The 72,089-nt window shown below is 44.8% G+C and overlaps 1 protein-coding gene across 4 annotated transcripts; it reads right to left on the bottom strand.

The window, feature by feature from the left end:
- Window positions 1-29,559: 29,559 nt before the first annotated feature.
- On the bottom strand, window positions 29,560-58,755 carry LOC144772304 (uncharacterized). 4 transcript variants are annotated; one of them, XM_078656533.1, is made up of 3 exons: window positions 58,627-58,755; window positions 58,456-58,553; window positions 29,560-34,862 (listed from the first exon to the last, which is right to left on the bottom strand). In XM_078656533.1, the coding sequence occupies exon 3, from the start codon at window positions 33,838-33,840 to the stop codon at window positions 32,863-32,865; it is 978 nt and encodes a 325-aa protein (XP_078512659.1). In that variant the 5' UTR covers window positions 33,841-34,862; window positions 58,456-58,553; window positions 58,627-58,755; the 3' UTR covers window positions 29,560-32,862. The 4 variants fall into 4 exon arrangements, with proteins under 4 accessions (XP_078512659.1, XP_078512656.1, XP_078512657.1 ...); XM_078656530.1 differs by having other exon boundaries at window positions 58,456-58,532; window positions 58,637-58,741; XM_078656531.1 differs by having other exon boundaries at window positions 58,637-58,740.
- Window positions 58,756-72,089: the final 13,334 nt, after the last annotated feature.

The raw sequence follows: 72,089 nt of genomic DNA, 5'->3' as shown, positions 1-72,089 counted from the left end.
CGCAATTGCGAACTTACTTTTCGGCTCGCAACGGCCGCGACTATGTTGTTTCTACGTCTGGTTTATCATCACAGGTTCACAGCACCCTCTGTTTCACCACTGCCACCCTCTGGGACACCCATGCCACCCTCTGGTACATCCTCACTGCCACCCATTAGGTTTGTTTATCACTGTAGTTTATGGGGGTTGAAAAAAGCAAGCACACCTCCCCTACTTCAACTGCCATGAATTAATTTGGGGTTGATTAATGTGTCAGTTATTTTGAAAGTTCCAGTCTGGCTGGCACCTGCTTCCTTCCTTATCTGTAATTTGCTTTCTGTTGCAGTGCAATTTTTTTTCACAGGACCTTTATGGTCTACTTGTAGCTATTCTATGAGCCTGCTGTTTGGGTCATAGCAGGGTCATAGAATAGTTGCAAACTCTGGAGGGGCCCCTCAGGAAGCACTAGAGTGAATGTTACTAATGTTAAGTTTGAACTTTTGCACCTGCTCATTGCTTTCAGTTTAGCAAAAATCGTTTTTTCTGCAATTTCGCGCGTTTTTTGGGGCGCGAATCCGTGCGAGATTGATTTCGGAAGCCGCAAATGCTTGCGAATACACTAAAAAAAAATTTGCGACGTGTATGTTCGCGTGATTTTGGGCGTGTTCGCGAGGCGCTTGTAGCTATACGTTTGCCAAGTTACCCTAGCGGTCGTACACGGGCGCGGCCATCTTGTTTGCGTGACGTAATTCCGTTTCCGGCCGCTATGTGTAATCTCGCAAACTGTGCTGCTCGCTAGTACAATTTCGCGCGTGCTCGCGAGGAAAATCTCGCGCGAACTTACCCACGCGGTCGTGAACGGGCGCGGCCATCTTGTTTCTCATTCATTGCTATGGTTCTGGGCATGCTTTCTGTATCCTCTCTGAATCTCTGCCATCCTTTGCTTGTTTGAAGTTTATTTGATCTATTTGACTTATTATCTATCCCTCTATTTTTCTAGCTCTATATTTTTGTGTTTTCTGCTGCTTTTAGTTACTTTTAAACTACTTTTTTAAACTCTTTTCTTTTCTTCTTCACTATTCTATTTCTTCTTTATCATTTAACTTTATTTCTGCCCAGACCATGGTAAAGGGAGCCGGGAAGCACCCTGAGAAGGGGAAGGGTCCTGCACCCCGTGCCCGGCTCCCGTGCGGGCGTTTGAGGGGGGAGCAAGTGGTGCCACGGGAGATCTTTAGCGCGGAGGAGGTGGCCGCACTCATCTTCCACGTCCAGCGCCGCCTCCTCAAGACGATCCTGGGAGGCGGCAAGATCGCAACCGGCTATGGCATCTGGGAGCGCCGGAAGCGGTGGGAGAAGGTGTGCCGGGCCATGTTTAAGCTCTCTGGGGTCCGGCGCACATATAACCAGGCCACCCACCGCTGGACAGATGTCATGGACCGGGAACGGGACTTGCTGGACGCGCTCGGCGTAGAGGTCCCCGGGCTTGGTGAGTAGTAGTAGCTATTCATCACTACTCTGTTTTATCCGGCTCTGTTATTTGCAAATCTTTGTTCTTTACCAAGAGCAATAATGCTGCCGATTACATTGTAGGTAAATTATATTTCAAAATCTTCTATGCATTTCAGGTGAACTGCTCACCTTCTCAGTAGCCTTGCTTGCTACTATGCTTATTTGTTTTGTATTTTGTGTTCATTTCATTGGCCTGAGAAATTATGTATGAGTGTAGTGTAAAGATAAGAACTGCGTAATGCTAGACACTAAGGGTCATATTTTCAATTACCGGCGCATCCCTGCAAAGTAGCAGGGATGCGGCAGTAATTGTGTGCCATGCCACCACCACCCATTGGCCCAAAACGTCACAGAAGCCTTACGCATCTGTGCCGTAAAGGCGGCGCATTGCTGGAGTTGCGTGCCAACGATGGCGCAGCTCCAGCAATGCTCTGGGGTACCCTATCTCCCCAATGCTGCATCAAGCCGTACGTCGGCTTCAAGCGCGCAGGGTTTGAGTCATGCATCATTGTCCTAAAAGTGACTGATTGACATCTTGTAGATTTCCCTCAGCCACTTTTAGGATTCGTTCCTGCGCAGGTACGCCCTCCCTTGCGCCGGAACGCCCCCTGATGGCGCAGGGCTTTACAACGTGATGCATCGCCCATATGTGTTTTTTTTTAATATATACGCCGCACCAACACCATGGCGAGTCTTTTGTTCTGCCGCTGCGTCACAAAAGTCACGCAACAATGGAGGAAAATGAGCCGCAAGGGACTTCTAAATCAGCCCCAACAGACTGAAGTCCAGTCCTTCCTTTAGACACATGGCTATAAGAAGAAATAGTGGTGGTGGTCGGTGGATTGATAGTTTGAGTATTCACTGATCTGCAAGCAGGATGAACTTTGTCTGTCACTTCGCGTGCTGCGGACTGCTGCCTGCCAGGCCTAGGCAAACCTCTTTAGTAGTCTGTTTATTGAGTTACATAGGAATTTTCTAAGTCAACGGTCCGCAAATCAGGCAATACGAATAACGTAGTATACCACATGAGATAGATCCCGTGGAATAGTTGTCTATCTATTTGCTATTTCTCCAAAATATTTTGTTATTGTTCTTTTGAAATGTTTGATTTGGTTGACAAATCTCATCCATGTTTTCTGGTCTTTCTTTCTTTCATGTTGTACATCAGCTCCCCCCAAGGGCAAGAGGAGTCGGACACAGGAGGAGGAGGAGGAGGGTGCTGTTCAGGAGGATGCAGGCCAGGATCGGGCAGGCGAGGGCTCCTTTGCTGGCCCCAGTAAGTTTAAATTTTAATAAAGAGTACCTATTTTTTCCTAGCGTTCCTCATTCGATTTTTTCTAAATCGTCTTTGATCTTCTTGTAGACTGGATATAAATTCTTATCCTGCCTCGAATATGACTCCCTGTGGTATTACTAGATTATTCTTATTAGTCTGTCTGTGTAGCTAAGATTGGACATTTGGCAATTCCATTGGACTCCCATTCTATTCAGCAATAGCTCTATAAACTGTCTCCTTACTGACTAGATAGTGTGGCAGAGTCATTTAGCTCCCGAAGTCACCGATGATTGATCCCCAATGATCTTTAGATTATCCTACGCAGGACAAGAGTACGGAGTCACAGTCAAGAAGTGTCAGAGGCACTCATGCTTGCAAAAATTCCAAAACCTTTAGCTCATTCACTCTAGTCTGGAGGACCAAAAACCACAGAGTCTATTTAAGTTTAAAAGCTTTATTAAAATTAAACACATTTATTAAAATCAACTTTGTCATAAAACTATTTAACTGAAAACGGAAAAGTGCTTAGTGCTGACGATTAATTGGACACATTTCTTGTGGTCGAGCCGAGCTCTCACCTGGTTTGAACTTGATCCTGGTCGTGTTCTTAGAAGTCAAGCTTCTGTCTGTTAGGAGAAAAAGTGGTGCGTGTTAAAAATAAAAAGCAAGCATTCATCAGTTGTGCATAAAAGTGCAGCAAGACAACAGCCTTCCCTGGAAAAAGGGACATTTTTACTTTAGAGTAGACAGTCACAAATTATTACATTGTATTCTGTTTTTTTAACATTTCTTTATTACTCCTAGACCAAATATTATATAGTAGTGAGTGGTGTATTCTAACATTCTTAAATGTACTTTGTAGGTGGAACATCTGGTGGCGGGGCCAGCGCGGAGGTGGCGGTGTTGGGCGAGGACTCGGAGGACTCTGGGGAGGATGCGGTGCAAGAGCCGGCAGACGGTCCTGTGGGGGTTCGCACGGTGGTGGCGGGAACAGGTAAGCTATATATTCCTTACTTATTGAGATTGAAGACTGCATAGTGTGCTTTCTGCACGGGTGTATTACAAATCAACCAGGTAGTAGCCTCCTCGAAATGTACTCCGACTTAGCTGTGAAGTTTTTGGTGAGAAGAATCCCAATAAGATCTTAGATGAACGTGATGGATGGGATGAACGAAAAGCGAAAGAAGGGTGTAAGTAAGTGGGACGCGAAATTTTATGATGGCTGGCAAAGAAGAACGATATGTGTTTGCTTGGCCCCCGAGGTGGCTGGGAAGGAAAGAATATGGTATGGTGCATGGCTGGGTCAATGATGAAGCAAGGATGGGTGGAAGGACAGCAGCCTGGGTAGGTGAAACAGAAACTGTATGTGTGCGTATACTTTGAATGAATGGATGCCTGGAGCATGGTATTCTCTGACTCTTAGATAGCACATGTGTATCTAGAGAGAGTAGACTGTCGCTGGATGAACTAAGTGTTACCTTGAAGAGCATGTACCACCGCACCCGCACGTCCGTTCCAGTGTAGGGAAGGCAAGGAAAAGAAATTGTAAATGTGTCCAATACTACCATGAATAGTAGCAGTACTTTGTATTGCAACTGCAAGCACAGCATATATCCGGTTATTACGGTGGACACTCCGTACCTCTCTTAATAACTTTAGTTTAGTTGTAGTACGTCATTCATGTGTGGGTGTATCACTGTTCACTCAATATTAAGCAAAGCACCTAAAGTCATCCCATATGTCATCAAATACGTCCCATGTGAAGTGATAGATAATCAAATTATTTAGCTTCTTCATTTTCCTTTTCTAGTACTCATTTGCACTGTAGGGTGAAAGGTAAATTAATTAAGCAGTAGCCCTTGTAACAGAGTATTCTCAGTGCCACCCGTAATAGAAAAGTAATAGCTTCACCACCTGCATGTACTGGACCGGTACAGTAACGCCAGTCTGTCTCACTCATCATGGTGTGCAACTGTTTTTCTCGGGTGCAAGTTCACTGTGCTGCCATTCTGCCGGCTTGCATAAGATAACGTACCAATTTTCCTAAACAAGAGAGAAGAAGAAGAAGAAGACTGGTGTACTGTCATAGTCGACTGTAATGGAAGTCCATAGTGGTCGTAGAATTTGTTCATTAAACTACCACTAATGTTAGAGCAAGGATGCAGAAGTGGGAGGTTACATAGATACTGTCCTCAATAGTTATGTACTGTGCTTTCAATTTGCTACTTGTACTGTGACCCAACTTTCGGCTCAATCACTTTGTGTTATTAATGCTAAGGAGCATTGGTTACAGACTATGTCTTTCTTTCTTCATATAGTTGCTCCTTCCAAATCGACATCACGGAGGGAGCAGGCTCGAATGGCCCGGCAACGGAGGCTGGATGCCACTGTCGCCGAATATCGGCGGCTGGTGGCCCTGGAGGAGGAGGAGGACACCCAGTCGACCGGTGCAACCACAACATCCTCGACTGGGACAGCTGCATCCTCCTCCGTGACCCCACGGGCCGCCAGCATGCGCAGTGCTCCAGCGGTACGGAGCCGGGCTAACAAAGCCAACCACCACCGCCAAGCAGCAGAAAGACCAGCTGCCCCCCACAGGAGCTGCAAGGCACGCCAACGCCGCCTAGGAGTCCGAATGTCCTACCTGGAGCAGGAGGTCCATAACTATAAGAACTTGGTGGAGGGCCTCCGCTTCGAGCTTGCCACCCTCCGCAAGGAGTATGATGCCCATGCCGCAAAATGCACCAGCACCCTCCAGTAGTGGAGTGTCCCTTGCCCTTTTTTTAGAGACTTTTGGGGGGTGGGATTTGGGAGTTGGGTTCTTTTTGGGACTTTTCAAAGACAATCGTTGGGGTTAGGGAGGGTCTTGAGGGAGATTATTTTGTTAGGGCTACATAAATATACATTTTTAAACTTTATCTGACCATACCTGTTTTTTACTGCTTTTCAGTCTGGTGGGTGGGGGACGGGGGTGTAACAGTAAGTTTGTTTTCCTGAACAGTCGTAGGACTTTAGTAGTACTACCGTCAATCTCTCGTCTAGTCCTAATACTCCATTATACTACCTCCCACCAAACGCTTATCTTACCTGTAATTTGTGTTAGAAATTAGGGCTAGGCCCAGGGCTGGCTCCACGTGAAATGGGGATTAAGGTTGGCAATCCTGGGCGGGTGAAATTTCCTCATTGCGGTGGTACTAGTGGTGTGACACAGTGGCAGTTGCATGCCTATGGAAAAAAAGAAAACGTTTCCTGGTTTGTCCTTACTGTAGCATTACAACGGTTACGGTACGATCGAGAATATAGCAGGTGACAGTACACTAGAACAGTGCCATAATGTAGCCTAACAAATGGTAAAGTATTTGCTTGCAAGTATAACTAGTACTTGCGTTGAATTTATTTGACATTGGCTCCTACTACTAGAAGAAATAGTACTGAAGCTGAGTAAGTCTAGAAGATATCCTCGTATTCCTTCACCAGCCTGTTGCTATGACCTTATCCTCCCCAGCAAGTGTGTGGAATTATTGATGTCATTTTAGTCAGACATCAAGCAAAACAACACAGCCCGGGGGAAGAGGGTTAGGGTTTGGAAAATGGATGGGAATGGGGGTTTCTTTTTGGGTAGGTTTTGTTGAGAGAAGAAAAGAAATGCACAGCCTGGACAAACAATAATTGAAGATAAAGAAATCTTTGGGTACAAACTAAAGCTAAGCACATGCAGTCACACTCATTGAAGAAAACAATGGATACTGTATCTGTATTCTGTATGTTGTTGGAGTTGTCCTGTTGAATTTGGTAAGTAAGTTGCATGCAGCAAACAATTCCTCTTATTAGCGGCACTCCTCCATTCCAGCTGACGCTTCGTCCATCAATGTTGGTGACCACTGACAGAAGACACCCTGTTGACTGAAACCCGGCCTGTAATTATTGAACGGAAAACAGGAAGTGCTATTACAATACCACTGATAAATAAATATAAGGTATGTACGCTGTGTGGTGCAAAAAGTCACACTTTGATTTCCCTAATAGACAGTACAATATTTTTGAAATTGCGTGCTCTGTCTGAGTCACCTTTTTAAGGATAAATAAGTATGGCCAAAATATTATAGCGGATCTTTCCCCTCAAGGTAGGTGTACTGTAAACTGTGTTTTAGAACAAAATTTGACCTTCCCAGCAATGCTCCCACCAAGACCCTTACTAAAGCCAGTCGCAAAAATGTAGAAGACCCCCAATCAGATCTCCAAAAACGATGCCTAGCAGAAAAATGGTGACAAAACGTACTTTAAAAGTAACAGTAGGCCCAAATACACCCTTACCGACCGTGGATTGTATTCAAACCACTTGCAAGCAAGCAAAAGTATCCATAGCCAGCATCGCTCCAATAGTGCTCTAAAACCCCAGAACTGCGTTGCAATAGAACACCCCGAAACACATGCAATCCTGCTGCTAGGGCTAACCCTAACGAACCCTAACTTACAAAAAGTGCCAAAAGGTTTTTCCTTATGGATTTTGTCCAAAACACTTCTATCCGGTATTAGACCTTCCCAGGAATGCCCGAAGACCCGCCAACCCACCCGCAAAAAAGCACGCGACAACACCCCCAAACAGCAAAAAAGCTAAATCTCATACTTACAATATCTCTCGGCCTTCGGTCCAAACGCGCTGTGCAGCTAGGTCATCATCATAACTCCTGTTTTCCACCACGGATTTCCTGAAAAGCAAATGCAATCAAGATTAGACTGTCGCAGCAGTGCTTCGACAGAGACCCCGCAACCCACCCACGAACAGCAGGAAGCCCCCCAAAACGCTACATTGAGCAAGATGTCAGAAGAAATAGCAAAAAAAAGGCTTTTCCTTAAGGATTTTGTCCAAAACACTTCTATCCGGTATTAGACCTTCCCAAGAATGCCCCAGCCAAGACCCGCCAACCCACCCGCAAAAAAGCACGCGACAACACCCCCAAACAGCGAAAAAGCTAAATCTCATACTTACAATATCTCTCGGCCTTCGGTCCAAACGCGCTGTGCAGCTAGGTCATCATCATAACTCCTGTTTTCCACCACGGATTTCCTGAAAAGCAAATGCAATCAAGATTAGACTGTCGCAGCAGTGCTCCCAGACCCCAAAACTCACCCACAAACACCCGGAACCCCGCCAAAGAGCACCTCAAAGGCAAGCAAGTCAGCAAAAACGGCAAGAAATTTCCACCTCATATTTGGTCCAAAACACTTTTATCCATTATTAGAGCTTCACAGCAATGGGCCCAAAGCCGTCAACTCACCCGCAAAGAAGTAGAACACCCCCACAAGTGCTGAGTCTTTCTTCATTGGGCGTAATCCAGCACTCTGCTTTGAGGGAAATCGCAGTCTGGAGGAGGAGGATAGAGGAGCATGTTCTTCAGAACTTGTGAACCTGAGGAATGTAGACTGCGGCACCTTCAAATCAATAAGCAAACAAGTGAAGACAGTTCTGCTGATGGTCTTGTTTTTGGGATTAGGTGATTAAAGTTAGAATTAAATTAACTGTGCAAAACAAAGAAAGACAGACACACAGGAATAAAAGTGAATAAGGACGAAAAAGAAAGTTATTGATTCATTGTCTCATTTTCAGGGCTCGGTGTCAGGGAATAAGAAGAAGATTTCGTCATCATACTCTGCGAATTCAGGCAGGATGAGGTCAGTGCCACCGAACAGAGAACAAATCCCCTCATCTACGTTGCCGTCCTCCTCGTCTTCATGCGGCGTGCTTTCTCGTACTTTGTAATCTGGTGGTATGAGGTGCTGATTCATCTTGATCATTGTCAGCCGCTCCACATTTTTGGGCGAGAGGCGGCTCCGTTTGGGAGTTACAATGCCACCAGCAGCACTGAAAACACGTTCAGAAGACACACTTGCGAGTGGGCAAGACAAATAGTTTATAGCCAGGTTGGAGAGCTGTGGCCACAATTGTTTTTTGCCATGCCAATACTGCAATGGCTCATCATTAAGAAAGACCTCTGTTGAGTCATTCAGATAGTCCTGCACCATCGACTCAAGGTCATCAACGGTTCCTCCACTTTGCTTACTTTTTGCTGTGCCTGTGACATTTTTTCGAGAACCATACCCAAGCAAACTTAGCCAATTCTCCACAGCAGCCACTGTTACTGTTGTGTGTGGTGCAGATGATCCAGTTGCCGGTGTCTTTAACGGCTGAGAGGTCACTTGTGCCCCAGCCACAGGTGAAGAAGTGGATTCTTGTGACTGGGGATGGCCTGCTGATGCTGATGCTGATGTACTGCCTTCTCCTTCAATAACCTGCCGTTCTTTTTCAAACCTCTTGGCTGACCAGGCTAGCCAATGTTTGTACTTTTGAACATCTTCATCAGCAAAAGGAAAGAATGCTTCGCCTGCCAGCGCCTTTTTGTAGCGTGGATCCAGAATAGTAGCACAAATGTAATGCTGTTCTGACTTGATCTTTTGAAGACGTTCATCACCACGTAGGCGCTCTAATAATTTCCCAGACAAAATAAAAGGGTCTTTTTTTTTTTACATCTTTTTCAAACTCAGAAGACACCGCCATCAGTTGGTGCTCCAGCATGCACAACAATGGGATAGCTTTTCCCAAATTACAGTCCTCCTGGCTGACTGCACGCGTGAAGAACTCAAAAGGACGAAGCATGTCTGTCAGGCTTTTAACTATGTCCCATTGCGCCGCACCCATCCGCAGGTCCTCCTTCTGAGATGTACCCTCTGTTAAGAAATAGTGATCGAGTACCGTATACTGCTCATACAGACGCTCAAGCATGTAGAAGGTTGAGTTCCAACGTGTTGCCACCTCCTGGATGAGTGCTTTCACTGGTATTCGACTTTGAAGTAGCAGCCTCCTCAGATGCTTCCGGGCCTTAAAAGAATGGCTGAAATGGTTGCACATTTTGCGGCAGGTGGCCATTACCGCGAACGCTGCACTGTCTCTATCACTCAAGAATTTTTGAACTACCAGGTTGATACAGTGCGCCAAACACGGCACTCTGAAATAGCCACCCAGCGACATGGCCTTAACTAAATTGGCGCCATTATCCGTGGAAACATAACCAATCTGGCGTTTTTTTGGGGATAGCATTTTCAAGACCTTTTTGTTAAACTCGTCCAAAATGTTTTGGGATGTGTGACTTTTCTCCAAGCCAAACATGGCTAGTGTTGCATGTTTCCGAGCAGCTTTAAAAACTTGGTCCGGGTCAACACCTGCGTTTAGCTTTGCTTTAACACCTGAAAAAGAGACCCAGTGTGCAGTGATGCACATGTAATCAGCGCCTGCGCCACTGGTCCACATGTCTGTTGTCAGATGTATTGTGTGAACAGCACTCTTCTGCAAAGCTGCCCCAATCGCCTCCAGGAAAAAGAAAAAGAAAAAGAAAAAGAAAAAGAAGTCGGTGGTGCACAGCTGGTTAATGTTACTTTTGCAAGTGGTTGTGCAGAGTTATGGGTGCTCCCAAGGGTGGTGTCTTCCGTCAGACACCCAAGAATCATAGAGTAGGTAGTGTATGCAACAGTTGCAAATACATCCCCTATGAGGCACTCCGGGCGTGATCAATGACGTGATTCACAATCAAGTTTCGTGATTCTTATTTTGATAGTTTTTATTTTTTAGAGTTCATTAGACGTTGGTTTATACATCTGATATTATAGTCATATCAGTCATTTTGTTATGCTGGCACATGAACTTTTCTCCAATGCATTTCGGGCCAAGGGCCCTTTATCACGGAGCGCTGCGGAGGAAGACAGAAAAAGCGGCGGTGAGGCGCTGATAAATTCAAAGATGGCTTAGAAGGGAATTAATAGTGTCTATGTGTGAGGAGAGTTAGAAAACTAATAAGTCGACGTGACTAAGGGGTGTGTTCGGCGGGGAGTGAGGTGGAATATTTACCGCGGAGGTGAAGTATGGGTGCCGGGAGGCTGAGCAGAAAAACTTACTTCGTGCTTAAGCGTAGCAGAATTCGCTGACAAACGGCTGCAAAGTCTATGTGAGTGGGATTCGTGAGGGGAAGCTATAAGGACATGTGACTAAACGGGGAGGGTGTGAGCAGTGGGTGATAAACATAAAAAACGGTGCTGAGAAAAAGACGGAGTGAAGTGGCCATCTTGAAGTGGTAACTGAGTGGGGGAAATGTGTTGGAGCGGGCAAGGGGCTGAAGGAATCGGCGGGCAATGTACAAAATACAATAAGTGTATCACAGGTAACAGCTATATTCAATGCGGTCGTTAAGACCATATGGCTTCTGAGTCTGTAATAAATAAATCCACTCAAGTTCACGTTTTAACAACTGTTTGTTGTTGTCAGTTCCTTCTCTTTTGCTGACCATTTCCAAAACTATGAATTTGAGTTGTGCAATGGTATGACGTGATTCAGCAAAATGCATGGCAATGTTAGATTTTTCTTGTTTCAACCGTATGTTCGATTTGTGTTCATTTAATCGAGTTTTTATTTTTCGTTCTGTTTTCCCTACGTAGAGTTTCCCGCAGGGGCATTTCAAGGCATAAATTAAATTCATAGAGTCACATGTGGCATCAACGTGTAATCTGATGGTATGTCCCTTCATAGGGTGTTGGATGGTGCTGCCCTTGATTATGCTATTGCAGTGACTGCAATTTAGACAAGGTTGAGTTCCTCGATGTTGTTTGGTTGTTAAAGTGGGTTTGGATAAAATCTCTTTAAAGTTCTTGCTTCTCGTATAAGCGAATAAGGGAGGCTTATCAAAAATTCCCTGAAAATCAGGTTCAGCTTGTAAGATGGGCCAATACTTAAGTATAATTCTTCTGTATGTCGGACTTGCTGTGGAAAATTTGGATACGAGTACCATACGTGATTCCTTGTCTTTCTCAGTCTTTTTTAGACAATCTTGTCTTGACATCTTCAAGACGCGATTCTGCGCATTACAAAGGACATCTTCTGGGTAACCACGGTCGATGAACCGTTCATGCATTTCGTTGAGGCGTGTGGTGAGAAGATGGTCATCTGACACTATGCGTTTTATGCGTACCATTTGAGAAAATGGTAAATGTTTTTTCAAAGAGCCTTGATGGAAGCTAGAATAGTGTAGGGTGTTATTACGGTCGGTTGATTTTCGGTGGAGGTCAGTGATGAACCCTTGGGGGGTGATTCTGATATTCACATCCAAAAAGGAAATGGCTGTATCACTGATTTGCCATGTAAGGTTGATGCGTGGATCTTTTGTGTTTATCTCTGTGAGCACTTGATTCAATGTCTCCTTGGTGTCTGACCACATTATAAACAAATCGTCTATGTATCGCGCATACATTCGAGAGTTCTTTTGGAATGTTGCGTTGGAGTATATATGCTGATTTTCAAAGTTCTCCATATATATATTAGCATACGTGGGAGCAGCGCAGTTTCCCATCGCCATTCCGGATAGTTGTAAGTACCACTGGTCATTTACTTGAAAGTAGCTATGATAGAGGGTGAAGATCATGAGCTCCAGTAAAAAGGCCTGCATTGATGTATCGATGTTGCTGTTGAGGAGGGCATGTTCAAAGGCTTCAATGCCACCTAGGTGAGGTATCGAGGTATATAAGGAGCTGACATCAGCTGTACATAGGATGAGAGATTCTTTGTTGCTGGTAGGTATTTCTGCTAATTTGTTTAAGAAATCAGCGGTGTCTCTGATGTAGCTAGTGGTGTTGGTGACAAAGGGTTGAAGATACTTATCGATGAACTTTCCAGTTGGTTCGTGTATGGATCCTTTCGTGGACACGATGGGTCTGAACGGGGGGTCCAAAAGATTCTTGTGTATCTTAGGGCACATGTGAATGGTGGGACTCTTCGGGTGATCTTGAAGTAGGTATTTTTTGGTACGATCTTCTATAGTGCCTGCTAGGTGAGCAGTGGTAACAATGTCTTTCAGGGTGCCAATCACTTTGAAATCATTGGCCAACAACACAAAGATCCGATGTGTAAAAGCTGACAAAGGAGGAGCTTTGGTTATACTCAACTCTACCATGTATACCCAAAAACTCCATGAACATATACAAGATACTTCTACATACATGACACTTGACCATAATCCCACTAAGGAATTTCAGAGCACCCTGAAAGACATTGTTACCACTGCTCACCTAGCAGGCACTATAGAAGATCGTACCAAAAAATACCTACTTCAAGATCACCCGAAGAGTCCCACCATTCACATGTGCCCTAAGATACACAAGAATCTTTTGGACCCCCCGTTCAGACCCATCGTGTCCACGAAAGGATCCATACACGAACCAACTGGAAAGTTCATCGATAAGTATCTTCAACCCTTTGTCACCAACACCACTAGCTACATCAGAGACACCGCTGATTTCTTAAACAAATTAGCAGAAATACCTACCAGCAACAAAGAATCTCTCATCCTATGTACAGCTGATGTCAGCTCCTTATATACCTCGATACCTCACCTAGGTGGCATTGAAGCCTTTGAACATGCCCTCCTCAACAGCAACATCGATACATCAATGCAGGCCTTTTTACTGGAGCTCATGATCTTCACCCTCTATCATTGCTACTTTCAAGTAAATGACCAGTGGTACTTACAACTATCCGGAATGGCGATGGGAAACTGCGCTTCTCCCACGTATGCTAATATATATATGGAGAACTTTGAAAATCAGCATATATACTCCAACGCAACATTCCAAAAGAACTCTTGAATGTATGCGTGATACATAGACGATTTGTTTATAATGTGGTCAGACACCAAGGAGACATTGAATCAAGTGCTCACAGAGATAAACACAAAAGATCCACGCATCAACCTTACATGGCAAATCAGTGATACAGCCATTTCCTTTTTGGATGTGAATATCAGAATCACCCCCCAAGGGTTCATCACTGACCTTCACCGAAAATCAACCGACCGTAATAACACCCTACACTATTCTAGCTTCCATCAAGGCTCTTTGAAAAAACATTTACCATTTTCTCAAATGGTACGCATAAAACGCATAGTGTCAGATGACCATCTTCTCACCACACGCCTCAACGAAATGCATGAACGGTTCATCGACCGTGGTTACCCAGAAGATGTCCTTTGTAATGCGCAGAATCGCGTCTTGAAGATGTCAAGACAAGATTGTCTAAAAAAGACTGAGAAAGACAAGGAATCACGTATGGTACTCGTATCCAAATTTTCCACAGCAAGTCCGACATACAGAAGAATTATACTTAAGTATTGGCCCATTTTACAAGCTGAACCTGATTTTCAGGGAATTTTTGATAAGCCTCCCTTATTCGCTTATACGAGAAGCAAGAACTTTAAAGAGATTTTATCCAAACCCACTTTAACAACCAAACAACATCGAGGAACTCAACCTTGTCTAAATTGCAGTCACTGCAATAGCATAATCAAGGGCAGCACCATCCAACACCCTATGAAGGGACATACCATCAGATTACACGTTGATGCCACATGTGACTCTATGAATTTAATTTATGCCTTGAAATGCCCCTGCGGGAAACTCTACGTAGGGAAAACAGAACGAAAAATAAAAACTCGATTAAATGAACACAAATCGAACATACGGTTGAAACAAGAAAAATCTAACATTGCCATGCATTTTGCTGAATCACGTCATACCATTGCACAACTCAAATTCATAGTTTTGGAAATGGTCAGCAAAAGAGAAGGAACTGACAACAACAAACAGTTGTTAAAACGTGAACTTGAGTGGATTTATTTATTACAGACTCAGAAGCCATATGGTCTTAACGACCGCATTGAATATAGCTGTTACCTGTGATACACTTATTGTATTTTGTACATTGCCCGCCGATTCCTTCAGCCCCTTGCCCGCTCCAACACATTTCCCCCACTCAGTTACCACTTCAAGATGGCCACTTCACTCCGTCTTTTTCTCAGCACCGTTTTTTATGTTTATCACCCACTGCTCACACCCTCCCCGTTTAGTCACATGTCCTTATAGCTTCCCCTCACGAATCCCACTCACATAGACTTTGCAGCCGTTTGTCAGCGAATTCTGCTACGCTTAAGCACGAAGTAAGTTTTTCTGCTCAGCCTCCCGGCACCCATACTTCACCTCCGCGGTAAATATTCCACCTCACTCCCCGCCGAACACACCCCTTAGTCACGTCGACTTATTAGTTTTCTAACTCTCCTCACACATAGACACTATTAATTCCCTTCTAAGCCATCTTTGAATTTATCAGCGCCTCACCGCCGCTTTTTCTGTCTTCCTCCGCAGCGCTCCGTGATAAAGGGCCCTTGGCCCGAAATGCATTGGAGAAAAGTTCATGTGCCAGCATAACAAAATGACTGATATGACTATAATATCAGATGTATAAACCAACGTCTAATGAACTCTAAAAAATATAAACTATCAAAATAAGAATCACGAAACTTGATTGTGAATCACGTCATTGATCACGCCCGGAGTGCCTCATAGGGGATGTATTTGCAACTGTTGCATACACTACCTACTCTACCAATCGCCTCCAGCACATCTTCATGTAGTGCTGGAACCGCAACTCTGGCAAAATAGAACCGGCTAGGAACCTTCCATTTAGGGCAGAGCGTTGCCACTAATTCTAGAAAACCTACTGCTTCTACAAAAGAAAAAGGGAGAAGGTCCACAGCTAGCATTTTAGCCAGCTTAGTGTTATACAGACGCGTCAGTGGGTGGTTGCGTTCATATGGCACGTCTGAAGAAAACATGGTTCTAATGTTGCCCTGGACCAAGCATTTACGGGATGATAATGACTTCGTTGACCCAATTTTGCTCGCCGGTGAACTTTTGCGCGTTGGTGTCTCACTCGCTCCAACACTCTTAGTGTGCCTCACATTGGGTGTGCTGCTGACAGGGGTACTGGGTGTAAGGGAAGTGTTTGACACGTCTTCTTTCTCCTCGTCATCATCAGATGCAACATCAACGTTTTCTTGACTTCCAATTCGGGCTTCCTTGATCGCATCTAGGTGCGCAAACCATTTGACAGTGTGCTTTCTCTCAAGATGACCTCTCTGGCCTCCGGTACCATAGTTGGTACCTGACTTACCACGACTAACTGCAAGCTTACAAAGGGTACAAATGGCAAACTTTGGACTTTTTTGGCAAACAGTAAAGAAGTCCCAAACTGGGGACTTGAAGTGTCTGTGGGGCCTGGAGGAGGTGGCGATACTGGTGGTGGTGGTCATGCTGCTGCTAATGCCAGATGAAGTGGAGGATCTGGATTGCCCAACTTTTGTACGTTGTGCACTTTCACCGCCACTAATTAAGGTCGAGGTGGATGGAGGTCCCTTCTTGCCCGAAAGAAATATGGAAGCGGTACGAGTTGGTGTACTACTTAACTCCAATGATTGTGGTGGTGTTTCCACTGCCTCCTCGTCGACAACATCATCATCATCACGCTCAGCAGCTTTTCGGGCTAGGGTCAAAATGTCTGTTTGCTGCATGCCCGCTGGAGCTGCAGTGACCTTTATGATGACTGGGTCGTTGTTGTCAGAGTCTTCATCAGCAGCAGTATCCGCCACTTCTTGTTGAGCCTGATCATCACACTCCATAACTCTGAGACTTTGGACGAGCTTCCTTTTACGCGTAACTACCTTTGTCAGATCATGGTGTGCCTCACTCTCAGGCAGTGGGGCTGGTTCACAAATTTGATCCGTATCATCAGAAGGAGGTGTGCTTGAAGAAGATGTAGACACCACCCTTGATCTCTTCCTTGCTAGGGGTGTGGAAGACAATGAATGATCATCAGGAGGAGTGTCTTCCTCAAATGATACCTCGCCTTGATTGTCGATTTCCTGATGTGCCCCTACTTCGAGAGGAACAACTATTGTGGGCACTTGTGACCCTCCATGCACCTCTGCTTGCGCATCTCCTTGCGCTGCCTCTCCTTCCACATGTACTTGGGCTTGTACTTGCACATGTGATTGTTGTTGCGGCTGTGGTTGTTCAACACTCGTCAGATGAGCTACAACAACCTGTGTTGATTGAGGGACATTGCTGCTGCTTTCTTGCGATGAGCCAACATCACTGGTCGATGGTGATTGAAGAACTATACTGGCTGCCTCTGCAACACTCAAGGGCTTGGACTTAAGTTGGCGTGGTGGTGGTGGTGGCACTGAGCCCAATGGAGTGGGGGTGCTGCTGCCAGCTTGGTCCCCAGCAGATCCCGCTGCTGCTGCAGGCATACTTTTTTTTTTACTCCCAAAAAAAGGGGCGGGCGGCACACCAGTCTCCTTGGAAACTTGCTTCTTCTGCTCCTTACTGGCACCTTTCTTGCTAGAGGAGCTACGGGTAACTTTTTTTGGGGCCATCTTCTTCAGAGCCGGTCAGAACAGCAGGCAGCAGTTGCACGAGTTGCAGAGTTGTCTGTGTCCAGACGTGACGTCGCGTGACGTTATGCTGCACACACACACCGCTGCAGGACTTCTTCCTGGCACTGGTGGTTCTCTTGAGTCTTGTGCACCTAAAAGCAATGGAAGACAGAGGAACATCAGTCCAGTTATACACCCCAAAAAATCGACAAAACACAGAAAAATCAGCACAATCCCATGCCATCCATGATGTTTACATTGAAGACACCCCACAGAAAGACTAGGGCCATGCAAGTATGCAACACTCACTACCCCTGGGCATAATGGATGAAAAGTAGGCAAAATAAGTGCAGGCCTCAGACACTGCCTCTCTTCAAAATGGCCCCTTACACCCCAAGCCAGTCCACATCAACAGTACACCCCAAAAAAACAGAAAAACAGCCAAAAATCAACACAATCCAATGCCATCCAGGATGTTTACATTAAAGAGAGTGAGACCACACTACAGGCACACTCAGTCCATGCACCACTACCCCTGGGCAAAAGGCCACACCAGCAGCCCCAAAAAAACGACAAAAACAACAAAAAACAGCACAATCCCAGCCCATCCATGGCCTCAATGGTGTTTAAATTCAAGAGGACACCCCACAGAAAGACTAGGCCCATGCAACACTCACCACCCCTGGGCAAAGGGCCCCACCAGCAGCCCCAAAAAAACGACAAAAACAACAAAAAACAGCACAATCCCAGCCCATCCATGGCCTCAATGGTGTTTAAATTCAAGAAGACACCCCACAGAAAGACTAGGCCCATGCAACACTCACTACCCCTGGGCATAATGGATGAAAAGTAGGCAAAATAAGTGCAGGCCTCAGACACTGCCTCTCTTCAAAATGGCCCCTTACACCCCAAGCCAGTCCACATCAACAGTACACCCCAAAAAAACAGAAAAACAGCCAAAAATCACCACAATCCAATGCCATCCAGGATGTTTACATTAAAGAGAGTGAGACCACACTACAGGCACACTCAGTCCATGCACCACTACCCCTGGGCAAAAGGCCACACCAGCAGCCCCAAAAAAACGACAAAAAACACAAAAAACAGCACAATCCCAGCCCATCCATGGCCTCAATGGTGTTTAAATTCAAGAAGACACCCCACAGAAAGACTAGGCCCATGCAACACTCACTACCCCTGGGCATAATGGATGAAAAGTAGGCAAAATAAGTGCAGGCCTCAGACACTGCCTCTCTTCAAAATGGCCCCTTACACCCCAAGCCAGTCCACATCAACAGTACACCCCAAAAAACAGAAAAACAGCCAAAAATCACCACAATCCAATGCCATCCAGGATGTTTACATTAAAGAGAGTGAGACCACACTACAGGTACACTCAGTCCATGCACCACTACCCCTGGGCAAAAGGCCACACCAGCAGCCCCAAAAAAACGACAAAAACAACAAAAAACAGCACAATCCCAGCCCATCCATGGCCTCAATGGTGTTTAAATTCAAGAGGACACCCCACAGAAAGACTAGGCCCATGCAACACTCACCACCCCTAGGCAAAGGGCCCCACCAGCAGCCCCAAAAAAACGACAAAAAACAATAAAATCAGCACAATCCCAGCCCATCCATGGCTTCAATGGTGTTTAAATTCAAGAAGACACCCCTCAGAAACACTAGGCCCATGCAACACTCACTACCCCTGGGCATAATGGATGAAAAGTAGGCAAAATAAGTGCAGGCCTCAGACACTGCCTCTCTTCAAAATGGCCCCTTACACCCCAAGCACATGTTGCCTGTACCAGCCAGCACTCAAGATGGCCACCACCACCACCCACATGGCCAGTCCACATCAACAGTACACCCCCAAAAAACAGAAAACCAGCCAGAAATCACCACAATCCAATGCCATCCATGATGTTTACATTAAAGAGAGTGAGACCACACCACAGGCACACTCAGTCCATGCACCACCACCCCTGGGCAAAAGGCCACACCAACAGCCCCCAAAAAACGACAAAAAACAATAAAATAAGCACAATCCCAGCCCATCCATGGCCTCAATGATGTTTAAATTCAAGAAGACACCCCACAGAAAGACTAGGCCCATGCAACACTCACCACCCCTGGGAAAAGGGCCCCACCAGCAGGCCCAAAAAAACGACAAAAATCAGCACAATCCCAGCCCATCCATGGCCTCAATGGTGTTTAAATTCAACAAAACAGTTGTATCATGCACCCATAACCAACCCTGGTCCTACTGGATACTGCAGCTAGGCTACCCACAATATAATTTATTTAATGTTCTGAAAAAGTTCCAAAATTGTAGTTGCAGCAACTGTAATGCCCCAAACAAACTTACTTGTGAAAGTTGATTTCTAATCCAAAAGTGATCCAAAGACAGTCAGAAAGGCCTCAAATCCAAATATCCAGCAGCACCCACAAAAAGTAATCCTTCCAGCTCCAGATCCAAATGAAAGTGACCAGGAGATGGACAAAGCACTGGGAGGAGCCTGCTGGACAGGAACAGGAAGTTGGAGACTGTGGGGCACTTCCTTCCTCCCCCCCCCAAAAATGGACTCCTTGCAAAAAAAAAGGCCATGCAAATGTCAACCTGAGGAGTGATTCTGATAAAAATCATAATTTTCTGAAGGTTTATCCTGTTTGCTGGTGATTTTCTTGTGCAGAATTGCAAAATCTCTATTTCGCGAGTGCGAGATTGTTCCTTTCCGCCGCAACTACGTGTTCGCAATTGCGAACTCTCGCGAGGTGTGCTGTGCAAGGTGGCAAGCCGCGATTGCGTATTCGCGGGCGCCAAACTCCCGCGGGATCACGCAGCAAGATCCAAAATGGCGCGGCACTCGCAAAATATGATCGAGAAAAACAACTCGGCAAACGCTTAATGACGGAAAGTGAACGCCGTGCACCACGCCGCGCGCCGCAACCAAGCAAAAAATCCGCCCCGAGCGGATTCACGGATTTTCAACAAATTCGCGAGAGTTCGCGGATTGCGAATTTGCCGAAAATCCGAAAAATCCGCGATCGGAGCGGATTTTACGCCCATGCTTAATGATTGTTTCATCAGCAAAGACAGGTGACAAGGGCAAATTAAGCCGCTTGCACGACTATGGAAGTTCTACACCCTTTGCCAAGTTGTCCATACCTCTTCTACTCAAGACAGTCAATATCTCATTAAAAATGCAGCTGTAAGTAAACAGATACAACTGTAAAAAGGTGTCTTGCACTCTTCAGTCTGTGATATCAACATCCACAAAAGTATGCCTAAAGGCATGGTGTGACCAAGCATGGCTGTCTTCTGGATGCGTTTGGATTATCATAAAACGTTCATACAAAACCTACTTTACGAGCTCCATCCCTTTACAATTATGGAAGTGGTGAGAGTCATCTACAGTGCGAAAGAGATAGTTCAACCTGCTGAATGTTTTAAGAAGATTGGACAAGTTTTACTGTACTGTAAAGAAGTATAGAGCCCATCGGAGAAAGTGGCAAAAAGTACAAGTCGGACAATGAGGACATTTGTTTCACTGTGAAACAGTATTTGGGAAGGAAGTATTATCAAAGACCAATTATCATCTTTATCGGGGTTTAAAATTGGGGGCTCCGATATTTTATAAGTTCGTAAATGAAAACAAAGAAATTTGTGGCTAATCTTATTTAGGCAATTGTTTTTCTGAAAAATATTTTTCCCTGCCATGTTGGCGATTGAGACCGGGGCAATCGGAGACAGCAATTACTGCTGAACGTGGGTGTAACAAGAGGAAATGTGTACATGGTTTTATGTATATACAGTGTTTCATATGTGTAAATCTCACACCATCTCGTAACTGCTGGCAAGCGGGAGGGCATATGTGATTCAGCAGCACTACACGCTACGAATAGAGACTTACGGGTAACATACTCCATTTGTGTTGGCTCCCCATACACATGCTATGCATACACTGTAAAGCAGTACTCCTCTCGCCGTGGCTCTGGGCATTAGATGGTAAAGATGTTTGGAATAATGTTCGTCTGACTTTTTGTCCTCCTACAAGAGACTGCTGCCTGGTGTGAACATCCACACACTGGTGTTTTGTCAATAAGTGTTGATTTGACAAGGTAGCCCACTTAACAAATGTCTGCTATGGGGATGATTCCTAAGAAAGCCTTTAAAGCACCTTTCTTTCTTGTAGAGTGAGCTCTTGGAATGGTTGGTAAAGATCTTTGGGCCTTTACATAACAAATCTGGATACATTTTACAATCCATCTTGCAATTCCTGCTTCAGAAATGACTTTAACTTTCCTTGGATTTGAGTAAGCCACAAAAAGCTGTTGTGTCTTCCTAAAAGGTTTAGTCCCTTCAATGTATTATATATATTTTTTATAACATATTTTATTGATTTTCTTATTATCACAACTTCTTCCGTCAATGGTATACATTACGTAAATCGCCATTAATATACCATATATTAGATCTCGACATAAAAAACAGTGGAACTATCGTCAATTAATTGCCAGAGGCACTATCTTACTGATTTAACATGCATACTTCCATTGAATTGTAGTGACCATCGGATTGTCGTTACTTCCATACATATAACCCAATATAGGTGCTGTAACGGGTTACACCACTCATTTCATCCCTTCCAATCTTAACCTAATCTAACTATATTTCCCTCCCCCTCGCACCCCACAACTCAGTTCTGCCTTTACATATTCATATTGATAGTCTGCATAACGATACTCAACAGTTGTATTTCGTGGCACAAGTCCAGCAATTGGTACCTATTATATCATATAGCATTGCAAGGTCCAGGTCTCTGCATCGCCCACTTTTTGTTGCCATCCTTACCAGTCTAATATTGCCCCTTCTACAGTGACTGTACTTCTGTGGCTATAAGTTCCTCCGACATCATATTCCATGTTGATAGTCAGCATAACAATACTCAACAGTTGTATTTCGTGGCAGAAGTCCAGCAATTGGTACCTATTATATCATATAGCATTGCAAGATTCCTCCAACATCATATTCCATTCCAATGAGGTAGGTTTTTTCCGCAGCCCTTTGTAACTCTGCACTTTCAGCTTTACCCCATCTGACTACTTCATTGTACCAATCTAGCACCAAAATAAATACATAAATAACCGACTTTCCACCTCATGGTTATTGTGCGTTTGGCGAGGATCAATGCCAAATTGGCGAATCTATGTGTGGGACTCCACTGTTTGGCTCTAGCGGCTAATCCTAGTATGTAGTACTCAAACGACTTTCCTGCCCTCTCTGGGGCTACCTCATTTAATATTGTGTGTAATGTTCCCCAGTAATGTGTCAGCCATGGACAAGCCCATAGCATATGTAATACGTTTGCATTGTCTTGACATCGGGGGCATGCATCTGTTATGTCTGGAAACATCATACTTAAACTGTGGGGGTTCAGGTAAGCGCAATGTACAATTATAAGCTGAATTAATTTAAACTTCGGATTTCGCGATACCTTCCTCGGATATTCCATTTAAATTCTCCATTCTTTGTCCGTCAATTCACGGCCTATGTCAGTTCCATTTATCGCGGAGTGCTTATAGTGATACTGCAGCACATGTTTGGATCCCGCGATATAACCATTTAGTCAAATGACTGTCATTACCCATCAAATATTGCATGTGTACTATTATATGTGTCGGGGGTTCCGTCCCTGCAGGTGCCCATGTGTTCCGAACATATCTTGTTATAGTCACATGGAGAAGAAATATTGTATTTGGTACTCTCTTTTCCCTCACAAATGTGTTATGATTCATCAACGTGTGATCTGTGAATAACATTCCCATCGTATCTATGCCTGCTTCTACCCAGGCGGATATATGCTGAAGTGTTACTGTCCCTAACGGTAAAGGGAGTCCTAATCACTAATAGGCAAAGGGGCAAATGGAGTATGTCCTTTTGTATATCGCAATACCCCCTCTTTCAGTATAACAATGCTAGTTTTAGCAGTGGAGGCGCAAGTAATGGGAGCCTACTGAGTGGTATGAGAAGCGTGTGATGCATTCTCCTCTCCCATTCCTACCGAGCCATGGTAATCTCTTGCAGGTTGCGCCCCGCAATCCAGTACGCCAGCCATTGTAGCTGACCTACGTAACAGTAAGCTCTGAAATCTGGGACTCCCATCCTCTCGGGTTTTGCATCTAACTGCAGTTTTGCCAGTCCTATCCGCCAGCGTCCCGATCCCCATATTAGTTGCACCAGCAAAGAATCCAGGGTTTTAAATACTTGTGTCGGGATTATGAGTGGTAGATTTGTTAAGTAATAAAGCAGTCTGGGGAGCATTACCATTTTGGCACTAGCTACCCTGTCCGCCACAGAATGTGGCAGGGACGTCCAGAATTGTATTTGCATTTTTAGCGCTGTAATCGCCCGGGTCAGGTTGCGTCTAACAGGTCTCGCGCCTCTCTGTATATTTGAATGCCCAAACATCAAAAAGTGGATTCCGCTGTCCGAAAAATCCAGTGGCCGAATTGTAATGGATCAGACTGTGTAGTATCAGTAAAGAAGTACGCATGAGACTTAATATCATTTATAGAGAGCCCTGATAATGATTGAAAAGTGTTCAATATTGTAGGGATATTGTAGGGATTGGTTCATGATCGCTTCTAAGATGTTCAAAGTATAATATTAAATCGTCGAGTATGCCGAGATAATGTGTGTGTCATTTCCCAACCGTATACCTTGGTGTTCGCCCTGGTACGGATTTTTATAGCTAGCCATTCAAGGGCAAGTATGAATATCAAAGGTGAGAGTGGGCACCCTTGTAGAGTACCCTGTGCTACTGCGTATTGTTGTGAAATATGAACCCCTGTACGTGCACGCGCTGTAGGATTTGTATATATTAGAGCCACCCATTTCATATACTCTTCCGGAACACCAAACCTCGGGAGAGTACGAAGCATATAACTCCAGTGGAGTGAGTCAAAAGCTTGGCGTAAGTCCAATTATACGCATTCCTGTGTATCAATAGATGCGGTTGAGCGCGTCATAATCTGATGCAATCTTTTAATATTAAGGGCTGTGCATCTTCCCGGTACAAACCCGCACTGGTCCGTGTGTATTAGTTGTGGTATAAACTGTTTGAGTCTATTTGCTAATAGTTTACTTAAGGTTTTATCATCTGTGTTTAACAGCGAAAGGGGTCGGTCTGCCGCCATGTTTTTACTATCCCTGCACGGCTTTGGCAGCGAGACCACTATTGCTTGCAGTGTAGTAGGAGGAAAGGAGCCAGACTATAAGGAGGCTTGATACAGCCCCTGCAAATGGGGCACTAGTAATGTTGAGTATGCCATGTAAAACTTTATTGGTAGCCCATCTAGTCCTGGGGTTTTATTTCAAGGTAGGGCTATAATTGCTGCCCTTATTTCCCCTTCCGTTATTGGTCTCTCTAATTCTTTTTTGTGGTTGCCAATAACTGCGGGAACTGGAGTTTCCCCAAAAATGTTTCAATATCAGTTTCACAAGGTCCCACCGGCGCTGCATACAATGTTTCATGATAATGTTTAAAGGGTGTATTTATCTCTGGGTGTGTACTGCGGTGCCCTCCGAAGTAGTAATCTCAAGAATGGGGAGCTGCACTGGTGTGTGTTTGAGAATCCTAGCAAGGAGCAGGCCCGCTCTGTCTGCTTCTGCATGCTCTTTTTGTGTGTAGAGGGGAGAGGAGTTGCCCTAACGGCTAGGGCTGTCACCCTCAAATCTGGGGAACTGGGTTCGAGTCTCGGCAATGACAGCTGAACATCCTGTGATTCTGGGCAAACCACTTAATCACTCCATGCCTAACAAAAATGAATGTGTCCTCATGTAATGCAACTGGTGCTATGTAAAGCGCTCTGATACCAGGTTCGGTTCAAGTTCTGTAAATAAAAAAATTAAAAAAAACATAATCTAATACTCCGAGTACTTCCAAGAGTTCCGCATGTCATATGCGTGCATTTTGCAACTCGTCTCTATGTGTGTTGCTTGTTGCAGCTTCCTGCTTTAGTTTAACCAAGTTACTCTCAACTTCCGCTAGCCTTTCAACTATATAGCAGAGCGAACCCCCACTTGTGTACTAATTGCCACTCCTCGTATTACCGTTTTAAATGCGTGGTAGCCGTACCATCATTTTCTGCAAAATAATTAAAAATCGCAGTGAAGGCTGCAATTTCCAGGTAGGTATCGGCGCAGGATTCTTCCCCCCACTAATGTAACTTCGAGGGAGTTGTGATCCAATAGGGTTTTACCCAGATACGTGCTATCAGATAAATGTGCAATGAGAGGTAAATAACAGAAGATTCTGTTGATACAGGTATTTAACCCGTGTGGCGGTGAATAAAAGGGAGTATTCTTTGCTTGTAGGATGTTTCATGCGCCATGCATCCCGTATGTTCCAGCCCTATGTCCATCCCTTAAGATCGTCTGTTTCTTGCAACCTGTGCCTTGTAGTGAGGGATGTGACCTATCCAGCCCTATGTCTAGTACCGCATTGAAATCCCCACCTAAAACCCAGGGGTACCCATCCCATCCCAACAGTGCCATAGAGAGTATATCTAGAAATGTGTCCTGTTCTGACTTTGGGGCGTATACACTTCCCAAAACTATGTGTTTCCCATTTAGCATATCATGTAGTAGCACATATCTACCATTTGAATCTATTCTTTCCTCCAATAGTGCAAAGGGGGTACCACTTCTTATCCATATAGCTGCCCCGAGCAAATGCGGTGTAGGATGAATAAAATACCTTTCTCCTCCATTTCTTCTGTAATTTATGGGCTTCTGCATGCATTAAATTGGATTCTTGCAGAAAACCAATGTGTACCTTCCTACGATTAAGCTGTGCAAGAATTCTAGGTCTCTTATGTATGGCTTGCTATGTAATACATAAGTGCTCTTTGTACATCAAGTGCACAAAGAGCTCTCTCTGCTACGGTCTTTGGCTGAGGACAGAAGACTGGTAAGCTAAGTTTTTGGTTTTAGTGGAATGGAGAGATGAGCCTTGGGAGAAACTTTGAAAACCTAATCCTAGAAAACCAGAAAGTAAGTCTTTCCCAAGGCTAGAGCATGAATTTCACTTACTCTTCTTAGGGAAGTTATTGCAACAAGGACAGCTCCCTTCCAAGAGAGCGACTGCAGAGGACATGAATGCAGTGGTTCAAAAGTAGTGGCCATTAGCTGTGTAAGAACAACGTTTAAGTTCCAGTTCCATAATGGGAATGTCGGTAAACATGGTGGAATTATTCTTTTCAAGCGTTCCATAAAAGCTTTCATGGCTGGTATACGGAAAAGTTACAGTTGCTTGCGGTTTTGGAGATAAGCTGCAATTACTGCAAGATGCAGTCGTATGGAAGTGTATGCTAAGGTGTAGCAGGTACTACACTATTTGTTGTATTGTAGAAACGCAAGGGTCTATATGTTGGACTGGACAATTGTGTACAAAACCACATAGCATACCTCTCCCCTAAGAGACTGCACACTGTCTACCCAACCAGGGCTCGGGACTGCGCTAGATGCAGTAGTGCTGTGGATGATTTCTTCCATGTAGTGTGGCAATGTCCAGTTATTATGACCTACTGGATGGAGATACTGGGGAAGGGTGTCCTTTGCATGATCAGGCAGTGTCTGTGGGGCTTACTCCCCGATAGTGCTAAGAAAAAAGTGAGAAGATGATTTACAGTTCTGATTATTGTCTTGGCTGGAGACGTATTGCTATTAGTTGGCTAAGTACTAGCCCCCTCCCCCGCATGGGGACTGGAAGAGAAATCTACTGGAATGGGTGAGATGAGGAAGCACACATGCGACAGACACCTAGGGCTGAGAGGGTGGCGGATGAGCTGCTTTCTTGCGGAGTTATAAAGCAAGCCCTATTGGAACCTTTGTAGGTTGAAGTGCCATGATGGATGCACCAAATCCGGCAATGTGCTGGTCTGAGAATGGGGTGTTGTAGAACCCCCAGTTAGGAGGGGCGTATTGACATAAGTGGGACAGTGGACACCCAAATTATGTTTGAAGTATGGTAGGCTTGTGGATGCACATGGAAGTTCTCCTCAATGTATTGACCAGTGGACGATTGGAAGCTTGGGAGTGGGAGGGGGAGATCTTGTTAGTCATTTTGGCAAATTGTCTTTGTATGATAATGGTACATGAAGTTTGTGGATATATGATGCGTTATACCATATTGCTTTTGCTATGGTTGGGTTAAAAGTCTGACGTACTATAACTATCAAACGTTCTGGTATACTGTACATATTATCATGCTTGTTGAAATGCCAATTAAAAAAATATTTTAAAAATGGGTGCACAAAACGTTTCATTTGGCTACACATAAAGACTCTTGTGTTGGGGGGGTCTTGTCTCTTTTAGAATGTCCATACATTCTGGAGGCAATTGCAAGTATTCAAACTCTAAGACTTCAGGAGCCACATTGCAAGGTTGAGTTCTTTGGGGTTTGAATGCCTGGCTGTGACCCTACTGTGAGTGAGAAGATCTGGTATGTTGGGAAGCTTCTCGTGAGGTATTTAACACACCTGATAAGTTAAATAGCTTTTAACTCGTAATTCCAATGAGTGCATAATCAACGTTTCACAAATAGGTCAGAATTAACCAACCCACCCATAATCAGGCTTTAAGTCTCTTAGTTGGTATTGGTGCTAAACACAACCCCAAGAGTGTTGCAACATTACGTCATGGCTCGAAAAATCCCAAAAATTGTACTCGTCCTGCAGGTCTAGTAACTTGAAAAATCTCCTCGACCAAACTGCAACCTACTTGACCTCCGTCTCTGAAAGCGGAGCAAATGTGAGAAGATAACATGGTTTAAAGGCATCTTTATTGCTTATTCGCTTTGTGAGCAATAAAAATGCCTTTAAATCTTGTTATCTTGTCACATTTGCTCTGTTTTTAAAGACAGAGAACAAAAGTTAGTTTGTTTCGAGTAGGACCTAAAAATAGATTGTCCTCCTTAATTCTACCTAACAAATTCGAGCAGGTGAGTGGATTTGTTGAGCACTGTACGTTCAGCAGTTCAACTTTGCTTTTGCCTAGGCTTGTTAGAATCCCTGCGGCCCACAGCCAGTCCTCCTACCCGAGCCCCAGCGCTGTGGACAAAGGCCAAAAATGCGCTGTTACCCTGTCAGGTAAAGTAGATAAATGTACTCATTAGCACCTGCGAGGGGTGGACAGATGCAAATCCACTGAGTTCAGAATCTTGCTTTGATATATGCAGCGTGTACTTGGGTTCCCAGTAAGCATGCTGGAATTGTCATGCCACACCTTTCTTTGACAAAGTAGGCCCGAGTGATAACAGGGTCCTCCCTCGATTCCTTCTGGCAGCTGTCTTCTCATGCGCTTTGTCTCCCATCTTCAACTGGACACGTTGATGTAGGCCGGATGGTGGTGGCCTGTGCCACTGCCCAGTAGGCCAGTGCAGTCCATCCACGAGCTCTTCCACGTCCAATCAGGCCACATGGGTCACATATTTGTGATCTTTCTTCCGTTAATTGAAGATCTAAAAGGTATGCAAAGACTGTTTTAACCCCCTGTTTTTTTATCCTATAGTGTGTTTTTTTTAAAGTAATCTGTGTTGTTTTTTAACCAATAAATGATCATTTGGTGCATTCATGCTCTGATGATGCTCTTTGAACACATGTTGTTTGACTATATGGTTGGGTTATAATTGAGTTGTTTTTATTATACCAAAGAGGAATTCCAATTTTTGACTCCAATCAGGCAGTAACCAGCATAGGCCTCTGCCACAGTGCTACTTAATAATGGCCCATCCTCTGCCGGAACCCACATGGAGGTGTATGCTGCAGAATGGAGTTATCGAATGGTTCACACAATTAGACCTTGCAGCTGGAATGAGCGACCGCAGCAGGACTGGCTTCATGCATCCCATATACCGCTCAGCTCCACGGTCACGCCAAGCACCCTCCCTGGCCTAACACTATTTAGGTATTCCATTGTTTGGTGTTTTAAACATATAAGCTGTAGGATGGAGGTGGAATTTAGACTCTGGCCTTAGAAGTTTAGAGCAGAGTGGGCAGCAACTCTCTGGCAACCCCCACTGTAACCCTTTCAGAAAAGGGGGTGGTGATGAACAGAGTGTCTGAATTAAGCAGACCACTCTTACCCAGTCCAAAGATCAGGGCTTGATCCATCACCGTTATTTAGCTCACTGCCCCATCCCAGCTCAGAACCTGGCTATATGCAAATTAGTCTGTCCCTGGCCCAGTGCATCATGGGAACAGGGCAGACCAAACTACCAACCCAATTCTTCACCAGAAATGGTTATAGCCAAATAGTTTTGCCAATAGCTAATCCACAAGAATACAGCATGACAAATCATACAATGCAAAGCTGCTGACTGTAATTTGCTACTTATGAACTTTGCTGATGATGGCTAACTGAAGATTTCCCAACTCGAAATTCATCCCCGTCAACATACACAACATATTACAGTCTATGCATCAAGATACATTCTGTTTTAATAATTACACGATTAAAACTATTTAACATTAGTTTCAAAAGCCATAATTCAGTAAAACCCAAAGTCTCCTAACCATGCAATGTTAGCCATATAACATATCTTTATAATCAAACAAATACAATGAAACAAAAAGAAAGTATTTGTACCTTATATTGGGCCTTTCACAGAGCCCCTTCCAGAGAGAGTAAAGCTCATCAATGAGGCAGAGAGTTAGCAAGATCTCCATACTGGACCTTCATTCGGGGCATACAAGTCAATGTCAACTGAGAGTAGATGGTATCAAGTTAGCATGGAAGATCATTGTGTGAATGATGCATGCTTCATATTTAGTTTAGCGTTTTTCAAGGAAAGAAGAATGCTTAGGAAGTGGTATAAGTTATCTTATCTACAGCTTTCCATAGCATGTTCTGCTTTTCTAACAAGAAGCGTATTTACTTAACCCATCCCACTTGGGTATGTTATAGTCCAATCTTTTGAACCTGGCAAGCACATACTGCTTCTACTGGAGTTTATCAGAAATAAAAGAAATGCATGTATGTCTATGAGACAATTATTGTGCCCGAGTGCCTTTTAATAAGTGAAACATGTATTAGCATGAAATCCTTTCAGCAATATTCCCAAAAAAGCAGAAAGACAATATCTATGCTTAACAGTAATCTGTACACAAAGTAGAGAAGAAACATGTTCTAAACTGGGTCGTTGTTTACAGATATGACAAGATCACCAACAATAAGTGAAATAAAAAAAAAACATTTTTTAAAGATACAAAATGCATTCTGAATTTATTTTCTAACAAATATAAATAGTAGGACACCATCAGGATGCCCAGATGAATCAATGTCAATTGGATGCTGCGTGGCAGGATTTCACTGAATATACATTGGTGAATTGCAGGTATTGTAATTGTGGTTCTTTTTCAATAGAAACTGACAGACCTCATTCAAATGATTGTTAAAAGAAAGTCCAAGACTTAAAAAGGTTTCTGTAAGATGGTGTCCTCTGGCCATACTTCACATCATAATAACTATTTAAAAAACTAGAAGAAAAATATACATAATAAAAGATTGATGTATCCTATCCTTAACACACTATACTGTTACATTTACAAGTATTTATATTTGCCAGATCTGAGCAATGACATAAGATCATACAAACCACATGCGATTGCCCAGGGAGTTCCTCAGGGATCGGCTCTTAGCCCCACTTTATTTAATCTTTATGTCCAACCGCTAGCTTCTGTCGCCATGCGTGGGAACCTTTCCATCGTATCCTACGCAGACGACACTCAGCTGGCGGTTGCTATTAGTGGGGCTTCCGATCTTGAGGCAGTCAAGTTCCGTGAGGGACTTATATCTGTGGCCCACTGGATGAATGACAATTTCCTGCAATTAAACGCCAAGAAAACTGAGGTGCTTATTGTGGGGAAACAATCACATCTGTGGGGCGATAACTGGTGGCCGCATGAGCTCGGTCCTACTCCTACCCCTGTCACTGAAGTTAAAAATCTTGGGGTATGGTTTGACTCCCAACTGAGTTTTTCCACCCATACTAAAAAGATTGCTGCAGCATGTTTTGGGATTTTGCGTCAACTTCGGTCCACCTTCAAATACTTCGACGCTCCCACTCGACAACTCATTGTGCAAGCCATGATCCTGTCTAAACTAGATTATGCTAGTTCTCTTTTTCTTGGAGTCAATCAGGCTGAACTCTCCCGTCTCCAACGCGTCCAGAACGCTGCCGCCAGGGCTCTGGTTGGCTTACCTAAATTCTGTTCAGCTAGGAAAACTATTCATAATCTCCACTGGCTCCCGGTGGCACAGAGAATAATGTTTAAATCATTGACTCTGACATTTAAAATCCTCAAATTGTCATCTCCTCAGATTCTGGAGCATCTTATCTCCCCCTACTTTCCAGCTCGCTCTCTGAGGTCCTCTGATCTCCACCTGACCATAGTACCTCGCTTTAAGAGATCCAGGATTGGCGGACGCTCTTTTCGAGTTCTTGCCGCCAAACTATGGAATTCCCTGCCTGTCCATATTCGTGCCATCGACGGGCTCCTTGCTTTTAGGAAGGCTGTCAAAACTTTTCTTTTCCCCTTAGCGCCTTAGCTTTTCTGTGTTGTGTTTTGTTTCTCACCTTTGTCCGGCTTTCTTTTTGTTCTGTACTTGCGCCAGGACGCCCCTTTGCTGGGGCATCTGTGCGCACAATAAATCCGGATAACATAACATAACATTATTAGAGAAAAATCACATACTGGGTAATCCTGTAATATGCTTTTATACTGCCTCATGGGGTTCTAAAGGCATTTCATGGGTCCCTTTCAAATATGGGTTTCATCAGCAAGTCAAAAGTTTAAGGTTACCAACATACTGAGTAATATGGCCAAACAGCTAGCTCTCCTTACAGCATGCGCAAGGCAACTTCCCCAGTGGGAGGGTAGTTTCAACATATGTTGTGTTTTCGCAAAGCTATAAAGCACAATAATTGAATCTTACCAGACATTCGCAAGGTCTAGACATTGTTTCTTCATAAAACAGTGAAAGGCAAATGAAGCCCTCCCACGTTTACTGTAGCCAAAATTATTTTCTTGGATGCATTGCTAAAACGACTTATAATTTCATGACAGGCTGAAAATCATCGTATTAGATGCTCATGTATGAGGTTTTGTGCGTGTATATTTGCTGATGCACATGTAGTTGCAAAAAAGCACGGAGGCACTTCTCACATCCATCCAGAATGTTATTTCCTCTTTGTGTGTCCTCCAATTCACCAATATGCATAATACATCATAAAAGCCATTCCTTCATTTACTACCTCTATAGGAGGTGTCTTACAGTATATGAAAAACTGAAACAGCCCTGATATTTGATGTTGTTTTTCCTATGTGTGATTGCTGGTGGCATTTTAGGTATGTTGATCTAGCAAAGCCCATTCCACCTTCCCTGCATTTGTATAGTTTTTCTTCTGTAGGCCTTCACAGATGGGTAGTTAGGACTGATGCTTGAGTATATCTCTTTCCACATCCACTGCATGTGCGTGTTTTTTTCTTTCACAAATTGTGCGTTAGTTGCTGATCCTTCAGATGATTGGATTTACTAAAGCTCTTTCAACATTCACTGCATTTGCATGTTTTTCGTCTATATGCCATTGCAGATGGATAGTTAGATCTGATGCTTGAGTAAAGCTCTTTCACATTCTCCGAGTAAAGTAGTTCCCTGTGTGTTAGATGGTGGCTCTTTGGATGTGTGAATTTACTAAAGCTTTTTCCACATTTACTTCAAGACTATGGTTTCTCTGCTACATGTATTTGCAGATGGATAGGTAGGATGAATGCTTGAGTTAAAACATTTCCACATTCATCGATGTGTATGGTTTTTGTTGTGTGTTTGCGCTGGTGGATCTTTAGACTTGTTAAATGAGCAAAACTTATTCCACATTCACTGCATGTGTATGGTTTTTCCCCTGTGTGTTTTCGCTGGTGACCCCTTAGATGTGTAGATCTACTAAAGCTCTTTCCACATTCACTGCATATGAATGGCTTTTCTCCTGTATGCCTTCGCAGATGGGTGGCTAGGTGTGCTGCTTGAGTAAAGCTCTTTCCACATTCACTACATGTGAATGGTTTTTCTCCTGTATGACTTCGCAGATGGGTGGCTAGGTGTGCTGTTTGAATAAAGCTCTTTCCACATTCACTACATGTGTATGGTCTTTCTCCTGTATGCCTGCGCAGATGGTAGGTTAGTGCCTGTGCGTGAAGTAAGGTCTTTCCACATTCACTGCATGTGTATACTTTTTCTCCTGTATGACATTGCAGATGGACGGTTAATGCTATCGGTTCAGCAAAGTGCTTTCCACATTCATTGCATGTGAATGGTTTTTCCTCTATGTGTGTTCGCTGGTGGACCTTTAGATGTGCAGATCTGCTAAAGCACTTTCCACATTCACTGCAAGTATATGGTTTTTCTCCTGTATGCCATCGCTGATGGAGGGTTAGACCCCATGCTAGAGCAAAGCTCTTTCCACATTCACTGCAAGTGTATGGTTTTTCTCCTGTATGTGTTAAGTGATGACTCTCTAGATTTGAGGATCTATTAAAGCTCATTCCACATTCACTGCAGGTGTAAGGTTTTTCTGTGTGCGTTCGTTGATGGATCTTGTGGTTTGCTGAGGCCGTAAAGCTCTTTTCATTTTCACTGCCTGTGAGTTCTGCTGTATGCATTTGATATTTGCCCCTCAGAGCTGATAACTCGTTAAAAGGCATCTTATATTCATTACACCTAAATAGGTTTTCTGTTAAGTCGGTACTGGTGGCAGTGTAGGGATGAATGATTAAAACTCTTCTCACGAACACAGAACCTTTATGTTATTTCTTTTGTTTGTTAATGAACTCTTGGTTGTGATGGCTGATGAACACTATTGCCATATTCAATCTATCCTCACGCGTTTTCCCCTGTACACGGTTGGTGGTACTACTACAATTCTGAGGAAAAGCCAAAGCTCGTCTTTCGTTGTTGTGTATGGGTTTTTCTTTGGGGTTTAGAGTCTAAACGTTGGTTATATTTTGGCTAAAATCAGGTTAATGTGTTTGCTGACTGATCATTGTGGTTCCTGAACCACTTACTATAATTGATTATTAACTAGGTATTTGCAGTATATCTGTTCTTGCAGGACTGATAACATATCTATGGTCTTTCTATCAGGAGCCGTGTGTTAAGAACTTTCTAGGATGTGGGCAAATAATAAACCTCACAGCTTATCTAAATAGTCTGCTTCTTGGGCAATATCAATGACATACACAAAGAACAAAACTCAATACCAAGGTGTTATGTTCTAGAATAATTTTCTGCATTGCAAGTAGCCAAGCACTTGTATCTTAACTTTCAGATCACTGCTCTTTCTGCGGATTGCAAGGTCCAGCCAAAACAGCGTTTATGATGGACTAACATCACAGCATAATTATCGAAGCTAAAGGGTGGTCTTTAGCATGTCTTAATTGTGGATGTGTTCTGCCTGTGTATTTTTTGTGATTTTAATTTATTTGGATGTTTTGGGAACGGCAGCATGGATGCCCTCATCCTCTTGAAGCCGCTGGATTGCACTTGATGTTCTTACACTTACAGGATATGTCTGTTCATGTACAAGATTCTCTGTCTCTTACTGAGTTGTTCTATTTCGAATTGCTGTCTGGCATTTCTGGTTCTTCTCAGGTATCGGATAACTTTCCAGTTTTATCATATTTTCGTCATTACTCTTCATCTTAATATGTGTTCAGGAATCTCCTTCCTGTGGATACAAAAATACCTGTAATGGCGTAATCTATAAGCAGCAAAGTGTACAATGTGTCTCTGAAGAAATGTCAAAAAAAATTAAACACTTGAATACATTCTAGCCAACGGTTATTACTCAAGGTTGCAATGCAGTCCATCTTTTTAGCTCACTGTACCACAACTGACAATCATTCTAATGGAAATCAGCATTCAATGGTCATACTGCAATAAAATAACAACAGCTCAATATGTACCAGAATCCACATTCATTTGAATAGTAACAGACACAACAACACATAATGGTGTTGGCCTTCTTGGCCTTGGTCAGTGAGTTGTAGCTTAAGTCCTATGGCACAGCAAGACAATTAATTAATATATTTCACTTTATCATGTTCATAGGTTCGGAAATAATAATGTTACAATGAAAATAAAAACACAACAGAATCATTTTCAGGACAAAAAACAAATCCTAGACGGAAAATGAGAATTGGATGGCAGGTCAAAGTGTATGATGTCCGTACGTTCACTGACAAAGACAGCAGCCAAGCAATGCCACATTTCAGTGTATTACTGCTTCCTGCTGCATGCACACAGATTGGCCCTGTATTCAATTATTAGGTTCAACACAAACAGTTTAGAGGGAGGGCAGTTCTTATTGTTCGCAACCTTACCATAAGTAATTAAGTTGAAATGGTAAATTTCTTTTAACACTGTCCAGTCTCAAACACTGTTGTCAACCATATGAGGAGCCATTTGATTTCGATATCATACATATGATGCACAGATCAATCAGGAAGCAACCAGATCTGCTAATCAGTCCCAAGTAAGATGTGTAGAACTAACTGAAGCTGACTTGCACAGGGCTTAGGCACATGTTTAAACAAGTACTGGTGGTGCCAGATTGAACGGTATACTTGGCTTTTAAGTAGCTGCATGAGATATGTCTGTACCAGGTATGGAAATCCCAGAGCTGACTTTTATCCACATATTGTAGTCCTGTTGATTACTAGCACTTTAACTGCGAGAGAACAGTAAACGTATTGAAAGGTGTTTATAGAGACAACAATTTCTGTATTTACCCTGCTATCAGTTAGGAGAAAAATAGTCATGCACTGGTTAGACTGTTAAAGCTTAACACATTGCTTAAAGCTGCTGCTCACTGGAGTGTTGCTGAAAAGAAATCACATGCAGCGCACAGGAAATGACCCTAAACTTTTTTTAATTTCATTTATTTTCGCTTTTCAAAATACAGTAAGGAACAGTTTACAATTTTTCAATGTATGGCATTGGTACAGTATGCATGATTTTATATTATATATATATATGTATGTATATATATATATATATATATATATATATATATATATGTATGTGTATATATATATATATATATATATATATATATATATAATTATATGTATGTATATATATATATATAAACATCACAAGTTGCCCTGCATAGAGACGCCAACACGGAAGTAAGTATCACCTTCTTTATTTGCAGGCAGTAGGCAAAATGCGAAGACACATTTCCAGCAAGTCGCCAAACGTTTCGGGCTCCATGCCCTTGTTCACTGGCGTGTGTTGAAAGTCCCGGCAGCTGTGTGGACTTATTACCATATAGCTCCGCCCATGTTGGGACTTCAAAATGCAGAGTTGCTTCATGGGTCAGGTAGTCCTGATTAGCCTAAAGTGGGTGCTCCGGGTATTTTCAAACACTCATATCAATCCCAAGTGGGTGCCAAAAAAGGGGAAAACACACTGTGCCTGCCAATGTTCATTCCTGCAAAGTTCGGCACTTACTTCCCCTCAAACGCCCGTGTCGTCAGGCTCTGCAGGCCCGCTGAATATGCGGGGGGGCATCTCTGCAGCGAGGCGCGCCGCTCTTTAAATCCAAACATCACAAGTTGCCCTGAATAGAGACGCCAACACGGAAGTAAGTATCACCTTCTTTATTTGCAGGCAGTAGGCAAAATGCGAAGACACATTTCCAGCAAGTCGCCAAACGTTTCGGGCTCCATGCCCTTGTTCACTAGCGTGTGTTGAAAGTCCCGGCAGCTGTGTGGACTTATTACCATATAGCTCTGCCCATGTTGGGACTTCAAAATGCAGAGTTGCTTTATGGGTCCGGTAGTCCTGCGTAGCCCAAAGTGGGTGCTCCGGGTATTTTCAAACACTCATATCAATCCCAAGTGGGTGCCAAAAAAGGGGAAAACACACTGTGCCTGCCAATGTTCATTCCTGCAAAGTTCGGCAGTTACTTCCCCTCAAAACGCCCGTGTCGTCAGGCTCTGCAGGCCCGCTGGATATGCGGGGGGGCATCTCTGCAGCGAGGTGCGCCGCTCTTTAAATCCAAACATCACAAGTTGCCCTGAATAGAGACGCAAACACGGAAGTAAGTATCACCTTCTTTATTTGCAGGCAGTAGGCAAAATGCGAAGACACATTTCCAGCAAGTCGCCAAACGTTTCGGGCTCCATGCCCTTGTTCACTAGCGTGTGTTGAAAGTCCCGGCAGCTGTGTGGACTTATTACCATATAGCTCCGCCCATGTTGGGACTTCAAAATGCAGAGTTGCTTTATGGGTCCGGTAGTCCTGCGTAGCCCAAAGTGGGTGCTCCTGGTATTTTCAAACAATCATATCAATCCCAAGTCGGTGCCAAAAAAGGGGAAAACACACTGTGCCTGCCAATGTTCATTCCTGCAAAGTTCGGCACTTACTTCCCCTCAAAACGCCCGTGTCGTCAGGCTCTGCAGGCCCGCTGGATATGCGGGGGGGCATCTCTGCAGCGAGGCGCGCCGCTCTTTAAATCCAAACATCACAAGTTGCCCTGCATAGAGACGCCAACACGGAAATAAGTATCACCTTCTTTATTTGCAGGCAGTAGGCAAAATGCGAAGACACATTTCCAGCAAGTCGCCAAACGTTTCAGGCTCCATGCCCTTGTTCACTAGCGTGTGTTGAAAGTCCCGGCAGCTGTGTGGACTTATTACCATATAGCTCCGCCCATGTTGGGACTTCAAAATGCAGAGTTGCTTTATGGGTCAGGTAGTCCTGCTTAGCCCAAAGTGGGTGCTCCGGGTATTTTCAAACACTCATATCAATCCCAAGTGGGTGCCAAAAAAGGGGAAAACACACTGTTCCTGCCAATGTTCATTCCTGCAAAGTTCGGCACGTACTTCCCCTCAAAACGCCCGTGTCGTCAGGCTCTGCAGGCCCGCTGGATATGCGGGGGGGCATCTCTGCGGCGAGGCGCGCCGCTCTTTAAATCCAAACATCACAAGTTGCCCTGCACAGAGACGCCAACACGGAAGTATCACCTTCTTTATTTGCAGGCAGTAGGCAAAATGCGAAGACACATTTCCAGCAAGTCGCCAAACGTTTCGGGCTCCATGCCCTTGTTCACTGGCGTGTGTTGAAAGTCCCGGCAGCTATGTGGACTTATTACCATATAGCTCCGCCCATGTTGGGACTTCAAAATGCAGAGTTGCTTTATGGGTCGGGTAGTCCTGCTTAGCCCAAAGTGGGTCCTCCGGGTATTTTCAAACACTCATATCAATCCCAAGTGGGTGCCAATCCCAAATATATATATATATAACCACAGTACCGAGAACAAAGTGTTGCATAGCACACCATCAAGAGGTCAGACAGTTCTAGACATGTTATTATCAGGCGTCATCCTATAGGGTGAGGGTTGGCAGGGAGTGGTACAAGTACAGTACAGTAATCAAATATCTGTAAGTGACCACAGGTAGGACGTAAGCGGCCCCCAAATATCTCGCGGTTTGGACATAGACAGTAGCTCTTCTGCATAACATGTGAGCTGGTCACGGCAATAAGTCAAGTCCTGCAACCACAGCCTAGTGGTAGGCACCATCCTACCTTCCCAGCAGATAGAGATCCTGCGTTTAGCCATCAACAGTGCTATAGACACACATTTCTTTTTGGGTGCTTTTACTTTAGCCCTGATCGCCAGCAGACACATCCCAGGGTTGCACTCCACAGTTTCCTCAATCATCAAGCAGAGAATCCGTACAAAGGCACCCCAATATTCAAGTACTTTAGGACATTCCCAAGCTAGATGATAAAAACTAGCCCCGGGTGCACCACAAAGTTTACAGGTGTCAGTTTGTCGCAGCCCACATCTATACAGCTGTGCAGGAGTATAGTATAGCGATGCAAATATTTAAAGTGCACCAGCCGTAGATTGCCATTTGCCGGCAGCAGCCACTTAACCAATCCTCCTCAGAGAGCAGCTCTGGCAGCACAGCATTCTATTTATCCAGTACAGTCGCGACCCCAGGTGCCATGTAATTCTGCGATGCCCTGTAAAGTCTGGTGACTAGCTAGGCCTTGGGTGTAGCAGTGTATAGGAGTTGTAGTGCCTCAAGGGTTGGCGGTTCTGAAGGGGCAGTGTGGGTGGCTGAGCGCAACCTAGTGTATACAAATAATTGCATGGCAGAGGTCTCGCCTCTGGTGTCTATGCTCTCCGAGGCCACAAATTGCCCCCCAGGGAATACATCTGCCATGATGGATAGTCCCATCTCCCCAAGTGCCTTCAGTGCCAGCTTCTTGGGTGACGAAAGTCGTGCCAGGCCCCAGATGTAATTTGTACAGTATCAAATTCCCATTTTTCGAAAATCGTTTGTGTGTTCACTATCAAGGCCTTGAGTGGTATGGGATGCACAGTGCCCGCTTCCACCGCCATGTGCAGGATATATGCTGGATCATGCTGCCAGTAGTAGGCATAGTGCGTAGTGCGCCGTAAAACTGCCTTGATCAAATGGAAGGGTAAGTGTCTAGCACTTGAGTCGAAGCTTCTTTCCCACCCAGGCTAGCGTGACCAGAAGGGAGCGAAGTTTTTCAAAAAAGTGTTGCGTTAGGTGTACCGGAACATTTAAAAAGCGATATAAAAACCGTGGAAGAACCACCATTTTCAGCAAAGCTTTGCGGTCAGCAAAGGACAGGGGCAATTTACCTGCACCTCAAGCTGCACGATGGCGGTGCCAAAGTTAGCTTGTATAACAGTCTGATGGTCACTGTGTAGTCATATTCCTAAATATTTTACAGAGTCCGTACACCATGTTAAGGGATATTCCATGTCAAACTGTTGGGTGGCATCAGTGAGGGGTAGTTTAGTTGATTTGTACCAATTGATTCCGAGGCATGAGAAGTGCTCAAACCGGACAAACTCTTGTATGAGTTGTGCGAGAAATCGTGCTAGCTCCCGGACATACAGCACCATGTCATCTGCATACATGGAAACTGCAAGCGGACGCTACAAAGACCACAAAGCCGATACAGCATGACACGGTCTTAGAATACATAATAGGGGCTCAAGCACAAGAGCAAATAGCAGTGGCGACAGCGGGCAGCCCTACCGCGTGCCACGCTGGATGGGAATCTTACCTGACAGCTGCCCATTAATTCTGACCCGCGCCACTGGGCAGGTCTATAACAGCCTAATCCAGTTAGTAAAGACAAACGGCACACCCATACGATGGAGGACTGTGATCATGTAGGACCAGGAGATCTAGTCGAACTCTTTTGCAGCATCGAGCAGCACCACCACCGCTGGCAGCGTGGGCTCCAATACATGCATTGCCGTGAAAATGGTGTGCAGATTATGGGACGTGGACCGAGTAGGGATGAATCCCGACTGATCCAGAAGCACCATAACAGGAAGGAGCAGTTGTATCCTCGTAGCGAATACTTTCGCTAGAATTTTAACATCAGTGTTTATGAGAGATAATGGGCGATACGAGTCACACTGATCAGGTGGTTCACCAGGTTTAAAAAGCGCAACCACCAGTGCCTGCCGTAGGGTCGGCGGCAAACACTGGGTATCATATGCCTCCTCATATAGCTGAAGTAGGCATGGGGCTAATTGGTCTACATATTCTTTATAAAATTTGGCTGGCAGCCAGTGCTTAATTTGAGCAGGTGCTTTCAGGTGCCCAGCACCCGCACTTCTTTCACAGGGCTACGATTTCTGGTCCTACAGGTGGTGGTCTCAATATTATTTGGCCAACTTAAAATAAAAAGAACCACATACTTTGCATGGTGACGGGCTGGTATGTTTTCATAGGCAGGCATACATCTGTTCAGGGAGGCATGATTGTGTATCATCACTTTAGTGATGATGTCGTTACGCCTGTCATGAATCCAAGAAGTCATCATTAACTAATGGCTTGCATTCTATTCCACAAGTCTGCTGCACCCTGCCACTGCAGAGCCTAAACCTCCCATTGGATAATTGTAGTGGGGGCCTGCAGCCCTGCATTGCGACTATCCTCAACAAGCTTGATGTGGCTGTGGTCCACCGCAACTTTTGTGCGCTATGGAGTCACCTTCAGTTTCCGTGCGCTGCCTCCAAGCGTGCTAATTGCTGAGTGTGCTTGAGCCCAGAAGGTGCAACAGCCATACTCGCGTCTCACAGGCATTGCAGCATTGCGGCTGGGGTCAGTGCTTGTGTGTAGCAGGCAGGGTCACAGCAAGCTGAGCAGTGGATGCTTATGCCATCGTCGTAACTGGACCAAACTAATTACAGGCAGCACTAGCAGTGACATGACCTGCTGTGCTCAAGCAGCCTCATGACCTGCAACAAACCCAGTCAGACCGCACTGATTAATATGTAAAAAAAAAAGCATTTTCATTTCGTGTACATTTTGTTTTCGCACTCATCTGTCGGTGTAGGTAAAGAAGTAAAACACATGTCTTAGGGGACAGTCAGCAGAGCATGGTTCCAGGATAGAGACTGAGGCAGTGCGGGTGTTGAGAGTTGGGCACAGCGGAGGTAGAAGTGGGCTGTAGCCTCCTTGGCAGCAGTTTCAGCCCAGACACTTCATTTTTTTACAAATTAAGCACTGCTGGCAGCCCCTCAGTGACGCAGCCTTCCCGTTAGGTAAAGGGGCTATAGCATCCTGCACTTCACATAATGTGAGTTGGTGCATCAAAAAATCTTGTTGCCCCAGCGAAAGCCACACCAGTGCAATATCATCAAGGTATTGCTCAAGCACACCAGCGTCTGCTGTGGGCCGGTGAGCGTACATCCCAGCATAATACTCCGTAAACACATTCAGAATAGCCAGCGTGTCATAGTGTGTGCCGTCATCGACAGTGATCGCTTGAATCATGTGTGCCCTGGACTGGGGTTCTAGCATACGGGCGCGAGTGTCCTACCCAGCCGGCAACCCTCTCCATAGTAACATGCGTTGTACCGGTGGGATAAGTGTTTTACCTCTTGGTCAGCTAATTCATGGTATTCTACAATTTTCTACTTAATGCGTGCCAGTATGCTGGGGTCTGATCGGGCATTACATTTGCTCTCCAGGTCACCCAACTCTCGTTCCAGTGTCGCCATGGTGCGGCATAGAGATTTTAAAACCCCGGCTTGGAGGCCGATACATTTACCCCGAATGGTCACTTTAAAGGCTTCCCACAGTGTTTCCATAGTTCGGACTGACCCAGTATTCAGTGAGAAATAGTCTGCTATGGCTTCACGTATACCCTCATTAAAGACTGGGTCGAGTAACGAAGATGATTGTAGTCGCCATTGAAAGGGGGGAGTGTGAGAAGGGAGTATCCTGTCCAAAGCCACTGGGGAGTGATTAGACAATGTTCTAGGCAGGTGCCTTGTTTGCCCAACCCATTCATAGATATCCTGTGTTCCCAGCAAATGATCAATATGCGACCAGGACTGTCTCACATATGAGTGACATGTACCTTCCCAGGCGCGTGGGTGTCTTATTCTCCAGACATCAGTGAGGCCCAGCGATCTCATCCCATCAAGCACAGCACCAGTAGCCCTTCGGGGGGAGGATCTGCTGTAGTCATTCTGTCCATCGTGGAATCTAATACCACATTAAAATCTCCACTAGAAATAAGTGTCACGGGATAATTTATAGAGTTTACACCACAGGGCATCGAAAAAAGCGGGATCATCAGTGTTGGGACCATATATGTTCACAATAGTCAAACGTGTGTTATAGAGCGTACCCTGCACTATTATATACCGCCCATTTACATCTTCCATCTACATGTGTGGGCACAAATGGAAACATTTTCCTCACCAAAGCCATACCTTCCCGGGCATAAGATGAATATGACACGGCTAGCCTTACCCCCGCCCATCTTGTGGCAATGTGCGATACGACCTGCTTCGTAAGGTGTGTCTCCTGCAACAGGGCAATTTGAATATGGTGCCTGTCAAGATAAGCTAGCACCTGTTGCACCTTCTTAGCATAGTTGAGCTCTCTCACATTCCAACTCACCCAAGAAATGATAGATCGTTTTGAATCAGCCATGTCTGCGAAATTTAAGTATCAAGAGTGCAACACAGTCGAACTTACATGTGACATATAGCTCAGAACCTACTGGTGAATCACGTTCAATGTTATTATAATATAACAGTGTTCCCCAACCACCCCTCCCAGCCACAGAGGTGTTGAAACCTAACCACGAATAGACCCTCCAGAAAACATAACAGAAATAAAACAATAGTGATCTCACAGTGCATAACATGTGAAGAACAATTGAATGTATTAACCCATTAAAGGCCGCCAAGGGGCCCCAACTCAGAAACAGAACTTTGTGGGGAATTCCCATACTGTGGGGCGCTAGTAGCCCACGGCCCCCCGTGTAAGCGGGGTGGGTCGAGCCAGGCTGAGATCGGCTAACCATCTCATGGCTATTTGTAAACTTCAAAGAAGTACAATTATTACCTATTACAACATCAGGTGTGGAGTACTCTTCCTAGCTGTTGACTGTGTCAATATACATGAAAATTGCAAGCATATCTTGTCAAATTTGAAACTCACCGAACTATCCATTACATTTCGAGTATTAATCACGGGTTAGAAGCCAACCAGATAAATCGCATGCAAGCGCCCAAAGGGAATGCAGCCAACAGTACATTCAGAAACAGATTCATCCTTCGGAATCGGAAAGTCCACCTTTCTCATCTAGTGCCTCCTGCCGCTCCAGCCACTGACTGTATTGTAGCGCCTCCTTCGGTGTCGTAAATATTCTCGCTTTCCCATCATGTTGTATCCTCAGACTAGAAGGGTAAAGCATTACGTAAGGAATTTGGAGAGTTTGCAGCTTCTTCTTAACAGTTTGGAATTCTCGTCAAGCTTGTAGCACTCCGACGGTGAAGTCAGGGAAGAGTTCTATTTTCATTCCTTGATAGTCGAGCTTTCCTCTTTCCCTAGCCAGACGGAGCGCAGTGTCCCTGTCTCTATAGTTAAGGAGTCTGGCAATTATAGGGCGCGGTGAAGCCCCCCGGGACTGGTCTTGCAGGCAAGGAACGATGAGCCCGTTCAACTATTAGTACCTTCGAGAAGTGTTCAGCTCCCAGCAGCGTTGTGAGCAGCGTTTCGACTTACGTCTCCATGGGCCCGGTGTTTGTGGTTTCGGAGATTCCAAGTATACAGAGGTTATTTCTGCGGGAACGGGCTTCAATGTCCTTCTTTTTTGCCTTGATGACCTCCAGTATTTTCCCCATGGTAGCGCATAAAGTCCCCACCACCTCCACGCGATCCTCCGTGGCCGAGATGCGCTTCTCCGACTTCCCAATTTGTGTGCCGTGCTCGTCGATCTTCAAGGCCATAGTGTCCATGCGCAGATTTAGATGATCAATTTTAGCATCAATAGTTTGTAGACTTTGTTGTATGGTGAGCATCATTCACTCCAGTTTTGTAGTCGTTCCCGGTTCTGGGTCCGGTTCTGTGTCGGAGGCAGTGGGCGTGGGAGATTTAGTATGTTTTTTAGCTTCAAATTGTAGCTTACTCTATTGTTTGTCTGTACGACCCATATCGAGACAACTCTTACCGCCGCGCGAAGTCGTGTCACTCTGGGAATGGTGCGATCAGCTCCAACACACTGTCCATGTACTAGAAGTGAATTCCAGGAGCGGGCCCCCAGTCCAGTATACCCGTGTCAACCACAGACACGCCGCAATGAGGATAAGGTGTGGTATTGCCGTTTATGCTGTATTGGGAAGTACTGGGAGGAGAATGCAGCAAATGGCGGTGCAATCGGGCAAAACCAGTTACATCCAGGGCTGTATGAAGGGTTGGATGGCCCAAAGCTGAAAGCACTATTCTTGTCTTCAAATGAGCGTGCAGTAGGGTGCAGTCCCCCGATGTATTTACAGTTGTGCACTTGAGGCAGGCAAAGTCCAAAGTGGGCTACTCTCCCAGAAGCAAAAGTACCAACAGGATTAGGTTGAGAATGGGTAATGGGCGCCACATGCAAGTCCCTCAAGTAGTACAGGGTTATAATAATCCCTGTAACGTGCACTGTGAAACACACTGAAGTCGTTGGGAGTGTTTAATCTCACCACTCACCGAGTTTGGCTGCGTCTGGGCGCTCTGTTCCCCTGGATGTATCTTGTTTAGCCGTGCCCCGCTCATGCGCTCCCGAGGGAGAGCAGTTCCACCGCCATGAGACACAAAATGTCCACGCCACCGTTACTGAGGCGGCCAGTGCAGGGCTCCAAGCTGGCGCTGTCAGGAAATGGACGCCAGGTGGGGGCAATGTAATCCGAGGGATGCCCCGCGCCCTCGCACCACAGCAGTATCCCGGTCGTGGCAGGGGCCGCAGTCCCAGCACAGCCTCCGCAGGTCTCCGGAGCGGGGTCCAGAGCCGGAGCCGCCACTGCAGGCGGGACCACACTGGCAAACACTCCTGCTCAAGGCCGGATCCACAAAATGGCTGCCCACCCCATTACAGACCGGGTAAATCGCACCAGAGTCTTCTCCTCACACGCCGAGGGTCAGGCAGTAGGACTATCAGTTAGCAGCACCAGGCGTTCCGCTAGTGAAGGAGGCAGCTTGCAGGTCAGAGAGATCAGTAGCTCACATTCACGGGGCCGCCATCTTGCAGTCATCGAGGTCCGGCAGATCGCAGCAGAGTGTTAGAGGCGGCCAATCCTCAAAATCAAGCCAGCGGAGCACTCCTCAGCACTTTCAAAGCAGGTAGTAGTCCGTTTCAACCATGGATGGCGCCGAATGTGACGGATAATAGGCGGATTGTTTACTCGACCAGCAGAGCGGCACTAAGGCGCAGCCATCTTGCTCCAGGCTCTCTAGCGCCCCCGACCCTAAACTTAATGAGCACCTGGGAAGATGATACAAAATACTGTCTACGGTGATGTATGTATCCATGACTAGGTCATTTCACCCCTGTTGACTGGCACCCCCCCTCCCCTCGAATGCCTCCCCCCCGCGCGCCATGCTCGCTGACCCGGACCACTGAGCCACACGCACCTAAAGCTACACGATACACTAGGAGACGTTTTCCCCGCACCCCCATGCCCTCCCCATTGTTTACAACCGGCGGTTCTGAGGCCGGTACAAGTTTCCTTTTCTCTTCTCCTTACCGGGGTTGATCATGAGATTCCGGGCTAGAGACAACACATGCGAGAAAGACACCCACCTATGCCTCTACGGACACACATTTCAGGGAATACGAACCTGTAGGCCCTTATACTCCCCACCCGAAATTCCCCACACCGTGTTCATGTTCCCATTGGACATAACGAAGTCAAACGAGGCTATAGCTACTTGACGCATGACAATCACTATATGTGCATCTATGTTTTGATTTTTAGTTACCCTTTGCATATGTTAAAATGTGTAATGATCTTGTGCCTTACCCCCCTCAGGGGGCATATTATGAGAAAAATCTAATAAAAAGATTAAAAAAAAAAAAATAAGGTGATGTATGTATAAGAAATGTTGCCTTCCTGAAACACAACACAGCCTAGTTTTATACCCGACAGTCTTACTTTAGAGTACCCTTTTAAACAATTAGTGTAACTGATTTAGAACTATTACATTTTGTAAGCATGCATTAGGCTGTAATTGATGACTTGTTGGTTTGGTAGATCACCCACTTGATACTATGTTTGATGCTTGTATTTAAAGGTTATTGAAACACAATACAAAAAAATCTGTCAATACACCAGAAATTGGGAGCTTAGAGATCATCAAGGAATACTCGAAATACTTACAGAAATGTCTAGAACTTTAAGAGAACTGAGAGCACCTTCTAACTGGTGCATTCAGTGCAACTAAAACTATCAAATAGAAAATGTATTGCTAACTACAGACTACTCTCAAATCAACCTACAACTCTATTCAATGCTACTCACAAAAACAGCAACAGCTAGTGAGAGAAGGTATGAATCTACGAAATAACTAACAATGATGACACCACAGACACTGAGCACCATACAAACCCAAAGGGCAGCATACTACATTTGAAGGGCAACCTGAAGACCCAGCAGCACTGACACAACCATCTCTAACCACAAACCAAACATATCCTAAAATGTATGGCCTGATGTGAGGTTCAAGATGCTGTTGTATGGTGTTTTAGAATTTTCCCGATTCATGCCCTTATATAGGTACAATTCACTTTGCCCTTATATAGGCATAGCCCATGCTGCCCAAATACAGGCATGGCTACTTCCATCCGTTCACCAAACGACGCAACGATTTCTTGGAAAACCAGACTCTTAAGCAGAAGGGACTTCCCCCAGCCTGGATATTGATTTCTCCAAGAACTCATTTCTTGTGCATGAACATCTATTCCTTAGTGGTTCATTCATGACGTTCATATGCCCGACTTTACGTCAAACGTGGCATTCCTAAACACCTTCAAGAATATATATATATATATATATTACCTACTGGTGGTCTTAGGATTGATTTCCATAGGAAAGCTGCAACATTCTATTGGGAATAACTTTGGCGCCGGTGGACGAATCTTCGTACATTTCTCAAAGGGGGGGATTTGTCAAGCAGGGGCCTAGATAAAAGGGGGGTCCCAAAACGTGTTTTCCCCATGTTAATTTCCATAGGGCGGTTGGACTCACTTTTAGCCCGAACGGCTGAATGGATTTCCACAAAACTTGGCAAAATTGTAGGGACTGGTAGCCCGATGTGCCTTTGCTATGTCTCAAGATATGTGCTCCAGTGGATTTGGAGTAATTTAGGTTCAAAAAAATATATATATCTGGGCGGAGCCTAACCACACATCTGATCTGATTGGCTGTCAGCACTTCATCCAAGAAGTGTTGGCAGCCATCTTGGGACCAATATACAGGATAGCACCTCATTAAAAAGCATTGTAGTTAATAGAGGGTTTTAGGACTTTAGTTACATTATAATCATTTGTTGATGGTACCATACTCATTTTAGGAATTGTGGTGTGTTCTAAGATGATTTTATCATGTGAAAAAACCTTCTGCTGTGATATCATGAATCAAGTTTGAAAGAAAACTAATATCTCATGATTTTCCCACAGTGGTTTGGAAGGGGATCTATAAGCTAAACTGAAAGCATATTTTCTGTAAATTCACATTATCTTTCTCAGTCATGTGAGAATGAAGTCTGACATTCTCAGTAAAACATGTACATCCAACAAGGACAGAGACTGTCAGTTGATTCCTTTGTGTTCTACTGCAGCCTCCTAGAGTGTTCTAAAGAACAACTAGAGCGCTAACAGTCCTACTTATTACAAACGTATAGCACACCTGAAGCCATCGTGATGGGAATAAAGTGGTAACTCTTAAAACATTTAATTTAAAAAGGAACAAAATGAGGGGGTATATTATGCCATAGAAAGTATTATTAGTGCTGCAAAAAGAAAAAATAGGGAACATTTTGAGTGACTTCTCAAATCCTCTTCTATTTCATTAAAAAATTCTGACATGCAGTCTTCCAAGATGGCCACCAGAGACAAAAGAGCCCAAATGTAGCCCAAATATCACCCAGATGTAGCCCAAGTATAGCCCAATGACAGAATGTCCCAGAGTGTTCTAAAGAACAAATAGAGCGCTAACAGTCCTACTTATTACAAACGTATAGCACACCTGAAGCCATCGTGATGGGAATAAAGTGGTAACTCTTAAAATATTTAATTTAAAAAGGAACAAAATGAGGGGGTATATTTTGCCGTAGAAAGTATGATTAGTGCTGCAGAAAGAAAAATTAGGGCACATTTTGAGTGACTTCTCAAATCCTCTTCAATTTCATTAAAGAAATTCTGACATGCAGACTGACACATGCACTTTGAATACCAGCAGCAGACTTCCCTGGTGAGCAGTAGCTTTACTACAGTGATCTAATGAGCAACTAGAGTGCTAACATTCAGAATTTATGGCAAATGTGTGACACATCTGAATGCCTTCTTGATGGAACCAAAGTAAACAAGCATTGAAAATGCAATAGATCTCGCCCTCGTTTAAGTTAAAGCCATTCTGTTTGTAATGAGGTGGCTTTTTAGCTTTGCTTTTATTAGTGTTTTTTAAACTTTCATGTAAATAACATGCATCTGTATGCATATATGTATATGTATGCATGCATTTATATTTGTATTTATATAGATATACAGATTATATGTTTATATATGTAAGTATATACATACATATATATAAATGCATATGCATATATATGCATATATATATATGTGTGTGTATATGTGTGCATGTAGAGAGAGGTAGAGAGGTAGAGGTGTAGAGGTAGAGAGGTAGCGGTAGAGAGGTAGAGACTAGTAGAGAGAGAAGTAGAGAGAGGTAGAGAGGTAGAGAGTAGAGAGTGAGTAGTAGAGAGTAGTAGAGAGCAGTAGAGAGTAGCAGAGAGTGAGTGGTAGAGAGTAGTAGAGTGAATAGTAGAGTGAGTAGTAGAGAGTAGTAGAGAGTGAGTAGTAGAGAGTGAGTAGTAGAGAGTAGTAGAGAGTAAGTAGTAGAGTGAGTAGTAGAGAGCAGTAGAGAGTGAGTAGTAGAGAGTAGTAGAGAGTGAGTAGTAGAGAGTAGTAGAGAGTGAATAGTAGAGAGTAGTAGAGTGAGTAGTAGAGTGAGTAGTAGAGAGTGAGTAGTAGAGAGTGAGTAGTAGAGAGTAGTAGAGAGTGAGTAGTAGAGTGAGTAGTAGAGAGTGAGTAGTAGAGAGAGAGTAGTAGAGAGTGAGTAGTAGAGAGCGAGAAGTAGAGTGAGTAGTAGAGAGTAGTAGAGAGTGAGTAGTAAAGAGTGAGTAGTAGAGAGAGTAGTAGAGAGTGAGTAGTAGAGAGTAGTAGATAGTGAGTAGTAGGGAGTGAGTAGTAGAGAGAGAGTAGTAGAGAGTAGTAGAGTAGTAGAGAATGAGTAGTAGAGAGTGAGTATTTGAGAGTAGTGGAGTAGGAGAGAGTAAGTAGTAGAGAGTAGTGGAGAATATTCCAAAGTTTGGCACAGCACCACTTGCACAATAAGTCCAATCAAATCATATCACTTAGAGTCCTTATTGAGGCGCTGAATCTTGGTGTATATTCAAATGCTTTTATTTTCCTTAAGTTTATGTACCACAGCCAGCCGAAACATTTCGTTCTGTACAACAGAACTTCTTCAGGGCGTTCTTATTTCCTTCAAGTTATGTCGGTATCCTGTTGTCATATAACTAGATATTTCTTCCAAATGTTAGACGAGATGTAAGTACATTCTTATTCAAAGTGACTAGGTATCAATTTTACCCACACAATTCGGGCAGACTTGAGTAATTTATAGCATCCTCAAAGTCAGTCAAATTCCAAAGTATAGGACATGATAAACCAAATCCAAATGTTTCTCAAGAAAAGTCATTTTCAATCGTTCGGAATATCGGTGTTTGGGCAGATATGACCCAGGGACCCCCAGTATGCAAGGGGAATTAGTCCCCCCTCTGCAAACGCGCCAGTGGCCTGCGTTGCAGAGAGGTGTAAAAAAGGGTGTGGCCTCATTACACCTCTCTGCAATGCAGCCCCCTGGCGCATACTGGAGGCTCCTGGTTGGCTAGTTGGCCCCCAGGGAACCCCCAGTATGCAAGGGGAATTAGTTCCCCCTCTGCAAACGCGGCAGGGGGCTGCGTTGCAGAGAGGTGTAACAAGGGGCATAGCCTCATTACACCTCTGCAATGCAGCCCCCTGGCGCATACTGGAGGTTCCAGGTGGGCTCGTTGGCCCCCAGGGGCCTCCAGTATGCAAGGGGAATTAGTTCCCCCTCTTCAAACATGCATGGGGGCTGCGTTGCAGAGAGGTGTAAAAAGGGGCATGGCTTCATTACACCTCTCTGCAATGCAATCCTCTGGCGCATACTGGAGATTCCTGGTGGGCTTTCAGGTCTTATATAGTTAGGAATTAGCATTAAAAAAAACTTTGAAATTCACTGAAAAAAACATAGGTTTCAGGCCTTATATAGTTAGGAATTAGCATTTAAAAAACCTATGAAATTCACTGAAAAAACCATAGGTTTCACACCAGTTATAGTTAGGAATTAGCATTTAAAAAACCTATTAAATTCACTAAAAAAAACATATGTTTGACACCAGTTATAGTTAGCTGGAAATTTTACTGACATAAAACCATTGAAATTCCCACGTTATAGTTAGTTGGACTCACTATAACTTGCGCGCCTGCAATGCACTGCTGATGACGTCACATACTACATCACTCATGACATGGTCAGTGACATCACTCATGACATCACTGATGACACCATCCTTGTGACAGAGTGACAGACCTCCTTTCAGTGTAATGTAACCCTTGAAACACATATTCAAAAATAGAAACTAAAATTTTCAAAAAAATAGAGATACCCTTACCAGTTACAACAACCAATTCAGTAATACCACCATCTATATACACATCCCCTCATTCACCAACAGTTCTATATAGTCACTCATACATATATTCACTCATCATATGTAGTGAAACACCTATACATCCTGTTACACACTGACAAGTCATCCAAAAGTTACTCACACACATGCTCACACATGCAAATAAACTATTGAACATCCATTTATTTGCATATACAGCTATACACACACTACCACCTTACTTAAGGAAACTTACACATACTTACTCTCTTAAACAATCACTTATAGAAACACATACTTATTTAAACAAGAACTCTTTCAATCTCTCACTCTCACATATACTCACTTATATACATCAATACTCACATATACTAGATTAAAACATATGTAGTTACTGATAAAGACACTAGTGAGACAGTCATTCACTCACTAACACATATACACACTCATCCACCCATACAGTCCTGCACATTGCTGTCTTCAAAACACATACAAACAGTGAGTCAGTCATTGATGCATCTATGTGCTAAGTAACACCCCCACCAAACCATACAGACACTCATACTGATACTAAAAAAAACATCTAATAACCCATATACATACACATGTAGCAACTCACAAACCCATGCAGGCACTTATACACAAAGTGAAACACTAATACATATATTTGAATATTTAAACATTACTCTCTAATATATGTATTCACTAAGATACACTTAATAAACCAGTTAACCAATCAAATTTTTTTTAAAACATCCATTAAGACACTTATTTAAACATTTATTCTTCCATCGACCTTTACATATACATATATAAAACATATTTATTCTTCAGAAATACACATTCACTGGATGGTGTCATCAGTGATGTCATGAGTGATGTCACTGACCATGTCATGAGTGATGTAATATGTGACGTCATCAGCAGTGCATTGCAGGCACGCAAGTTATAGTGAGTCCAACTAACTATAACGTGGGAATTTCAATGGTTTTATGTCAGTAAAATTTCCAGCTAACTATAACTGGTGTCAAACCTATGTTTTTTTTCAGTGAATATATATATATATATATATATATATATATATATATATATATATATATATATATATATATATATACTATGTCAGTCCGATGAGATGGGGAGGATAGAAACCAAGGAAGCGGAAACACGAACAGGACCACCCGCAACAAACGGAATATGAAATTCAGACAATGACTGCCTCAGACGGCAGAGAAAACTTGACCATTATCAATCTGACACCAAAAGAGTTAACGCCAGAGGAGGAACCAGTCCTCAAACTAGGATTCACGTTCTGCCCAACTAAAAACTTTTAATATGCACAAACAAGGATTGACATGTATATATTTGTAAGAAAGATCAAGTGTTCTTGAAGAACTTGGCAGTAGTGGGTCACAGTTGAGTGACATACGACTGGACGACATGGATTGGACTGTCCATCTAGGAATTATACAAGCAAGACTACTGATCCCTTTGAGACCAATTTCAAAGTTCTATGCCCAAACATCTCCTGGTGCTATTGACATCTTTGCAGATAGAGTTTATCAAGACCTTCTTAAACTGCGGGAGGACAGAGACATATCTAAGAGTACGTTGAATGTTTCATATACGCAAAGACAGGCACTCAAGAATCAGGAGGCAGACAACTCAATTGTGATTAAGCCCTTAGATAAGGGCAGAAATGTGGTGGTGCAGACCCGAGAAAATTACTGTAAGGAGGCATACCACCAACTCAACAACAGGGAGAACTATTTACTTATCATGATCAATGAATATATGAACAGCATAACAGATTATGAGCAACTGATCTCAAAATGGCAATCAAAGGGGATGATCTCCAACTGAGGAATTCACATTCCTATCGATGCCGCATCCACGATTACCAACTTGTTATCACCTGCCGAAGGTGCATTAGAACCAACTGAACTCTCCGGGCCGAACAATCATTTCTTCCATTGACAGTCTGATGGAGAACATGTCTAGATTTGTAGACTACATCTTTTTTCCATTCGTATCTGAACTAGCCTTGCATACTAAACATACAAAAGATTTTTTTTAATTGAAGAAATTGTGTGGGAATTTCGTAGCGCGCACTGCATCGCATTTTGCGATGCAGGGTGCGCTACGAAATTAGTTTTATTTATTAAATTGTTTACTTACCTCCAATTCTCCATATTCCGTTGTTTGCCACTCCCCACCCTGCCCCTGCCCCGATCCGCCTCCCTGCCCCATCGAACTACCTCCAAGGGCCGCAGCTGGCCATCGCCCACAATAGCACCTTCCGCCTCGCAACCTCCAACGAAACCTTCTCCTCCGCCGAACACCTGCACTTCAAGATCCAGATCACCCACAATACCACACTCTGAGGAACCCTTGTCTACAGACCCCCCCTGCCCTCTTTCGCCACCACCATCACCGATTTCATCTCACCCCAAACCATCGCGTCAACAAACTACATACTCATCGGAGACCTGAAAATCCATCTGGACAACCTCAACGACCCCAACTCCTCCACCATTCGTGACAACCTCGCCAACATCTGGCTCAAACAACTCGTCACCACAGCGACCCATCGAGCAGGACACACCCTCAACCCCATCTTCGCCACAGGAAACAGCATCCACTTCAGCCACACAATGTAACCACCATGGACCGATCACAACTGCGTACACTTCACCGTCAACAAACTAAGGCCACCCAGATCTACACCACGCCCACTACGAAGGAACTGGAGCAAAGTCACAAACAAGCAACTTAACTCCACCCTCCCCCGAGACAGCCACACCTGGATGGCCGGGAATGCCGACGCCAACAGCGCAGCCAGAGAACTCCACAACTGGATCTCCAACTGCACAGACCAGCTCGCCCCACTACGCAACCCCGACAAACAACGGCTCAGGAAAGCTGCATGATTCACCACCGCCCTCCAGGAAACCAGGCGCACCTGCAGATGCCTGGAGAAGAACTGGAGAAACACCAAGACAGCCGAAAACTACGCCACCTACAAGGACGCCCTGACAGACTACGACAACCAAATCAGAACCACCAAAAGCAACTTCATCCACAACAAAATCTTTGCAAACTCCACAAACTCCAAGGAACTCTTAGACGTCATCCAGGAATTCACCAACCCACGCAGCGAAGCCACAGACATCACCCCGTCCAAAGACCTCTGCAACAAGCTCGGAACCTTCTTCCACCTCAAGATCATAGCCTCTATAACAACTTCATCGACCACCCTCCAGACGCCACAGCCTCCTCACCGCCCCCCCCAGGACAACAGCCAATCCACCATCTCCAACTAGTCACTCATCATGACCGAAGACACCACCTCGACCATAAAAGACATCCACTCTGGCCCTCCGACCCCTGCCTGCATCACATCTACCATCTGCCGCCATCGCACCTGAACTGAAATGCACCATCAACACCACCTTCAAAACAGGCACCTTCCCAGATGACTGAAAACGTGCAGAAGTCAGGCCTCTACTCAAGAACTCCACAGAAGACCCCACTGACCTCAAAAACTACAGATCCATCTCGCTCCTCCCCTTTTCAGCCAAAGTCGCAGAGAAAACAGTCAGAGAACTGACACAGTTCATCGAAGTAAACTCCATCCTCGACCCATCCCAATCCGGATTCCGAAGCAACCACAGCCCGGAGACCGCCCTACCCGCCGCCACAGAGGACATCCGCACCCTACTGGACCAAGGAAACGCAGCAGCCCTCACCCTACTCGACTTATCAGCGGCCTTCAACACCGTCTCTCACTGCACACTAGTCGCCAGTCTGCACGACTCCAGCGTACAAGGAACAGCCCTGGACTGGATCCGATCGTTCATCACCAGAAGAAGCCAGAGAATCAGACTACCACCCTTCCTCTCTGATCCTACGAAAATCACCTGCAGAGTCCCACATGGATCATCACTGAGCCTGACCCTCTTCAATATCCACATGGCCCTCATTGCAGCCGTCGTTTAAAAATATGGCCTCAACATCGTATCCTACGTCGACAACACCCAGCTCATCATCTCCCTTACCCGAGACCCCACCACTGTCAAACTCAACTTCCAGAAAGGAATGCAAGACGTCGCAGACTGGATGACCAACAGCTGTCTGAAACTCCACCCCGAGACGATAGAAGTCCTCATCCTTTCAACCACCCCTTCAGCATGGGACAACACCTGGTAGCCGACAGCCCTCTGGAGCCCACCCACCCCCTCAAACCACGCCAAGAACCTGGGTATCATCCTTGACTCATCACTCACCATGAACCAACAGGTCAATGCCGTAACATCTAGCTGCTTCAACACCCTGTGCATACTCCGTAAGACCTTCAAATGGATCCCCCCCAAGTCAAGGAAGACGGTCACCCACGCACTCATCACCAGCAGACTGGACTATAGAAACACATACTACGCCGTCATCAACAAGTCCCTACTCCGCAAACTCCACACCATACCGAACACCCCAGCCAGACTCGTCCTCGGCAAGAACACATCAGCCAACACCTACGAAGACTCCACAGGCTCCCCGTGGAGAAAAGAGTCACTTTCAAAATCCTCACCCACACCTACAAATGCCTACACAACAGTGGACCCAAATACCTCAACAATAGGATAACATTTCAAGTACCCAAAAGAAACCTCCGATCCTCCAACCTCACACTGGCCGAAATCCCACACATCCACAGAGCGAGAGCAGACGGAAGATCCCTCTCTTACATTGCAGCGAAAAACATGGAACGAGCTACCGGCAGACATCAGACGCGCACCCTCCCTGAACACCTTCAGAAAGACCCTCAAGACCTGGCTCTTTGCCTAAACAGACCAGCGGATCCCCCACCCCAGCGCCTTGAGACCCTCACGGGTGAGTAGCGCACTTACAATTCCCCTGATTGATTGACACAGTAATAGGATAGGATATGCCACCCTACCCCTCGCTGACATTTAGAAGGACACTCTCCATACGAGATCAGCTGGTAGAGAGCTACTTACAGTTACCCAAAGTGCAGAGAGGAATACAGGGTATAACAGGCTTCTATCCCTGTGGGAGGTGCAAGGCTTGTGCAAACAGCAACAAGGTGACTGTGTATAAAATCCAAGATCCAAAGGACCCGGTCTGTATCACAAAGTTCATGAACTCTAATACACCCTTTGTGATAGATTGCCTAACATGCCCAGGCAGCCTCAGATATGTGGGAAGCACAATGCACCCAGCAAAAGTCCGCATTTTAGAACACCAGCGGGCAATCCAAAACAGAGATCCGAGCTACCCTGTTGCAAGTCACTTTCAGGCACATCACCATAGCAATAGGAATGTACTTAAATACTTTTGCATTGGTCATCTACAACGTGACATTAGAGGCGGTGACAGAGAAAAAAAGTTGCAAAGGCTGGAATTGTGTAATATTCTAGATATGGTGATGAAGTCACCGACAAGCCTGACTATTGGGGAGGAACTTGTGGTGCACTTATAAGCAGGAAGCAGGCAGGTCTGAAGGTATATGGAACAATTCAGTGATACTGGTAATTTGGGTGAGAGACTAATTAGCATAGAATGATATTGCACTTTCAGGACTCAATTCTTGTCTTTGATTTGTATGTGGAAATTGCATTTATAACATGTCACACAGCAGAGGTTGAATACATTGCCCATTTAGGGCGTAATGTTTCACTGCGCTGCGAGAACACGTAGCTATGCAGGTGTGATTGGTTTGGTTTTTTATTATCAAGCTTTGTTAGCAAGTGAAGATTTGAACTTCTATAACATAGTGGGAGCTATCAATAAGTTGTGTTCTTTATGTAAAGTTTATCACTCCGAGTTGGCGTGACCACATTTACCTGACGTAACTTGTCACACAGCATAGGCTAAATTCATTGTGCAGGCAGGGCGCGATTATGTTCCACAGCTCTACAAGAACTTACAGTTATGTGCATGTGTTAACATTTAGTTTTGTGTTATTGAGCTTTGTTGCAGATGAAGATTGTAAGTTCTCTAATCTAGCGAGAGCAACCACTAAGTTACGTTTTTTGCCTATAATTTTATCACTCCAAGATAGCGTGACCTATTTGCCTGACTTGCCATTGAAACTGAATATATAGTTTGAATAAATGAGGCGCAAACGCGGTGGCCGCCAACACTGAGGAAGGCGTACCGCTGAAACACGTTTGTTTGTTTGTAATGCCAATAAATCCGGACAAGGATTAAAATTCCCCCCTCCCTGAGTGCTGGTGATATTTTGCGGAACGTCAATACATATACATATATCTAACCAGCTAACATTATGATCAGTTGAACAAGGGAAACTATTTTCAAACGTATTCATTTATGTCACGATTCAAAACATTCAAAAGATATGAACATTTATTGATCTGGATATTTTTTATATGTATCCTTTTGCTTTTATGATCTGTTCACAATGATCTAATAAAGCTGTGTGAAACGAAACGGCGTCATTGGGGTTGAAAGCCGTTATACTAGAAATGGCCATTGCATCAATAGACGTCCTGGGACAAATAAGAGTCCAGTCCAGTTCATTTTTATTTTCAGTGTTTTTGTAAACCAGCCATTGTGGTCTGATAGGAGTTATCTAGTGCCTTGAGATCAAGAACACCTGTGAGGCATTGCATGCAATGAGCAACATAACACTCCTCTCTCCCCACCTCAACTCCATGTCCTCCGACCTTTAACTCATTTTCTCTTGAACCTCATTTTGGGCTTCTACAGAAATATGTTTAGGAGGAGATCCAGGTGCAAAGCTGTTCTCTCTGTAGCAACTATTAATGGGGCTCTGGTGCAGGGTTACCAGGGGAGTCCTTGTCACTGGTACACATTCGTTTCCTGGTCAAAGCTTTCGTTCGGCACAAACGTGCAATCAGGGAATTGTAGTTCTAGTTCAGTTGACTTTCAACAAATGCACAACCACAACTGAAAGAAATGAATTACAAAACTAAAGACAAGGACTTCAATTGGTACCTGGAGCTAAAGGGCGCGGTTTCCCTCTTCCTGACCCGGCTGCCAGCTGAAGAGACAGGTTTCTCTCATGAGGTGAACTAATCAATAAAATAAAATGTCTAATTTATTGACTTGGATGAGGTTAATGTTTCTAACATATAACGACGTACAGCACCGAGAGTCTCTGCACACCATCACTCACTTGTTCTGGTTCCTGACCCTCATTCCTCCGGTCCTTTCTTAGAGCGGCTCCGAGGAAGGAGGAGGAACAGCACCGACAGCAGAGCAAGATGGAGTCGGGGCGAGTGCGCAGGCGCGGACAAAGAACATGAGTACTGCGCATGCTCAAATACATTAGTGTTCTGCGCATGCTCAGAGAGAGTATACCACTCCCGTAGTCATGCGCAGTAGAAATATATAGGTCCAGTTCATATGTTGTCGGTGCTGACAGTTGGGCCATTTTTTAAAAACATTTTTTGCAGTTTAGATAGCGCGAGCTGGTTGTTGAGCCGACGTCGAGACTCGAACCCGGTTCCCTGTTTCAAAGTAAGCAGGTCTGGCGCTATATCACATCTTCTTCCCTAATTAGGCTATTTTGTGGTTCTGAAAGTGCTACAGTTTGTGTAAAACCCCTAAAAGCCATTTTAAGTCAGCAGTTTTGCCGTTGTTTCCTTTAAAATGAGGACTGACGGGGCGTGGCCAAGGACATGGCTGCCAAGGTTTGAAATTGCTGTGTGACAGTTTCATAATGTCACTGTAATTATGAGTGACATTTCAACGACAATTACACTTTTTTGCGAGCAAAATCAAGCAATTTAGAAAAGTAAAACATACAAGTATTAGAAATTACACCCAACTGAGCAAAGAGAAATTCTAAGAGGATTTTAAAACTGCTGCGAACCACAAGACATTGAAGGGCACTAACAGGAGACCGATCGTGTGAGTGCAAAATAGGCAGCCAAGTTTTTTGCTTATGTGTGGCATGTCCATGGCATTAGTGGACTTATAACCAGTGCTTTAAATGGGCCGGTACTCACCGGTACTGAGTACCGGCACTTCTTTTTTTTACCCCCGAGAGTACCGGCACTTTTTCCTTACACAAGGAGAGTACCGGTACTCATAAAATCAGGTCGGCTTTTCACGTTTAAGTGAGCATGCGTCACATTTTTCACTGTGATACATGCTCACATAATGGCTGGAATGTGTGCCGTGGCGCGGTACTTATGTAGCATAGCCAAGCAACGTCTGACGTCACCCGCCAGGTAGATGTTTGGCGCGAAGGATCAAAGGCCTTTAAAAGGCCAGTTTAGGCGGGTTTTCCCTGTTGCGGTTTCCAGCACAGGACAGAAAGCAGAGCCACAGGATCAGCACCGAGGGAGAGCTATCGTGAAGGATTTTGCAAGCCAGACCCAGCGAGGAACCCTCCACAAACTCCTCGGTGCATACAGGTTAGTGCCATGCACGCCTTTTGTTGTGGAAAGCGGGATTGATGGGCCCCTTGGAGAGATGTAATGCAGGGAAGTGTAGCCGCCCCTGCATTACACAAGCACACTAATGTGTTTCAGGCACGGTAGTCTGAAAAACATTAGTGTGCTTGTGTAATGCAGGGGCGGCTGCTGCACTTCACCCCGGTGCCCTGATTACATCTCTCCAAGGGGCCCATCAATCCTGCGTTACAGCAGAGGCAGAAACAAATACATTCCTTTCCTGCTGTTTCGGCCTCTGCTGCTGTATTTCATTCCGGTCCTCGCTGCTGGCCCGGCTCCTCTCTCCAAGGACAGATCTCCAGGAGGGTTTGTATGGAGCTACCACCCCCACCTCCCTCACCCCCAACCCAATTATACTTTTTATTGTTTATTTTCATTTTATTCCTTTTTGTATAGCGCAGCCTTTACCCGAAGTTGTCAGAGCGCTTCACAATAGGAATAGTAGTGAAACACGAGGAAAAATGACAAGTCAGCATTTAAAGAAAAAGTATCTGTGTAATGCGTTCCTTGTCATTTTTTTCCCAATATTTTCTGGGAGGAGGAGGGAGACCGGGTAGTTGATCTTTCTGGTTTTGCTCCCTGTGAGATTCAGAACACAGAGAGAGCACGCTCCCTCCCATCCACCCCTGGCCAAAAAGAAGCTCTTTCAAACAGGTGAGATCAGGCAGAGTTATATTTAAAGTAGCACCGTATCAAAATATGCATGGGACCCCATCATTAGGATTCATATGTATGGCAATTCAACATATTGAATTCTATACTTGCTTTAAAGAGCTTGGGCAGGCATGCAAATTCCACAAACAGAAATGCCAGCTCACATAAAGGTACAGGTGAAAAGAAGCACACGGACATGTACAAACACATAGGCTAAACATGGCAGCTTCTAAGCCAGCCAAGAGCCAGCAGACAGTGACACAAAAAAGGGCATCGTCCGGCTCTGCTTCCTTTCCCTCAACTACTATTGCATTCTGCTACAGATTTTTCACTTCTGCAGAGGCTCCATGTAGAATGTGTGACAACACCGGTCGCAAAAGCCAAGAGACTTGTGAACATCCCAGGAGGAGGCGTGGCCTTGCCTATGCCAGCAAAAATATTAGGGTGTCTTCTTAGGCAGCTAAGTTTCATTTTCCACCATCAAGAGTCTCTGCCACCATGGCGTTAGTGACATCCAGATAGAATGTGCCTAACAACTATATTTAGATCTTCCACAAAGAAATCTGCTGGGACTCAGGCTGCGGGTGCACACATCCTACTACTCTGCTCACCCATCACATGTGTTCTTTGCACACTGCATGCCTTCCATTTCCTTTTCCTCGAGGGATTCACTTGAGGTCACTGTGTACAGACAATCAGAAATGTCCTTTATTTCACAATCAAAAATTCCAGTCCTACTGCTACAGGCTGAACTTACTCTGCTCTTCCACCTCCCAATAGTGACAATTGTGCATGTATCAAGAGCAAACCAATCTGTATTTGGTCCGGTTTTATGGCGTTTATTCAGCCCAGGTGTTTGTGCAATTAAAACGTTCGGGCAGCAGCGTCTGGTATCTGGGATAGCAGGCCTTTAAAAAATCACAGACATGTAATTTTCCTTTTTGATGGCCCCTGGAGTGCAATACACTGTTTTGGTATTCAGTATTTTGCCATTTTTATAGTTGTTGTCCTTTATACAACTCTCCAGTTTACACCAGAATTGGGGTTTTGATTTTTACCTAACAAGCGGATTAGTAAATATCATGGGTTCTCACTTACAGTTTTGTTTGCCTAGGATCACACAATTTGGTAAAGTGGGGAAGCCAGGACTAATCCCAGGTTTTCTGGTTTCACATTGTGCAGTTGACCAGAAATCAGAAAATCTGGGATTAATCCTGGCTTCCCCACTTTACCAAATTGTGTGATCCTACGCAATTGTTTATACTTTCCCTCCCTTTACTTCATTATCTCATATAGGAGAAGCGCACAATATTACTTCAGGATATGCACTTTACAAAATCCTCCCCTGTGTTTGATTGATAAATTATAGTGATCATGTATAATGGGAAACCAGGCCGCTCAAGAGGATGAACATAAGTTCCATATTTACATTGTTGTCAGGGTGAAGGGAAGAATTCATGTTTTTAAATTCATGTTTGAAAACCATCACTTTAAAACGGAAAATGCTTATCAACGCACTGGTATATTCTGATGTATTAAGGATAAGCAGTTCTGCATGTTAAGAAAATAACACTTTTAATTGGGAAGAGATTTTATATATTGTGTACACTCTTGCAGCAAAATGTGTTTAAAAATGAGTGTTGGTAAAGTTAAGAGGTGCAGGACACCCTAGTTACTTTTTTTTTTTACGTCACTTAACCATTAAATACATGCTTGCATGTTTATTTAAAATCTTTTTGATGTCAGTTCTTGGTTGAGTAGGCTGCAGCCTAGTGCTGCTGTTGATCAGGTGCCGCACGTCCAGGTCAGTGCTGTATAGCATTCTGTTAGTCCATAACCAGAAAGATAAAGCATACTAAAGAATGGTATGGCTTTAACTAAACTGTGTCCGGTTAGATTAATAAACTTTTTTTTTTTTTTTGCAATTGATCTTGGTGGACTGAATTCCAGACTGTACTTCATTAGACCAATGTCTCTGATAAAAAGGGAAACCTGATGGCTACCTATTCAATAATCTGTCAACTAGTATTGGTTGGTTGTCTACTTTTCTTCTATAAGCTGGCCATGGTCGCTGAATCTGTGCATAATAAATGTGATTCATGTACCATTTGTGCACCAGCAATTTCATATGCAACATTTGAAGGAGAATGTTAACAGTTTCTTTAATACATGCAAGGGTATCAATATATTACAGATTTGAAGCAATTTGTCAGTATCGCACCCCAAAAAATTCTTGTGCCTTTTAAAGTGACATTAGCCCCGCCCTTTGTCCCGCCTCCTAGCCCCGCCTTCTTGCCACGCCCCCAGGTCACAGCTCAATTTGATGAGTACCTGCACTTTTTTTTCCCCATTTAAAGCACTGCTTATGAATGACATTTAACTACCAAATATGTGACACTTAGAGTAACACTTTCCCACGAGTAAAACCACGTAATGAGGTGCATGGAAAGAGAAATATCAGACATTTTACACAAGAAGTTCTAATAATATCGTGCAGCTGGAGCAAACCCCATGAAATGAAAGGTTACACTTGCTTTATAATGCACTCTAAAAGTCTGCAGTTTTTGTGGCAGGCTATCATATACAATATGCAATACAATTTTAAAACAATTTGCATATTAATGTGCTTACAGTCGCAGACTGGCTCCTTGTAGCACTATACTATAGAAGTAACTAGCACTACTGAGCCAAGAAGGACAAACTTCCGTTCCTCTGTGGTTACAGCTGCACTGAGCTGGAAATTGCCTGACATAATTTATCACACTTACAACATGAATACAAATTTGTCCTGTGCGTGAACAAATAAACTCCCAGGCAGGCTCAATCTGAAATGAATGGTGTGCACTAACTTGCTTTGCAGCCTTGTATTGATAAGGAAATGCTGAAGAGATCAATTGAACGGGACACAGAGAGCCTGTAGACTCACCTGCCGGCTGCCGGTAAACATGCGCTTCTGCATGTACCAGTCTCTTCAACTTGGTTTCGTCTTGGGGCTGAACTCTTCGGTTGGCTGGGCAGGAGCCAAGGGGGCATTGGTTGCAACAGCAGGCCTCAGTTGAAGAGTGTGCCAGAGCAGAGACGTCGCCGGAGCTAAGCAGCATGTCTTCACTCCGAGAAGTGCTGTATTCTGGCTGGTAATGGCACTTGACTTCTATTATTGCGTGCTGTTAGCCCGGCTGCCCTCCGTGCCAGCCAGAGAGTCCACAGCGCCTACCCCTTAACTAAAACAATACAACAGTTCACTGCAACACTGAAATTAGTTTCTGCCGGCAGGCAGAGGCCCAGCTGATTTAAAGGGCTCTCTCTGGCACCGTTCTGTGTCTTCCTCAGCAGCGGCAATTAATTATTCCTCCGGCGGACCACCTGTCGGCATATTTTTCAAGCCGATGCTCTGCCACAAATCTGCCCCAACTGCCTTCTCCCCCTTAAGCCCAAACCTAGCTCTGAACTCACACACGACTTTCGCATGTTCCTACTGAACGGTCGCTCCCTGCCAAAGCACAGCGCTGAAATGGCACTTTTATTAGAGGAACACACTCCTGACATATTGTTCCTGACAGAAACCTGGCTTACCTCTGAGCCCGATTCTGCTGTAGTAGATGCTCTCCCGCCAGGTTTCCAAATCACACGGCAAGACCGACCTAAAGGGAGAGGAGGAGGCCTGGCCATCATTTATAAGGAACAATATCACTGCCGAGTCGCCTCTGAAACCATCCCGGACTGTGAGAGTCTTGGCTTTAACATCGAACTCTCGCCCAACAGTTGCTTCTCAGGTACTCTTATTTACCGCCCTCCCGGCCCCTCGAAGCAGTTCCATGAAAAACTACCCTCAAGTGTGGCCGATAGAGTCAGCACCACCTCTAATTTTACTCTGCTAGGCGACTTTAATCTTCATTTTGACTCCCCTTCTGACCACACAGCCGCCACCTTGGCAGACGATCTAGCAGCCCTGCAACTCACCCAACGTGTCACTACTCCTACTCACATTAAAGGCCACCTGCTGGACCCTGTTTTCAGCAACTGTCCCGATCTCTTAGCCGGCCCATTAATCCCTCTGCCTTGGACAGACCACTTCCTGGTCCCTATCAGCTGGACATCGCTCAAACCAGTGTCATCCGCCCCTACTTCTAGGCTCAGGCGAGCCTGGTCCCGTCTCGAGGTTGATAACTGGTCTATCAAACTTGCCAGCTCTCAACCCCGTGATCAGGAGGATCCTGTCCTAGCAAATCAGGCCTATGTCAACTGGGTCACTCAAACCCTTGACGCAACTCTCCCAATGAGCAAGACTACGCTGAAGCGCTCCCACAAAACTGCCCCTTGGTACACGCAGGCTCTCAGGGACAAGAAACGTCTATGTAGAAGGTCGGAAAGACGCTGGCGTTTAGATGACTCGGCAGACAATAAAACCCGCTACCGAGAATCTATCGGCGAGTACAAAGCTAAAATAAAAGCAGCCCAGGCCACCTATCCCTCCAATAGAATATTGCGGGCCAAGTCTAAACCTAAGGAGATTTTCCAGATCGTCAAAAAGCTAACGAATCCCCCCCCTGCGCTGCATGACGAATAATCCGTCACTCATTGCAATAACGTTGCTGAGTTCTTCTATCAGAAAGTAAACACTATTTACTCGGCCTTCCCCCCTAAAAAAATCAACTCCTCAATCCAACCGATCAACCCCCCGTCTCCCCCCCTATCTACCTCAACCCACCCTGACCCATTTTCCCCTACTAGACCCACTACCCTTGAATCACTAGCGCACAGTGTCAAATCCGGCTCACCGGACGATCCTGCTCCACCTGACGTAATAATGGCTGCCTCCCAGATCACTTTGCCTATTATTAGGGAGGTACTAAATGCATCCATTACCTCCAGCACTGTTCCGACCGTCTGGAAACAGGCTATGGTCAGGTCGTTACTCAAGAAACCCAATTTAGACCCGTCTGACTTGGGTAACTACCGTCCCATCTCCCTACTCCCATGGGTGAGCAAGGTCTTAGAAAAACATATCAATCAACAGCTAGTGAACTTCCTGGAAAATCATCACTTACTAGACCCCACCCAGACGGGCTTCAGACCGAAACACGGGACTGAGACCGCTCTCCTCATGGTCACCGAGGAAGCTAGAAAAATCCTGGATCAAGGAGGATCAGTGGCAGTGATCCTCCTTGATCTAAGCGCGGCATTTGACACGGTCAGTCATGACACCCTACTGGACCGTCTGTCCTGCGCCGGGATTAAGGACAAAGCCTGGTTATGGTTTAAGTCCTTTCTGGAGGACAGATCCTTTAGAGACTTTGAGGGTGAGTCCGTGTCCTCTAGCAGACCTCTAAAGTGCGGAGTTCCGCAGGGCTCCTCTCTCAGCCCCGCACTCTTTTTTTTTTTTTTTTTTTTTAACATTTAACATTCATTTAATTTTAGAGTTTGCAAGAACTAAGTTTTATCTGATATACTCTTGCATAAAACATTGGTAAATCTGCTGAAAGCATGCCTTGGATTTAAATAAATCCCAGTCTAGTGCTAAAATGAGAACAAATCCAAAAGTGGATTATATACCAGTTTCACGCTGTAAAATAACTTAACTTTCAGAATGCTTTCTCAACTGCCGCCGCATTTGAGTTGAATTGTATTGGAACATACATGTATGACCTATACTATGGGATGCATGGTGCAAACATATTGTAACTATTGCACAAATGGCAGTAACTCTGGGGTATCTGGTTGTATAATGCTACTGAGGGCTTATGTGTTTCAGCATCTGAAAGACCGTCAGCCGTGTCCTGTGTGGCGTCACTGAGCACTGAGGCAAGTTATACCCTCGAGCAAGCACCGTTACAGATAGTGTAAACTGTTTTTTTTTTCCTGTATATGAGGCCACTGGCTGAGGTCGTCCGCCCATTCGGGGTTAAGATCATCTCTTATGCGGACGACACGCAGCTGGTGGTCTCACTGGCGCAGGAGGCAAGCCGGCCTGCGCCAGGTGGGCTTAGAGAATGCCTAGAGGAGGTGAAGACTTGGATGTCCTCATCATCCCTCAAGTTGAATGGGGACAAAACGGAGCTGATGCTCCTAGGCCCCTCAAATCTTGGCCTCCCCCCTTCCTTGTGGCCTCCGTGTCTGGGTCCTCCTCCAGCCCCCAAAAACAATATCAAGAGCCTTGGAGTGTGGCTGGACAGATCTCTGTCCTTCAACGTTCAGGCCACAAAACTATCTGCCACCTGTTTTGGCATCATGAGGATGTTAAATAAAATCTTTCCCCTCCTTCCCATGGAAGCCAAACAGGTAGCTATACAAGGTCTTATACACTCACGCCTTGATTTTAACAATGTGCTCTATCTCGGTGCCCCAGAGTGCACCCTGCGCAGACTGCAGATAGTGCAGAACTGCGCAGCGCGTTTACTGCTCAAGATCCCTTGTAGACAATCAGTGAGGGCCGGACTGGTTAGCCTTCACTGGCTACCGGTTCGGGAGAGAGTTCTTTTTAAGGCAATGTGCATAGCCCACCAAGCTTTCTGGGACACAGGCCCCAGCATTACCCGCGACCTAGTTACTCACTACATTCCCAACAGAAGCCTCCGCTCCAGCCAGACCTTTCTAGCAGTGGCTCCTAGAATAAAAAGATCCAGATCAGGCGGCAGGACGTTCGCCCACAATGCGTCCAGAACTTGGAACATCCTGCCACTACATCTCAGAGCCAATCCCAACCTTTCTGTGTTTCATAAACAATTAACCCCTTCGACGCTCATGACGAGCTGGGCTCGTCATGAGGTAGCCTCCTCGCACGCTCATGACGAGCCCAGCTCGTCATGTAAAGTGCGCTTTTGAAAAAGTCAGCGCAGCAGCAGAATTCCAACCGCACGCATGCGGTTAAAGACCTTCCTTTTTAATTCCACCCTTTAACCCTAGTTTCCTCCTCCCTGTTCTCTGGTAGGTTCTGGTTACTCTAGCGCTTGGACGCCTCGGGGCAGCAAATCGCGCTTTACAAGTTTACATCTATTCTATTCTATTCTAGTCTGGTAGCGGGATAATATACATTTTGCATTTAGGTAGAGCTGCCTGTTCCGCTGCATTGCAAGCAACCAAGGAGCTTGATTTTACGCATGCTGGGCACGCGCCACGGGCGTCAGGACGTCCTGTCACGTGGCCTATCAAAGTCTGTGGCTAACTGACAAAAGACTCACGAAAGTGAAAGTACGCTGCGCTACTGCAAGGCTGGCGATTCGATACAGTTGATACACTGTAGCAAGCAGGCAACTCAGAGCCCAGCTGTCAGGTTTTGCCAGAAATGTTAGTAGCCCAGGATAGATACACATATGCCACTAACCTCTCGTGTAAAAGCCAGCAGGGACCACAGCTTGAATAGAAGCCTCCTGATTCCCTTAAATGCAACCAACCCCAGTGTGGTAAACACAACTAAGGCAAGCAGTACCCCGGGGAAAAGGGAATGGGAAAAAATAACAAAGACACTGCCGGGATGGCACACGTCCTAGGTCTCGTCTAAGGCGTTGGTATCTTCTTGGTACAGAAGTAACTACAAAGACGAGAATTGGTTTACAGGGACAACATCACAGCACACATACACACTGGACTAGGAACCATATCTTAAACGCACTTACTATAGGCCCAGCAATGTTTATCCTTGAACTGCCTTGAATGTTCAGCGGCGGTATCAATAATCTCTAATGTACGCACAGCTTGGGAGAAACGGTACAGCGTGGTTTGCACACACCAACAAGTACGGTATAGTGACAGTACCTCGTACCTTTCAGTAGTAGTCTTCCTCCGAGAGTCCTGTAAATAGTTTCTTAACAGGGGTCGAGGAATGATGTATAATAATATCCCAGACACGATAGGAAGAAATGCACCACTGAATCGCACTCACAACAAGAAAAAAATGTTAGCGGTATAGGTAGCGCGGCCGCGCTAGCTCCAAGAAAATAATGATAATCCTACCACAAAAGCGGGAAAGAAAGCGTCTGCACTACCAGCTTCCCCGTCCGGTATCAGCTGAGCTGCGAATGAAAAGCCAGAATCCAAAAGTGGGAAAGAAAGCATCCGCGCTGTGGGTCTTTTCCCCTGAAGCTACGTTGTCGAAATGCCGGCTAGGAAAAGAAACCTGCGTATGGCGGAACTGAAGGCGTCCGCGATGCTGGTTAATGGCAGGGAGAGAGAAGAAGGTAGTCCGGTACAACAAGGTTCGGGAGGAAACAGGAATCCAAAAGTGGGAAGGAAAGCGTCCGCGCTGTCCCGAGAAATACACTCGAAGAGCAGGCAAGGCTTCTTCGGAGCAGGAAACGTCCAGGAATGATTGATAAGCACCTTCCCATTCAAAGGGAGGTGCTTATATAGGAGTTACGGGTAGCCATTCTCTTTTGCCTGACCACCGAATCCCATGGCATTATGGGAGTTGTAGTGCGGTGGTTCCTGGTTTTTACACAATGATGTCCATACACAGAAGAGTATCTATATGGGTAAGTATTCTTTCTCAGAATCGCTACAGAACCCCCTCTCAAGGACTGCCGACTCGGCGGTCGTCCAGGTTTACCCGGATGGGTTAGTTGGAACTGCTCTAACAGGTCAGGACAATGAAGATTTTGTATCCTCAACCCCAAAACCCTTCCAAACCACCAAGTACTGCACCCTTCCTCTGTATAACCTGGAGTGTAAAAGCTCCTGAACTTCATACTCCTCCTGTCCGTCTACAATCAAGGAGGCAGGATGGTCGGGTAACCTCGTGCTCAAAGGGCAGGGTTGGAGTAAAGACACGTGGAACACTGGGTGAATGTGCCAGGAACGGGGTATAGTCAACCTCATGGCCACAGGATTAATAACCTCTTCTACACTGTAGGGACCAATGTATTTGGGTTTCAGCTTGTTGATGCCCTTCAAGTGTATTTTCTTGGTAGCCAGCCACACCTTATCCCCTACCTGATATGCGGGCTCCTGGGTACGCCTTTTGTCAGCGAAGCGTTTCTGCGTGGCCTGAGCTGTTGCCAAGTGGGTTCTTGCATCAAGTAATACTGCTTTCAGGTGAGCATGATGTTCCTGTACACTCGGGAGATTAGAGTCAACCGGCCACTCAAAAGGAAGCATGTTAGGGTGATAACCCAAAAGACAGAAGAAAGGGGAACATCCCAAGGTCGAATGTTCAGTGTTGTTATACGTAAATTCAGCCATCCATTATAGAGTAACCCAATCTGTGGAGTTCTGTAACGTAAAACAGCACAAGTATTGTTCCACAGTTTGGTTGAGGCGTTCTGTCATGCCATCCGTTTGTGGGTGAACGCTTGATGAGAGCCTGGCATCAATGTCCATAGTTTTACACAAGGCTTTCCAGAAACGTGATGTGAATTGTGTTCCCCGATCAGTTATAAAAACACTAGGAAGTCCATGTGCTCTAACCAGGTGTTGTAAGACAACAAGAGCCAATTCTGCAGACGTGGGTAGACCATCCAATGGTATGAAGTGTCCCATTTTTGTCAAGTGATCCACCATCACTAAAACCTCAGTTTTTCCTTGACAGATAGGCATCTCCACGATAAAAACCATAGACACTGTGTGCCAAGGTCTGAGCGGAATGGGTATAGGGCGGAGTAGACCTGTCGGCTTTACGTGTCGGGCTTTACCTTGGGCACACACGGAACAGTTTCCAATGTATTTCTTAGTATTGTCTCTTAAACAAGGCCACCAAAAGGAACGCTCTATACAGGCAATGGTTTTGTACGTACCTCCATGTCCCCTCAACATGGAGTCATGTGCCCACTTCAGTATTTGTAACTGCAGATCCGAGTTGGGTACGTATAATGCATGATAGTAATACAGAAGATCTGCGTTCTGAGTTCAATGCAGGGGGTCTTCTTGGAGCCAGGCTGCAGCGTCAATGTCTGCCAAGGACACCTTGACGTCCTCACCGAAATCCGAGGAAGTGAGCAGAGCTACGGTTTGCAAAGGGAACGCCTTTTCCGTCAATATCGATGGTGGTTCGATGTCGTCGTGTAGCTGGTATTCTTGGACGTCCATATTACGGGAGAGAGCATCTGCTTTTCCGTTCTGTGGCCCAGGGTGGTACTTAATGATGAAATCATAATCCGAAAAAAAGAGGGTCCATCGTAGTTGTCGTGGTGTGAGAGGTTTGGCTATTTTTAGGAACAGCAAATTTCGATGATCGGTGTAGATTTCAATCGTGTGATGGGCTCCCATAGGATAGTGTCTCCACTCTTTACAACCTCTTTTTATTGCCAGCAATTCTTTGTCTGTGATTGAATAATTTATTTAGCGGGGGCTGAGTTTCTTTTAATAATATGCAACCGGGTGTATCTGTCCTGTAGTGGGATGTCTGTGCGACAGGACTCCTCCCAGGGCATATTGTGAAGCGTCAGTTTCCAAGATGAAAGGGAGTTGTGCATCAGATGTCGTGGGATAGGAGCATGAGTGAATTTTTCTTTCAGGATTTGGAACGAATGTCCAGCTTCTTCTCCCCAGATAAAAGGAATATTTTTCCGTAACAGACTGGAAATGGGATAAATGATCTTGGAAAAATCCTTTATAAAATGTCTGTAATAATTGTCAAAACCCAAAAAGCTCTGCACGGACTTGACATTCTGAGCGGTTTTCCACTGTGTGATGGCCTCAACCTTACTAGACTCCATCTGGAAACCTTGGGCATTGATAACGTATAAATAACACAAGAAAACTGGTGGTATAGGACAAAAAAGAAAAGTAGACACAGAACAAGGGTACGAGCAGGATCAAAACCAGATAATTTTGAATGACTGACAATTAATAGTAGTAAAAAGATAATGGCGCAAATGCGACTTCATGCCAGGAGAAACCGTGAGGAGGGGAGAAAAAGTCAGTTAGGATTTCCATCATCTGCCCTTCGTGGCCAGTGTCATCATCTGGAAAACCATTCCAAAAATCTTTATTTCGATCACAGATCATAAAAGATACATAACATTTATACACAATTAAAAACCAATTAAACAGAATGTGATCCAATATAAAACATTTTAAAACAAGGGGTGCTGCGAAAACAGTATATAACTATCAAGGAGTCTTTTTATACAAGTCTTTTGACCCAACGGCTTCGAGTGAACCACATGGATGTTAAAAATTTCGAGAGGGCAAAGACTACAGTGGGGGAGAGGTCTGTCTTTAAAACTCTGTAAGCAGGTTGAAAAGATCTAAAACCCAAGTTCCTAAGTAGTGGGACTAACCAGTATTTCCTGCTCCTCTCATAGCCCTTGCAGAAGAAGACAACGTGAACATCATCCTCCTTCGGATGAGCACACACTGGGCATGTTTCTGTGGTGGAGCGGCATGACCAGGACGCTGTAAATGAAGCTAAAGGGAGGCTTCCGTATCTCCATTGTAAAAATAATTTCCTCGTTAATACTGGAGACATAGCGTCTAGAGTACTTTCGAGACAGTAGGAGTCTTTCACTTTTAGGAACAAATGTGTCAGGGATCCCTCACGAGTGGCGTCGATAGCTTTTGTGAGCATCAGTTCTCGGTATG

This window comes from Lissotriton helveticus, chromosome 8 (genome assembly GCF_964261635.1).
Source record: "Lissotriton helveticus chromosome 8, aLisHel1.1, whole genome shotgun sequence".
NCBI classification, from domain to species: domain Eukaryota; kingdom Metazoa; phylum Chordata; class Amphibia; order Caudata; family Salamandridae; genus Lissotriton; species Lissotriton helveticus.
This window is presented reverse-complemented; position numbering and strand designations above follow the sequence as displayed.

Excerpts from the sequence above, each read along its gene's own strand:
- LOC144772304 (XM_078656533.1), bottom strand. The coding sequence starts at position 33,840 with ATGCCTTTTAACGAGTTATCAGCTCTGAGGGGCAAATATCAAATGCAT.